This window comes from Miniopterus natalensis, chromosome 4, assembly GCF_054644295.1.
Source record: "Miniopterus natalensis isolate mMinNat1 chromosome 4, mMinNat1.hap1, whole genome shotgun sequence".
Lineage (NCBI taxonomy): Eukaryota > Metazoa > Chordata > Mammalia > Chiroptera > Miniopteridae > Miniopterus > Miniopterus natalensis.
Window position 1 is genome coordinate 52068097 of NC_142084.1, and position 72089 is coordinate 52140185.

General features: G+C 38.2%; 2 protein-coding genes across 2 annotated transcripts in view; both read right to left on the reverse strand.

Annotated features, from left to right (window-relative positions):
- Positions 1-1262: 1262 nt before the first annotated feature.
- On the reverse strand, positions 1263-24778 carry GUCY1B1 (guanylate cyclase 1 soluble subunit beta 1). Its single transcript, XM_016200312.2, has 12 exons — positions 24685-24778; positions 23109-23227; positions 15104-15301; positions 13601-13831; positions 12324-12440; positions 11276-11409; positions 8616-8813; positions 6059-6296; positions 4959-5099; positions 4278-4432; positions 3809-3935; positions 1263-2453 (listed from the first exon to the last, which is right to left on the reverse strand). The coding sequence occupies exons 2-12, from the start codon at positions 23199-23201 to the stop codon at positions 2430-2432; spliced, it is 1656 nt and encodes a 551-aa protein (XP_016055798.1). The 5' UTR covers positions 23202-23227; positions 24685-24778; the 3' UTR covers positions 1263-2429.
- A 29484-nt stretch (positions 24779-54262) lies between these two features.
- Positions 54263-72089, reverse strand: part of GUCY1A1 (guanylate cyclase 1 soluble subunit alpha 1) — a 23834-nt gene continuing 6007 nt past the window's right edge. The window contains exons 3-8 of the mRNA XM_016200311.2: positions 70415-70473; positions 68293-68999; positions 66423-66908; positions 63358-63501; positions 57921-58075; positions 54263-55145 (exon numbers count right to left, since the gene is read on the reverse strand). Coding sequence (XP_016055797.2) covers positions 54944-55145; positions 57921-58075; positions 63358-63501; positions 66423-66908; positions 68293-68999; positions 70415-70473 — 1753 coding nt within the window. The 3' untranslated portion in view covers positions 54263-54943. The remainder of the gene's footprint in view (positions 55146-57920; positions 58076-63357; positions 63502-66422; positions 66909-68292; positions 69000-70414; positions 70474-72089) is intronic.

A 72089-nucleotide genomic window follows, 5' to 3' on the forward strand; every position in this document is an offset into this window, starting at 1 on the left:
GACTGATTGGTGTTCCCTAAATTTAGAAATTAGGAAGATAACCTCATGAAAAGCAAACTGGATGCAGAGAATACATGCTGCATATGAGGGTTAAACAGGAAACTAGAGACACTGAGTATAGGCTTTGCTGACAAAAGAACATCCAGCCTAAGGAAACACAAGTTTATTCGAGTCAAAATGACAACACTTGCCAGGAAGGAAAACCTCAAGGAATTGAGAAAACACTCCAGAGAATGGAAGTTTTGCAGCTTGTTTTATACATTAGAATCAAAGAAGGAGACTCAGGAGGGTTACATGAAATCCACTGATGGTAGAGTAAGGGGAAGCAAAGCAGAGAAATCTCTGGGGTTGGATAAAAAAGTAAAAAGGAGAGACAAATACTTCTTTTACATTTGTGGGTACAGGATACTTAACAATTAACATTTACGGCGCATACGGATGGTACTCAGGGAACAAGTAACAATGAGGGTTCTCTGGCCTCTTGCTCTTGTGAGGCAGGTGTGCCCTGAGGATCTGGAAAAGGAGATTGCTGACATTTCAAAGGCATGTTATCTTAGATGCAAAAGGGCAGGTTCACTTAAATAAAGATAGAAGCTACAGGCCTAAACCGTGACTGCACTCCATGATCTACTTTAGTTAGGAATTTTTATGTTCAGACCATCCTATGTAGTTACTTTCAGTCTCTGAGTTTTTAAGGCCTGCCATGCCTCCCCTGAGCTTGTCAGGTTTAGTATGTGGCCCCTTTTTCATCCACGGCTACTAGCAGAGATGCAGATCCTTGCTTCCATGGCATTAATTCATCTTTAAATCAAGCCTTAAAATCCACCTGGCCTCCCTGTCTCCTATTCTCAGCCCACCCTGCTCTCCCTCTTGTGTCTCATTCTCTATATAGTCTTTCCGTTATCTTGAGTATGTTTTATCACTGTGACTATCACATACTTTTACCATTTGCATATGTGTCTTTCATTCCTAAAAGCCTGTGAGCACTTCAAGAGCTGATGTCATTGCATATTTCTTGGAGTATTCCCTCCTCCATCCCCCTCGCCAAGTCTAGTCTTGTTTCTGTTATTTGTTGGTTCTAAGGGAAAATAGCATTTGAGAATATTCCTATCTACAAAGACCCATTAAACTTTATAACAGCAATGAGTCTAAATTAATTTTGTTTATAATAGGTAAAATCATAAAATGTTTTTACAAAAGTAGCTTTAATAAAATGACAAAGAACATTAGTATCATTTTTGTTGAAGTAAAAACTGTCAAGATACAAGTGGAAAAAATAATTTATTGCAGATTCTTTTACACATTAACATGAAACATTTATACATATATCGATGTGTTGATATGAAATGCTAAATTTAAAGACAAACATTTTTACACAAAAGTAGTTTCACTATATTTTATAAAGATACATATTAATAAATTATCGAGACATTTAAGAACAACAGGCTAATTATTCCAATAGGAATGCATTGTAGTGATAATTAAATTAAGTTTTCTGAACATGGTGCCCTGGATATATTCACATTCTTCTAAGCTAAGAAAAAGAAGCTAATTTCTGGGACTAAAAGGCCAGGGATGGCTCTGATTAACAGAGTGTCCCAGCTTTATTCTCGGAAGTGGTTAGAGTCCTTAACATGTATCCCAAGCTAATGTGATAGCTCAACAGGAAGCAGTGCAGCTTTCTACACCCACTGCGAGTAGTTAATGAGACTTAATACAAGGGACACAATACAAACGATAGCATTTTAGAGGAATTATAATAGCCACGTGATTTGAATGAGCAATCAAATATTTTAATAACAGAAACGTGTGTTCTATATTTCTGAAGGGAAATTGACATACTTCAAAATAGTCACAATTTTCTCAGCATGATATGTTAATTCTTACTTTGAGAGTCTGAAAATAAATCACTTTTTCCCCTAAAACTTACAATTCACTCCTTTAGAAAATGATTTCTATAATGCTATACACCATCATGATATAAAGTTTGTTATATGTTATAGTCATTAAAATATACATATACATATATATGGAGCACAAAACACGTTTGGTAAACCATGGTCTGTATACACAAGACCAGATACTGTTTAGTTTCACTTAATTAAATGCAACAAATATTTATTGGGTGCCTACTACTTACAAATTACCATGTTTAGTAATACTTGTAGTAGATTATGGAGACACATGAAGCGCATATCATCCACATCTAAAGCCAAACTTTAGATAATGTATTAAACCTTGGAAAGAGTCAAAAGCAGAGCTAAAGATGAGAAGAGTAGAGAAAGAGACACGTAAGAGAAAGGCGTGGGATAACCGAAAAAGACAAAACAAGAATTTGTATCCACAGGTAAGAATTGCTCCTAGTCTTGCCGTCTGCCAGGGGATAACTGCAACCTAATCTCAGTCCTCCTCTTCCCACAGTCCAAGATTCAGTTACCATCCTGGTTTGTTTCCTTAGAAAAGTGGAAGAGTTGAGGGATTAGTTTTCAGTGATGATAAAGCTTACAGTACCCCTCGAGAGAATTGTTTTCTGCAAGAAGGTGAACTGCATTCATATCTACGGTTTTTCTAAGGCATTCCCACCACAATGCGGGGTGAAAGAGGGTCACCCAACTGCAAAGACCAACGCTTGAGGTATAATCTCACTTTTCAGAAAACATCAGTAAGCATGCCAACCCTAGAAGTAAATTATTTAAAGTAAAAACAGCTAAAAGAAGATAAAGATAAATATTTTAAAACTTGACATTCCTTTCAGGACTTGGTATACTCTAAAAGAATTTTTTGGGAATGTATACATACAGGAAAAGAAATGTAATCAAGTAGTCTCACCCCCTCTAAAGATCCAATACATCAGTAGAGGATCGAAGTCTCAAACCTGTTTCTGATGCCACACATGGTGAATGGAAAAAGGCCAGGCACGACCCCAGTGTGTGCAAGCCCGCTGGCAGTCACGGGAGCGGAGTTTGGAAGCCAGTGTTGTGAGGTCCACTCTAGCACATGGGTTCTGGCTGGAGGACAACCACAGTGCCAGCACGAACCCAAAGCCTCCTTACTAAATCATTTAGATTCTGGAAAATTATAAATCACTCCTCTCTAGGAAAAACGCACAGGGGACCAGGATTGTCAAAGATCCCAAAACACTCCACAGGGAGACAGCTTGGCCCTTAGAAGAATCTAAAGCTTCATGGTTAAGAAACTCTGATGGCCCTAGCCACCCTGGCTCAGTGGTTAGAGCGTCGGCCCATGGACTGAAGGGTCCTAGGTTCGATTCCGGCCAAGGGCACATACCTGGGTTGCAGGCTTGACCCCTGCCTAGGTTGGCATGCGAGAGGGAGGCAACCAATCAATGTGTCTCTTTCACATCGATGTTTCTCTCTCTCTCCCTTCCACCCTCTCTGAAAAGCAATGGAAAAAATATCCTCAGGTGAGGATTTAAAAAAAAAAAAGAAACTCTGATGGTGATCTCAGAACAGTTGAGGGAACAAGGCCGGGGGAGTCTCCTCTCAGCCCAGCCACCTCAGTAGTGTTTGAGCCAGATTACAGAGGAAGAACAAAAAATCAGGTCCTCTCCATCCAGTGCTTTTGGTTTTAATTTCAAAAGCCAGTAAAACCATCAAGTATTGGTTAAGAAGTATTTATTATTCTAACTGGCTTATTAATGGTACAGTATTTCTGCTGCTTTACTTAAAAGTTCATTTCTGGAAGTGAGAACTCTTCAAATAAAACATATTTTCAGTGATTATGATAAGCTCTCCATATTTATAAACTGTCTTGAAAAAAAAAAAAATTAGGCTCTGATTAGTCATACCTCTGTCCCTGTGTTTTTTCTGGATAGAAACCAAACTTGCATTGGTTCTTTTTTGCCCTTCATGGACACTGGGCCTCTGTGCTCCAAATGGAACTGCGGATCTGAATTTTCTGGTGTCATAAGACATCTGCAAGATGCGACAGAGAGTAGGGAGAGAATTATGGAAAATGGTTGCATGGAGAAAGTGACATGTACCAAAGTTATAAATAGAGACAGCAAGGACACCCAGTAAAGTTGTATTTAAAGGTAACTCAAGCTTTTAGAACAATGATCATATTAGGAATTTCTGACATGGCGTGAAATCATTTAAAGTGGAAATAATGACACAATCCTCTCAAATACAAAATAAATAATCCTAAGAGTGAAGGTGATAACTGCTTAAAGGTAACAAAGTCACTCGGAGAGTGAAACCACATGCAAACAGACATGTTCCTTTCGAAACAGTAAATGCTAAGATGTGTTCTCTTACCTGTATGTATATTCAGACACATTTATTTTTCCTTTTTCTCCAGTGGTTTCTGTTCTGCTTGTGAGGTTGACAGTATTCCCGAAAAGACAGTAACGAGGCATCCGCTGTCCTATGACCCCCGTGACTACCTCGCCAGTGTGTATCCCTATTGTTATCTGCGGAAATGACAGCTTCGCTTCAGTAACTTTAATCACTAACACACTAATATTTGCTTATTTTACATTACAGAATAGTGCACTCAGTGTACAAAAATCATAAAATTCCCTAGAAAAACTCCAAGTGTATAACAGACAAAATCAAAACCCTCACAAAATATATCTTCCAAGATAAACATTCCTTTTCCAAAGTCTTAAGATTTCAGAGATGTGAATCTGGCAACTTACATGAGACGCAGGAAAGAGATTTACAAAACAAAACAAAAAAAAAACAAGAAGAGACAGGAGGTATTATCTCATTCTCATGACTTTTTGCTCATGGGTCAGACTAAGTAATTTCAGGTAGGTGGAGAGATTTGCCATCTCTATAAAAAAATGTAATACAATGGATTTTTAAAAATATTTCAGTCTTTGTTGTGAAGATGCCCTTCCTTGTACATAATTAATGATTGCCTGGTCAAGAATATGAACCGGTTATCTACAGAGGTCTACTACCACTATTGTAATATCTATTTTATTTACTAACCTGAACAGATTCACCATCTACTTGAACCTGGCCAGCAATTTCCATCATGTCCAAGGCCAGGTGGCAAATGGATCGTGCGTGGTGGATGCAGGGCTCTGGTAAGCCGCTCACGGTCATGTACTTATCACCAACAGTCTCCACCTAACGAAGCACATATATTTAGGTATTTATTGGTAAGCATAAACAGGACTGTTCCATTTGCTGGCCCTATACAAAAAGTATTTGTCCAAGGCTATCAATAACTTTAATCTCTCCTCCCACTTAGTTCTCTAAAAATTCTAGCTCCAGCAACATGAAACTTTGTAATAATTTGAAATTTACACACATAACATTTGAGGTCTTTGATTACAGGCAGGTGTAGACACAGCATTATCTTTCTTCATGTAATTCCTAGTTTCTCACTATTATAAAATATCCTTATAATTCAGTAGAACAATGTATTGCCTTATTTTCCCTCAAAACAGTGATGGCTTAATGGCACAAGAGCCACTGCCTGAAGTTCAATGATTTATCATGGTCATTAACCACTTATTTTTATGATTTGCACTGTACCTCAGAAAACGACTATAACATAAATAGTTCTCATGTCACTTATATTACTCCAGATGCCTGAGGATGGTTCAGTTAATCTTTCCTTTATGAAGCAATATTTCAATGACTTCGTTTTCCCAATATTACAATTGCTTCTCATTGAAACCCAGGGCAGAAATGCCTTAGGAATGTTTATCTTCAAGTTGATGTTATCTAAAATTCCAGCACCCTTCTCACGCTCCATGACTTCTTTACCTTATGAATTTATATATTTTAGTAAGAATGTCTCTAAAACCAATGCTATGTTTATATTATGTGTGCTCAGATTTGTTAATGTAGTGCAAAAAAGCTGCTGAACATTTCATTTTAACTAGGGAATCACCTGCTCCATTCATTTTGTTCACAAGAAAGAGAATGTTTTACAGCAAGAGGTGATTATTTAAGATAATGATAAATATTGAATACATGGAGGTTTACTATATACCAAGGCTACAGTCAGAGGAATGACTGCAGTACCCCTGGGGTGCAGGGTCTGAACAGCACTGTATGGTGATATTGTTGGGACTTGCCTTATACACAAATGGATTTTTCCGGGAATCAGTCAGTGTGTCAAATCTGGTGTAGAGGTCGTTGAGAAGGTTGACAATCTTCATGGCCCCTTCCCCAGATGCATGCTTGCTACAGAAAGCATTGAAGCCCACAATGCCACTGAAGAGGATGGTCACATTGTCATATCTTTTAGCAGGAACGGGACGCTTGTGTCTCAGCTCATTGGCGACGGATGGAGGAAGGACAGAGTATAGCAGCCTGTTTAGTGGGATTAGGAAAAAGCCATGGTAAGAAGCGCTGGGAAGAGGTTTAGTGCTTCTACTGACCATTTCCTAAAAACATCAGTGTCATTTGCACTGTAAAGGCCTGGATTCTTACAGGACCACCTCTAGAACTAGTATCAAATATTAGCCATATTTAGAAGTAAAAACAAGACATATAGGGAGTATAAATCATTTGTTTTAATTGCATAAAATTCCCCAAGGCCAAGCCAATTCAAACCAAATCAAAATAAGGCAAGTAAACCCTAGAGCAAACAAAGAAAAGTCAGTTTTCCTTTTCAGTACTGTATTCTGACCCTGCTGTCATGATATTCATAGTATGGAGTTGTCATTACCAGTCCTGAAAACACCATACGACTAGCACAACACCAGGAACAGGTTTGCTCTCCGGAATGAGGAACTGATTTCAATTGTTGTAAAGCAGCCCTGAAAGAAGCAGGTTTCTCTGCAGCCTCATTCATGCCCTCTCTTCTGTGGAAGAAACTGGTAAGACAGGTGGCCCTTGGTCTATACAAGAAAATATTCTGTTCCTCTAGTCAATATTGAGACTACTGCAACAGCCTGAGGGACAGTGCTGAGGGGGCAGGTGTGGTAAACACAGCAGGAGAAGGGTGACCACGGATGGATTTCCAAGGAGAGAAGCAGAAGCCAGGGAGACACAGGGGCTCTGGGCTTGAGGGCTCAGAGGGGAAAGTGAAGCCTCCTCCCTTTCTCTTCTCTGTAGTCAGAGAGCATAATGTGCTACATTTAATGTACAACATGGAGCTGAGCTCTCATTATTTTTCTTAGCGTTAGAATTTCCTATCTTTCATTTTTTACTTTCAAACAGAGAAAATTTCATAAAATATCTTAAAGCTATATTTGAATATTAAATGTGAACAGTAGAACTACTTGGCTTTAAAGAAAAGAAACAGTAAAGGGTTTATAATTAAACCACCTTGAGAAACAAATGTCTACTAAAAAAAGAAACAAACAACAAAGCCTAGGTAGTTTTCTAATATAACAGCCAAAGCATACAAACACGTATGACTTTGAACTTTCATCTTAAGGACTGTCTTATGAGCTCCACAAGAGGTGGTATTTTTCATGGAAAAAGTTGTACCACATACCAGCAAAACATACAGTGTGAGTGGTTTTTCAAGTAGTGGAAGGAATTTGAACTGCCTGCCCCATATACTGTCTGAAATTTTCAAAAGACATGAATAGATTAAGGGGTTCAGTTTAAGACTGTGAGGAAAGCCACGTGGTCTCAAAAAATTAAACATAGCTTTCACCTTCATTACACAAGGGCCAAGACAATGGGTTAAGCAGCTATGGATAAAGACAGGCATTAAATGGCATTCTCTATTTCATCCATGGCATCAATAAGTAGTTACCTGACGTGTTCATGTATGGACACAGAAGCCATCCCCAGGCAACTACATATATATCAATGCAAGAAAAGTATAGAAAGTGGTGATGTTACCAAGATTCTGGGTACTCAGATAAACAGAAATAGCTCTTATGAAAGTAAGACAGAGGAGTTCAATTCTCCAACAGGATACCTTCCTGTTATATAAACATTAAAAATGAACACAAAAGGCCCTGGGTAAAATATCTTATGAACATCAGTGACTTAGTGCCATTAATGAATATATGCAAACAAGGCTTAGTAGTATTCATGACGTGTATTCAATGAATTACTTGAAAATGAACCATTACTTTAATGTTACTTGCCCAAGATTTCATAATTTAATCTACCATTCACAGAAAAATGATAATAGCTTTATACTTTGATTTTTTGGCTAATGTTTTTCTTTACAGATGCATTTGTTTTCGTTACAGATGACACTACAATCTGTCAGATTTATATCAGCCAAGTCCTGAAATAAGATCAGCCCAAGAAAAGAAATCTTTTAAAATGCAATGGCCAAGTGTAAGTTCAGTGCTCAATGTAACCCTCAGAACTTGGCCAGACCCTGGCACACAGAGGATGCTCAGAACATATGTCTTGTATAAAGGAGAGAATGAATAGATTGCTGGATTTTAAGCATTTGAATTACTCTAATGATTTTCAGAAAGATGTATTGGCATTTATTCATTCAGCTTGGTTTGTAAAAACAGAAGACATATTCCCACCAGCATTAAGGCTGATTTATTTCTGTATGCATAATTTCATTTTAAGTGATGTGGAAGAGTTTATCTACTACTCCAGAGCTAACATGGCTCCCATGCCTCTTTGGTCTGATGATTAATCTTCATTATAGTAGAGTCACAGTGTTCAATGCCTAAACTCCATGCACAGTGACAGGCTTACGTGTCTGTCTTTTTCTTTTCATCTTCCAGTGCCCGTAAGGTGAGCTGCAGTCTGTCCGTCAGGATTTCCAGTTCCTGGGTCAGTTTGTATTCCTCTCTGAATTGTTCTCCCAAAAGAACAAGGTCACGTGTGGCATCGTGCAGAGGGATGTCACTGAGATACAGGCCTCTCCTTGTCAAATCGTCCAGATTCATCACACTGTTATACAGAGAAATGAGGCAAAATCACTCCAACTCATCCACATGATACTCCCAGCCTTGATTACTGACAGGGAGTATAATCCTGCCATCTCCTACCATTCTAAAGCTTCTCAGGCTGAAGTGGGGAAAAATGGAGAATCATACAAAGAATGTGCTTCATTCTTCTAGCAATTTCAAAATCTACCAAAGAGAAGTGAGCTTAAAATGCATTTTTGCCAAATTGCACTTTTTGATGCTACCAGCCTAAATAGATAATGTAGAAAGCTGCCCTATGAAACGCGATCAGGTATTTAACACAGGGCTGTGATTTATTATCAGTTTTTTCCTCGTTATCAAGAGATTTAAAAAAAAAAAAGTAATCTTTACTCTCTTTAACGGGGATATCTGTTTCTCGTTTCTTCCAAGAAACTAGTTCATTTCTTCCTGATGGATTCTGTGACTCTTGTAACTGGTTGCTTTTCCCTTTTAGACACGAGGATTAAAAGTTTACAACAAGATTTATGACGCATCTTCCACAAGCACTTTATGTATTTATGAGTTTCTGACATGTATTTCATATTCTACTTTTACTTCTGACTCTAATTTTTAAGTTAAAGCTCACTTGCAGAAATAGACCTCTCTGGAAAGAGGCCCGATCATCTCCTCTTCTTTTCTTTGACTAATTTTCTCATTTATTTGAAACAGTATATAAGCTTGCTGAATTTTATGCATCCATGCAACTTAAGTCATTTTTAGAAAAACATAGTATTTATTGATTCAGTGAAGACCTGGTAAATGAAAGGTAGCTTTTTAAAAGTTTATTTAAAAAAAATTATTCTTTGGTTAAAATGTCTTAAGGTTATATTATTGGTTTGAATTCTTTAAATGCAAAGTAGTTGCATTCACAATAATTTCTCAAAAATTACATAACTGAGTTGAGATTTCACCAAAGAATTATAGATTACTAAAATGTCTCCCTATCATACATTCTCACCAGAAATGTCCATGAATCAAAGCAAAAATTAGCATGCTGATATAGAAGCATAAAATGATCAAATAGTTTAGTAATGAAGCACACGGTCTCTTTAGATTTTGTTAAAATGGATATGTAAGTTAAACTTCACTTGCAGAAACAGACCTCTCTGGAAAGAGGCACTATCATCTGCTAAATAGTATAAAAGGCCTGACCATGAGCATCGAAAAAAGGATTATAAGCTTAAAATAAAACTGATTGGTTATGAATACTCAGATTGAGTTAGAAAACTTAATCAAATTATGTTTCCTTAAAACTTTTTTATTATTTTAATAAACCATCTACATTTTTTCTAAATTTCAATTATCTTGAAATTATTTTAAAAGTAAAACTGCTCTCAGTTGATCTCTTTTTTTATTCAATGTGAGTATACATAAATCTTTCTACACACACGGACTGGTACCACATAACAGTCTGTAAAGGTGTCACTACGTGACCGATTTCTGCATATGGTAGCTAACAGACTCCAAATTTTCCGCTTCTGTCTCCATAGAAACCTTTGTCACCATGAATAGAAACTGTCCTTATTGAGAAGCACTCAGTCTACTGAAGCTTTACTTGGAAAGAGGCAGAAGGAAAAAAACACTATTGACAGCAGATGAATATGTAATTAGACCAATGCAAGTTATTAATAAGAAAATATAAAGAGTTTATATTCCCTAATTATGTCGTTTTATTTTCATGGTATATATTCTCAGGGGGAAAAATCATCATTACTCTTACATAGTCTTTAATACTATATTAATATATTAAAAGAAATTGTTACAAAGTTCATTAGAATTTTCAGAAATTTTGACAATATCTTTAAATGAAAAATGATCATGGTAGACTTTAAATAAAAATTTCAGCCAACAACCCACCAGCACGCCAATTTTAATTTGTTTTTGTATTCTGAATTCCCATGCAGCTTTTAGTAAAATACTTTATCAAAATGAGAAAACACCAACCCACAGTTTTATTTCTCTCTGAATCTTATTACAAATGACATAAATTTCAACTTAACAATATAGTTTCAGTAGTGTATCTGTATTAAAGTAGCTAAATATCTTAAATATAAAATAATTCAAATCCAGAAACAATTTTAAAGGCATTTTTTGGTACCAAAAATACCCATTATTTGTGCTTTTAGAATTATTTTTCCACATGATACCCCTTTGGAAGGTACAATCTATAGAATTAGCTAACTGCAGATTAGCTATAGGATTATCTAATGGCATAAACACTCAGAAAATTGTTTGAGACGTGGCAAATAAAACAGAATACATGATTCTTCCAAGCTTATTACGAATGTTAAATGACATCTTTGTTATAGAGAAGTATCCTACAAGAGTTGTAAAATTGAATTACACTTCAGAATATGTACACATGATTGAATAAATGCCATTGGATTCCTTTGTTAGCTAAAAATGGGTACTTATATCCATTATAATTAATCTAAAAATTATTACCTTGGTGAACACAGAAAAAGTATGCTATCTGCTTCAGGTAAGTAGATCATTTGACCTTTGAGACGTAAGCAGCTGATCTCAGTCCCAGTCAGTTCATCTTCACATTCTAATTTCTCTACATCCAACAATCCTTCCTTGAAAATGCAAGACATAACCATTAACTAGTGCCTTTCTCACTACCTGACAATTCAGCAAAAAGGACACACAAACCTCATTTCCCTCCAAACCATAAAGGAGACTAAGTGCACCAATTAGGACAAGGGAGGGCATTTCACCAGAGCTCTGCCAGGGCGTAAGCACAGTGGCTCCCTTACAAACACTGCAAACAACTGAACTGTCTCTGCGTGCAGAAAGGCAGTAACTGTGCTACTGTTTAGAAATTTATTTACAGCTTCTATGATTATTTCTGATTTTCCAGTATGGCTACAGCATACAATACCAGGTCTTATCAAAGAATAAGGCAAGCCTCTCCTGCATTGACAGAGCAACTGGAAATAGCTCCAAATACATAAAGTACGTGTACACAGGACCTTTGGAAGGGCTGCAGGAAGGATGACGTGTGTGCTCCAGGGCATCTTTGCTCTCTCAATCCCAAAGACAGGAACTGTGAGATCTGGGTACTACCTAAATTATCAACCAAATGAGTATTTTATCACTCTTCTCTACTCACCAGAATGGAACCAAGATTAATAGACACTTTAAGGAAGTGGGTGAAGTTTTTTTAAAAAGAATCTTTATCAGTTCTTGTGATTTCTAAAATAGGACATTGTAGCTATACAGGGAATAAATGATGTTGGTTTAATATGTGAAACTGGGTTGTCCCAGAGAGGCATTCTCAACACTTAATTTTGTTACTTCTGATCAGATGACAGAGTCCCATTGCCCCTCAGGCAAACAAAAAATCAATAATATTGCCTTTGAAATAAGACTGCCTTTGAGGTTTGCTTTTGATTTCACTATACCTCCTCCATCTTAGAAAGTCACAGAACACTTCTAGAATGTAACACACCTTACTTACTCACATTTAATAAGACAATATCTTAATTACCTTGCTTCTCAATACGAAAACTGTATTAATGTGTGAAAGGATCCCATGGAAACTAATGTCAATATGAGGACGAACCAGAGAGAAGACAGACAAAAGGCTGCAATTGCCAGGCTGGAGCTAAAAAGAAAAGAACACTTAATTATTTAAAACAATTTTTATTTGATATTATTAGACTAAACCAGCTCAATTATACATTATTTTGTAGGAAAGTTACCTCAACTATGGACTCATATCTTGACCTATGCAACTCATTGATTAAATGGAAATCAAATAGTGTCATGAACATAAAACCTAATATGGATTCAGATGACTAATATTCAAATATAAGGTAATAGAAATATGAGAAGTATTTTCAAAGAAAAAAAGAATAGAAACTTATCTTTTAAAATGTAGCATGAGGTGTTAAATGCCAATAGCTTAAAATGAAATTTAAATATCAAGGCAAAGTTTATCAAGAGATGGTTAATAATAATAATACGAAACAGTTATTGATTGCTTATAATGTGTAAGGGACTAGTGTAAATGTTCTTCCTTTGCTCTCTATCCTCATATTACAACGAAGGGGAAACAGGCAGAGAGAGGCCAAGTAACACACTTCAGGTCATACAATGAGGGAGAGGCAGAGCCAGCGTAAGAGCCCAGGCTTCCAGACTTGTAAGTTTATGCCTGATCCTATTTGGGCTAATCCTGAATTATCAAGTCTCTAATTACAAGTAAAGAGTGTCCCTGGATACATGTCATGTACAATTCTGAAAGTTGGTAGAGTAGAAAGGAAGAATTTTACAAATGGGTTTCAATAATGCCAATCAAAGGTGGACTCTCATCATCTCCCTGCCCCAACTGTTGTCCTTTGGTGCTTTTTCTACTAAGCCCCATATATTCTGTCATTGTCAGCGTTTTTTAAATTCCATTACTTTCCCTCAAAGTGTCAAATGTTGATTTTGAAAGCTATTTTAAGATAGTAGATAGCCAATGAATATTTATTCAATGAATAAACAAGTGAAAGTTCATTGTTACTAGAAAATTACCCATTTTCTCATTTTAAAAAAGTAGACCATTCCCACTTACCGTTTCTGTGTTTTAAAAATACCTGTTGTAGGAAGAGTAGCCTTATGCTTAAATACACTATGCTCACATTTAAACAACTTACGTGATATACGATGTGCTGCACAGCACCTAATACACAGTGAAACGGTTAAATGGATAAGTGATCGCATGTAACCAAAGCTCTTTTTGGCCTTTTGTCTCAGCCCCTAAGGAAGTGTGACGTCATTTACCTGGGGAAGCACTCTGTATATGGCATTGCCACACTGGGTGACCACTAGGTCCCGGTCAAATATGATGTGAAAAGGAAAAGCTTTGCAGAAGGTGTAGGGGCTGATGCGTGATTCCTGGGTACCATTTTCTTCAAATCTGTCCAGATCTTCATAGAAATCCTCTTCCTTCGATTCTTTTTCTTCAATTAAAAACTGAGTATGATCACATTCTTCGTTTCTTTGCTGAATAACCTGGATGCCAACGGGGGAAAATGCCTTAATGATCTGCATTTCAATTAGCTTTAAAAAAAAAAAACCCTAAGTACAGCGCCTGAGAACTGTATTTAGAGGGCTGATTGTTAAACTTTAACATACGCAAATACTACACATGCTTAAAATAGAAAACGGTGTCTGGACATTTATTTGTGAAACTGGAAGACGGAATAATTATTCACAATAAAATTGCAAATCTGGCATCCGTTAGCCTGCGCAGGCTTTGGTGGAACTGGAAGAAAAGCAGTCTTATCCGGTGGGCTTACCCCCCTCAGCCAGGCACACTTCTAGAGCGAATGACCTACAAACCATACGAGTAGTACTATTTCACGTTTAAAATAATATTTACCGAAACGAATAAAAGAATAGAGTTACACATTCAAAAATACTTGCAATGTCATTTTTTATCCATCATTTGGCAAGTATATAAAATTAAAATACCAAGTTGGGTAAGATACATGAAAAAGAAAATAAGGCGGAAATAGGCTATCCCCCTCCCCAATAACATTTCTCAAATTTGGGCCACTGAAAAATGGCTCTTTGCCTTGAATATGCTGAGCACACAAAAAGCAGCTGGCTGGGAGAGACTATCTAGATTAAAATATAGAAAAGTGATGGTTCTCTTTATTCCACAATTATTGTATTAATACCTTGAAATTATCACTTAAAACCAACAGTCTATTATCAATAGCAACACGTTTTTAAAGTATGAGGGCTGGCTTCTTTCACCAAGTAATGTAATTTAAAAAAAAACAAAAACAACTTTTAGTTCGCAAAATGAGATATTCCAATGATATTTCAGGGACAAAAAAATCCACAAAGAAACAATGGTAAAATAATATCTAATTTTATATTATTATTATTATTATATAATATATATATAATTATTTTACGTTATAGAATTTGACTGTCCATGTTATCTGGGTTTTTTTTAATATTCTGAAGGACACAGCTTAGCCAGTCACATATTTTCCTGCTTTCCAGCTAGCGTGTGCTCACTAAATTTTATGGAGCCTTAAGCAATGTATTAAAAAAAAAATCTGCTGCCACAAGGAAAAAAATAGCTTGTATTCCTGTATATCCTTGCATTCCAAGGCCAAATATAGATTTCTGGTATTGCCAGTGCTATGGCTTATATATGTCTCTGGTGGGGTCCACCAGCTGCAGTAATTACAGGCAAATTCACTGAGAATCATTTTTAATATTCTACTGTCATCTCTGTTTAGAGGTGTCTCCATTACTGATCATTACCTTCATGTCGATTTCTGTGCCATGGATTTGTTGAGCGACCGTTTTAATGATTCCAATGACAATATCCTGAAGCCCTTCCCTCTCTGAGTAGTAGTGCAGAATGAGTCCTTTGCCCTTCTCTGCATCTGTGCACCTAAAGGAAGGCGCACGCATCCCTGGGTAGATAGTAGCAAGGTGGTCATGCAGAGCATCCAGGTTCTGCAATAAAGAGGAAATGGTGATGCGTAAATAATGCTGCCACAATGGCAGTGGCCTCCGGAAAGCGAGACAGAGACACAAGGTTCAATCTGAGCTTAGTCGGCAGATCAGTCCAACAAACATTCACACAGCACATCCTTCCCTTGCTGCGCTCAGATAGCTGTAAGGCAAGAACCACAGACAACTTGAAACTCAAGTAGAGTAATTAAGACAAACATCTGTGGCTATTAATAGTTAATACATTTTAAGAAAGAATAAATAAACAAGTGGACTGACTATAAAAAGTATTCCTGAAGCAGAAAAAAGAAACACAGTTATGGGCTAAAGCAAAGATGCACATATTTATAGGTTTGGGGCAGCTATATATGCATGACTGTCATTTCATGGTAGCATAGCCAGTTTACCCAATTTTTCCAAGACTTGATTTCTTCTGATAAAATGAAGGTAACTAAAATGATGTATATAAAATACTTAGCACACCCCAGGTACAGTAATCAAAATAATGGTGCCCCCATCACCTCTCATAGCAAAATAGATTTTGCAGATGGGATTAAGGTTATGGGTCTTGAGTTGGGAAGATTGTCCTGGATGACCCTGGTGGACCCAGCTAATTATATGAGTGACTGAGTCCTTAAAAGCCAAGGCCCTTTCCTGGTTATAGGGAGAGAAAACTGCAATGATATAGAGTCAAAGAGATAGTGGCATGAGAAGGAAATGATACTTGGTTCCAGGTTCTGAGATGTAGGAGACATATGTGCAAGAATGGAGAGAGGCCTCCAGGACCTTAGGGCTGCCCCAGCTGATGACCAGCAAGGAAACTGGGTCCTCAGCCTTATTACACATGGAATTGAATTCTGTCAACACCTGAGCGAGCAAGGAAACGATTATGCCCTAGAGCCTACGTAATGAAACAGCCCTACTGGCACCTTGATTACAGTCCAGTGAGACCCTGTTATAAATGTCCAACCTACAAAACTATAGGATAGCAAATGTGTGTCATTTTAAGCACTTAACGCTTGCGATAGCAATAAAAAGGAATACACTAAGCAATTAGTAATCTACCAATAACCGGTGATTATTGTTAAAGAGAATGTGAAAAACAAAACTATTTCAGAACGCCATGAGCCTAAAAGAATGCGCCTGAAAAGAAAGTGCTAGAGATGAGCCAAAATCGAACTGTGGTTCTTGTTCCAAATGTCACAAAGAGGCCAGTTTAGGGAAACCGGAGTATCTGGTAAGATACCAGGAAAAAAACTGGAGTGAAGATGAGGCAGGTCCATGGGGGCCCGAATTTGAGAAACTCTCCGCCAGGGCACCGATGGAACCATGGCTTGATTTTCTGTCCCCTCCACTCAAGCGTTCACTCTCGCTGCAGTGTATCCCATGTGCGTTACATGTGCACTCGCGTGGTGGAGGCTGGGGGCAGGGTACAGGATGGCATGCGAATCTGCATGACAGGGACCCCGACTTAAAGCAGTGCACGGTCTATTCCACAGAAAAAATGTGCAGAGTGGCTTTCGAGGCATCAATAAAGGACCCAAGAACTCAGACTGGGAAAATGGGATCCAAAGATTTCAGAGGAAAGATGAGACCTGAGTTAGGTAGTACAGGTTGACATTCTGATTCGAATAAACCTTTTGATAGTCTCCTCAACTGAGTGAATCTGGTTTCTTTCTGAAATGCCTTTATGCATAGTGCGTTTTATTTTCTTCCCCAAAACGACACCTGTTAAAATCAGGTCAGTCCTTTTCTTAGCAAAAACATCAATTCATCCCCATGGCCTGTAGAGGCTGCTATTGTCACGTAAAAGAAATCCAGTATGTCAGACACGAAGTACTGGAAGCTTATAAACTATAAGCCGCTTGAGTTCCCAAACTATTTTACTTGGTTGAGTAGTATGAAGGGTTCTTCCCGTGACAAGTTCTTCTCAGGGGAATTCTTTTCTGAGAAGGGAAGACGTGAACGCTGATCTTCACAACCCTCCCAGACCCCTGACACTCCTGCTGATGTTGCAAAAATGTAATGAGAGAAAATCCGGTGAGAAAAGAAAAATGACCAAAAGAGTTTTATACTGATCTCCATTCCCCACAAAGTCAAAATTGAGCTTCTTGCTGCATTTAAGTAATTACCTAATGTTGCTGCATTTAAGTAATTACCTAATGTCGTCAGGCCCAGCTACTGTGTTGTCCATTTTAAAGGAAATAAATGAGTCAACCAATAATTTGAAATATGTATTTTAATAATATTTTTTCAATTTTTCCTCTACAAGGCATTTCTATCATGAGTCAACATGCCTATATCACTTCCATACTCATCTATTTTCACCTTGCGTCATATTATACTAGCACATTTCTACATGCAGCTATGTCATGAGTCACAAGGAGACAGGCACTTCAGTCCTGGCGGGGTAGCCAGGAGATTAGAGCGTCGTCGAGATACACCAAGGTTGTGGATTCAACCTCCAGTCTGAGCACATACAAGAAGTATCCAATGAATGCATAAATAAGTGGAACAGTCAGTCAGTGTTTCTCTCCCTCTCTAAAAAAATCAATTTAAAAAAGTTTAAATGAAAAAAGATAAACACTTCACCCTAAATGCTGAGCCATTTTAATTTAAATAAAGCTATTAATGTTGCTAATAACATGTTGCTTAAATTTATCACCTCAAAGCACATGGGAAAGCAAAACATCTGAAGTCAGAATATACATCTTTAGTCTTTGTGGTAACAGACTCTCCAGAGACTCACTGTTTTATGGAATTTAACTATTAATTAAATGGACAAGTAAAGTGCTTTCCTGCAGCATGAAAGCTTTAACACCACTTACTGTAATATTGATTTTCTTTAGATAGCATCTAACATAAAAACACTCTCGGGATTTCTTAAGTTACAGCTTTCCTTACTTGGTTTTACTCTTTCAACAGTAACGTGATTACTATAGCCTGTCTAATAGGAGAAATGGAATTCGTGATTAAAAATTAAATTTTTCTTATTCAAGTGCATTTCGATTGCTAGAAATGTGCCTTCTTCGTAGACTATCATCATTAGCAGCCACCTCAAAGGCCACAAAAAGGATTCTCAAAACAGCAAGAGAAATCCTTGATGACATTTTATAATATCTTCTGTACAAAGCTAGCTACTCATCCATATGGTTGCAGAAAAGTATTCTGGACAACACAAGAGTTCCATATTAAAACCAGTACTCTTTTATTTCTAAATATGCCCATCAACACAGGCATACAAAGGAAAAAGTACACACACTGCAAAGAAGTATACACATTGAATATAAGGGAAAAAGTAAACACATATATTCCAGCACCAGCAGATTCCAGAGTCAATCAAGGAAACCTCAAATATGCTTTCCCTTCATGCTTCTCAGCTTTATGAAATTAAGAAACAGGGAAGGCATAGGGAGCAGGTCCACTATCTATTTTGCCACAAGATGCCGAAACGTTACTCTGAGGTTTTCATTCTATTTCTTAATGTTCTGATATAATTTTCCTAGTTTTTCCAAAGGAAAACGAATGTACTTTTTCTCAGGAGTCCTGCTTGTCACCTAGCACTACATTTGCAGAAGAAAACCTAGGGCTGGCATCCTGGGGAACTGCACTGCAGTTCTCCATTTAGCACACCCTACAGATTTAGGAAACAAAAGAGAATCTGCCATTCCTTTGCGGAAACACCCTGAAGTTCTATATTTTTTAAGATCTTGGAATGTTTCGACATAAATGCAAATTTTCTTTGTGATATGCATGGCAAAAACGAGCTCATGCATAATTACAGAGGCAAAATTTCTAGACGTGAACTACTACTTTTTTCCTGCTTCCAGGGATTTTTTTAAATTAAAAATCCCCCAAATCCACGTAAATAGGAGGAGTAAGGCCTCTCCTTGAAAGTTCTGAGACAGAGAGATGTTTCAATCTCTAAGGATCCTTTCCCGAGAGGATGGGAAAGAGGGAGATGTCTGTGCTTTTTGAGAACATTACTGAAGTTTCGATCTGGAAGAAATCTTAAAAATCAGTCCATGTAAACCTCCCTTTTTTTTAAAAGAAAGAATAGGGCACAACAATTTCCTTGCTTTTCGCTCCTCGCACTTCTGAAAAACGAGACCAACGCCAGCATTTATTTATGAGAGTCACGTAATTTGAGAAACATTTTAAGTTTTTTAGGGAATAAGTTATTTTAGAATTTGCATATGAAGAATTTAAACAAGCAAGACCTAAATAAAGCGGAAAACCCAGCCCCACAGAATGGTAAGTAGCAAGGCCAGGGTGTGAGTGGCAAGAGATCAGAGCGAGGAAGTTCACACTTTAATGCTACTCTTCCTGCCTTTTCTCCTGGGAGCTGCTCCTTGAGAAACAGCCCCTCCAACTGAAAAGACACAGAAAATCTTTTTCTAAAAGAAACAATGCAAGGCCCAATTTACAAAGAAATTATACCAGTCACTAAAATTACTTAGATGGTAGCACGTTTAAATTGCACAACGTTATCATTACCATCCTCTCAAGAGAAATACTTTAAAGAAAAGAGGCCAATAGTTATAGAATTACCTGTGTAAAATATTTCACTTATGCTATAGCTCTTAAACTCATGTTTTTAAAAAATTCCACTTATATAATACTATATTTGACAGTCGATATTTTGTAAAACTGAAAATGTATACCAGTTATTCAAAGAGAAAACAGTGTTGCAACTCTAAATCTTCCTTTAAAAGTCCTCACTTGTCAATTTTAAAATTGCAGGTTACAGAAATTGGCATTTTGAAAACAGGTCCTTTGGAAATTCAGAAGTTAAAAATAAAATGAATGGTGCTTTTTTTTTTTCCTAAGAGATATTATAAATAATTTAGGGAAGTATTAGAATTTCACAGCTGTTCAGGAAAATCCTCATATTTCCCAAAATAACACTTTACACAAACATTTAAGGATTTTAGATGGGTCATCAACCCCAGATTGCTCCTGGTGGGCTGGCCAAAGCACAATGTTGTGTTCTGGAGGCCAAAACCTGGAGTTGTCATGATTGGAAATCCCACTGCAGGCTGAACTGAGGCACTGGCCGACGATCTCCCACGTATATGAATTGAGGGAATGGGGGAAACTGCCCGCTGAACGAGCCAGTGTTTCCAGCAAACTATGATAGAGTATTCGTAACATTATTCAAACTGAGATTTCTATGCATACATAAGCAGGCCCATAATTTAAATCCTGACTCTAAGATTGCATATTGCTCATTTATTTTTCAATAGTCAACCTGGCAGCTTTCGATGCTCATTTTAATTTCATTTTACCTCTGGAAAATCACTGGGGAGGTAAAGAATATATAATGTTATAATAACGAACCCTACTAAAAATGAGTTGGTAGCCCTGCTGTGGACTGACTTGGGTTCCATTCCCAAAGGCCATGTATTATCTTATCAAATACAGCCAATACTCAAAGCTTCTGACTCAAGGAAATCAGTCTAGTATGTGGCTATTTCTCTGCATTCAAACTTTTAGTCATCTCTAAATAAAGTTATATAGTTTCACCCAAAAGGGGTTTTTGTTATTCTTAATAAAACATTAATTTTGAGATATGGACGTATGTGCTTCCTATTTTTACACAAACAGCAAATCCTCATTTAAAAATAAAAATAAAAAAAAGATATTCATTCATTCCCAGATAAACAGATTGCATTTGTGGAGATACCATCATTAAGAGACTTTACATGATCTCATGAAGTTTATATTCCAACCCAACAAACAGGAAATGATAATACAATGTGAGAACTATGGCTGGGAAAACAAATGTGCAATGAAAACATGAGACATGCCAGTGACCCAAGCTGGGGGAGTGTAGAGACTGAAGAGAGAAGAAAAGTCTTTCCAGAAGAAGCAATTAGACCAGCAGGATAAACAGAATTTATCTAGGTGAAAAGGAGCATGAACAGTGTTCCAGAAAAAGGAGAGAGCAGATGCAAAAGCTCAGAGGATGAAGAGAGCAAGATTAAAATAAAAAAAAATTATCTTTGGCTCAGCTTTGGGAGAGGAAAAGGCAGACAGAATGAATAGGGACTATAAGTAGTTTCAATCATTCTAACTATTTTTGACATTTCCCAATGAGCAATGGGAAATCATTGAAGGGTTTAGGCAAAAAAAAAAAAATGTATATATATATATATATATATATATATGATGAGATATATTTGTATTTTGCATCTCAGAAAAATCACTGGAGTCATAGAAAGGAGAAGAGATTGGAGGAGTCATGAGAGAGGGAGGGAAGTCATCCAATCTCCAGATAATGGTATACTCTCCCACACAAGTGTAGGAGAAATGAAGAAAAGTGGTAGAACTCTCAAAGGTCAGCCCCAGGTGGCTAGTGGCTATCCTATCGGAATAGTGCAGCTTCTAGAACCCAGAAAAACACACCCAGAGGCTGCTTGCTCTCTCACTGAACCACTATAACCCTAGCAGGTGGTCACCAGGAGTCAAGTAAAACAAAAACAATTTATAAACCTATCTGAACACTTAGTTTGCTATGTAGATGTGGCCCTTGAGAGAAAGATGCAATTAAGACAGAGAAAATGCAAGTTCAGACTTTGTTGATAAGGTGACAGTATTAAAAAAAATGGAACATGTATTCGAAAATCCAAAGTCTCAAAATACTTTAAAATATCACACTTTAATCCATCTAACATCATTCATTTAAAGCAGCCTGTTCAAGTTTAATTTACGCATCTCCTGGCAGCCACTCCATTTGGATGTGGCAGCTTTTTTGGACACCAGTAGTTAGGTAAATCCGTGGCGGGGGACTGCAAACCAGTTTCCATCTTGATTTAATGCTGTTTTAAGTTTATAAGAAAAATGTCACTGTGTAAACAACAGACATTTTGATTAAACACCAAAGTTCTTATTTTGGCTGTTGAATCAATAATGCAGCTGGATTGGAAGTCGTTTACATTCCCTCAAAACTGGGCTCCGGTTCAGCTACTATTGCGCTGACATCATTTTCCAGCAGGACCTGGCTCTCAGCAGTCAGTTTGGAAATATCCCTTACAAACAACTACATAATTTTCAACATTAACACATCAAGAAGAAGGTCTCAGAAATGGCCTGTGCTTAAAATAGGACAGACAATCCAAAAATAGTCTTTCATCGAATGTATACTTCACTAGTGAAAAAACTTGTAAGGTAATTTTAACAAGAATATAAGACAAAGGCATTTGGTGCCATTATTTATCTGTTCCTGATACTGACTTTGCAAGGTCTGTTATTTTCCTCTGTGTAGTAGAGTCATTAATATGTAACTCAGAGTGATGGTTCTACAATTTGCCTTGGTGGCAGAGCACCTGAAAGCCAGGGTGTTTTTTCTTGAGCAATAAGCTCCAGGTAGAATGTCGTAGATACCAACTATTTAATTATGCTGTACAAATTAGGAATATTTTACACACAGACACACACACACACACACACACACACACACACACAAACCACGTTATAAATCATAAAACCACAACTACTAGCACATAAAACTATTTTTAAAAGGCAGTTGAACAGACAATAGGCCATGATGAGTTTTTCAAAGAACATTAATTTACAACTTGCATATTTATAGCAACCAAAAGTTAAAGGAAAAATATGAAGCAAAAATGCTAAAATGTATTCAAGATCTTCTAAATAACTATTATTTTATGTGAATTGGAAAAAATGTCACTATGATTCCATTTCAGCAGCAAGATACTCTCATCCAGCTGGCTGAACCAAAGGGTGCCTAGAATCTATGTCTAAGAATCAAGAAATCAGACTTTTAACAAGACCTCAAACTGCTTACCTGTAGGAATTCTCTGACATTAGATCCCAGGACGCGCAAGATTGTATCATAACCGGATTCTTGACAAAAGACAAAAAACATCTTCCCAAACATTTGGAGGATTTCTCCAGCATTGAGATCTGTTTTATAGGTTTGAGATAATAACAAAAACAAAACATGTTATAGGTAGACTATTGTTATGGGAAGAATAAAAATAAGTACACAATAAAAAAGAGTTAAATATCCTCAATTTTCATGCTTAGTGAATATATATCACATGAAAAATTTCTGGCAAGGACAATAAAATGAAATCTGAGAAGACAACATATTACCATGTTAATAGTATAAATTTGTAGCCTAGTATCAAAGCAATCAGTTTCTCAGCTTCCATGACAAACCAGTTAATTAATTTTTAGATTTTTAAAATGTATATTTAAAATAGAATTGTTTTTCTGAAAAATACAGGAAGATCTTGAAAATCATCCAGAATGCACATGATATTATTTTGGGGCAAAATGATTTTTCTTTATCTAAATATACATATTAATAAGTTGGTTACATATAGTATGTACTCTAATATCCTGCTTTTCTATTTATATCTAATTACTATTATTTCTTAAAACTTTAAGATTTTTTCCTGTAATATCAATTTTAATCACTATCTCTCTTAACAACACAGAGATGCAACAATTTATTTAATCAATCCCCTTATTCAAAATGTAGGCTTTTCCAAGTTTTGATACTATAAGTAACTGTGAAGTGAAAGCACACATAAATCTTAACGCAAATAAATTGAATAATTTCCCTAGGAAAAATTCCTAAAGGTTTGAACATTTTTTTTTAAGTGTATGATTTCTTTTTAAACTCTATCCTTGACTACACTAGATATTTTTTAAAAATTGACAAATTTGTATGAAAAAAATGTCATATTCATTTCAATTTCGATTGCAAGATTGGATATATTTCTTCTTATTATTAACAATTTACCCTTTTTCTTTGTAATTCTTGTATTCTGCAGTAGATAGTATTTGCTCTTCTAGTTACATTTGACAAAGCGAAAATGCTTCTTTCTATTCTATCCAAACTGTAGCCTAGTTATAAATTAAGCACTCTAAGAATAAGAGACACTACTTTGAGAAAGACTTTTTTCATCAAGCTTTTTTTTTTAACTTCGCCTTCTTTGCATGAGTTTTGCCCGATAGAGATGTTTCCCGTTTGTTTGACCAACGGCTAACAAAACTTACTACAACGGAGACCTGGGAATAATATTTTCTGCAGGCTACACCTGTGTAATTGCAGTGCTGTGGACATCATGTTGTTACATTATTAACTTATTACATTAAGAATAAATGTTTTTCTTCCCCAACACGTGGTTTTCTGTGGGGAGGTGCAGAGAGTTCCTCTATTCTCTAAAGAGTTTGTAAAAGGAAACACAGGGACTCAGACAACCTAAGCCTAACATTTATACGTAAATGTCCTCGTCGCCGGGGTTGTGCAATGCACAACCTACAGCACTCTACAATGCGATCTTGGACAATCATTCCTTTGGATTTCTATGTGTAACTTGGCCAAAGAAGGAAAGTCATATTCAACTTACTGAGTACTTTGCTTGCAGCAGCAACCAAATCATAAGTTTTCGAATCATCATATATTATTCTGACAAGAAACTGTCCTTCTTCATCTAATTGCGCCTCTTTTCTGGAAAACAAAAATAGAGAAAGAGATGGGAAAAAGCTGGAATAAAAGGATAGATACTATAGTTACAATGATCGTATAAACCAGGGATGGGGAACATGGGGCCCGAGGGCCCTATATGACCCTAGAAATCATTTGGTCTGGCCCTGCTTAGGCCTCGCCAGAGAGAAGCAGTTCCAGCCACCACATTAGGGGTGAGTTAATTAAATGTTTGACCAAATACAGCAGGCTAATTTTTAAGCTGATAATTTTGTATGGTCAGTGAATGATGTTATAAATACCCAAACGGCTCTTGGCAGAAAAAAACATTCCCCACCCCTGAAACAAAGGTTTTATATCTGAAACAGAATTTGTTTTTGGCAAATGTGTTTAAATCAATGTGCTATACTTAAAAGTCTAGGGATTAAGAGGAAATGATTTCACATTCCCCACCTCCAAATTAAAAGGATCTAGGTAAGTATATACTAGCAGGGCTAACATTTATATTAGTACTTTAACACCCAATACAACACCTGATATTAAGTACAATCAAGAAATAACTTTTGGTTTAATAAATAGTAAGCAAATATTTGTTTACTCTCTATACATGCCCGGCATTGTTCTAGGACTGGGAATATGTGTTTAGTAAAATAAAATAAAAAATACCTGACCTCTCGGAACACACGTATTCCAGGAGAGGAGACAGAAGGGGCATAAAACTCCTAAGTAACATATGTAATGGTAAGTTGTTTGGAGAAAAATAAAGAGGGGCACTGGGATAAGGAGCTCGTGTCCAACAGCTGGAAGCCTCGCTGAGTAGCCTCACTGAGTGGAAGTCTGGAAGGAGCCCTGTGAGTGAGTCAAGAGCCACCTGGGATGGGTGTTGTGGGCCCAGAGCCGAGGCAAGAGCATGTGCAAAGGGCTGGATGGGAGCAGCCTGGGGAGCTGGAGGAACAGAGGAGGCCACTGAGGCTGGAACAGAGGCGGGCAGAGCAGCCGTAAGGGAACGGATCAGAGAGGTAACATGAGGTTGGACACCGGGATGACTCGCATTGACTTGAAAAAGGTGGAGGGTCCTAGCACTTGTCATCTAAGCACTGAGACTAGCTGACCTGGCTAAAGGGATCCATCCTTCTGCTGCATTGAGAATGGACCAAGGGGTCTAGGACAGAGCAAGCGGACGGGTTAGAGGACTATTGCCAGCACTCTGGAGAGAAATGCTGGCGACAGAAGCAGTAGAGGGAGTGGGAAGTGGTCCGTATTTGGGTGTATTCTGAAGGCAAACTCAACATGGTCTGTAGATGGACTGGATACAGGGTGTGAGAGGACAGGACATGAAGATGACACTGAGGTTTGGGCCTGAGCATCTGGATAGATGTTGTCACCAGGAGCTGAATTGGGAAAGGCTGTTGGAGGTGGACAGGGGAATAAGGGCTGTGTTTTAAAGACATTAAAGTGCGAGTGCCAAGTGGACTGACATCTTCTAACATATCCTTAGCTTATTAAATACAGTAGCTCAAAATATACACAGTATCAATGAAAGGACATTGTAGTAATTTTAAACAGTTGTCATGATTGTATACATATATTCATTTTGATAGGATTTGAGTAATTTTTCTCAAACTCATATCCAAAGGGGAAGGGAAATCCATTGTTCAAAATATTGTCAGCTGTCGGAGAGAAATGACAAATTCTCAGACGTCTTTTCCGATGTTAAATTCACAAAAATACCTGGAGCTTGGATATCAATCTCTGACTCCCAATCCAATTCTTCTAAGTCCTTGTACACTGCCAGGAGAATACAAGAGAAACTAGCCGCTATTACTAGGTAAACTTTCAAAACAGTAGCTTGAAATAGCTCCTTTAAATACTGCCAAGGCTGGCCACTTAGAGTGACAACCGCTTTCTCTCCCTCGGAAGCCATGCCATCACAGCAGCTGCTCGTGGCTGTGAAACCAGTGTGTGCTCAAGGGGACAGGTCCAGATCGTGGCATGTCTTAGGTCCAGGTGGGATGGAGAGAGTCCTTAAAAGCCCTGTGTCCTTCAGAGCATACTATATATGTGCCCACAGTTATGCATGAAAGTGAATGTGAAAAAAAGAGAGCATGATTTGGTAGGCATGGAAATTTCAATTTCAGACCCCACTATCCAAATGAAGTTGGACAAATCACATAAAGCACCTGAGCACTAAAACCTCTGTTTTCTAAAATGGGAGCAATAATATAGCCCACCTTCCACAAGTGTAAAGGGATAAAGTGTGCAAAAGTATGTTCTAAGTGGTTGAAAAATTATATGTATTTCTAACGACCATAGTACTTCCCATGTCTACATATTGAAACACTTAAAGAGCTATTTATAAGATGTGAAATTCTTCCCTGTTTGCTGAACATACACAGCTGTTAAATGAAAGAAACATCTTCGAAACCTCATCTTTTTAATACTCAAAGTCAGTGAAATATCTCCAAATTATGAGCTATAGTCTACAAACACTGACTCACTGACTTATCGTTTGATAAATGTTGTTATACACCTTAAGCATTCTAATTTCTATTTGTATAAAAAATATATAGAATGCAGATGCTCCTTGACTTACGATGGGGTTTTGTCCCAATAAATGTCTCAATAAACTTGGCATAAGTTGAAAATATAAGTCAAAATATTGTAAGTTGAAAATGCATTTAATACACCTTAACTAGCCTACGTTAAATGTGTTCAGGACACTTCCATTAGCCTACAGTTGGACAAAATCATCTACCTGAAAGTCCATTTTATAATAAAGCGTTGAGTATCATTTAATTTACGGGCTCAGTATCTGAAAAATGCTGACAGCTCGTACAGTGTAGAGCGTCAGCTGTTCACCGTCCGCTCCCGGCTGGCTGGGCCCGGTGCCACTGCCCAGGCCCATAAGAGAGCCTCGCCCTGCACGTCACTAGCCTGGGAAAGCATCAAAATTCCAAATTTGAAAAATGGTTGCTACTGAATGTATATCGCTTTCCTACCATTGCAAAGTCAAAAAAATCTTAAGTCAGACCACGGTAAGTCAGGGTCTGTTTGTATAAAAAAAAAGGGGGGGGGACTTTTAAAAAATCCTCCAACCCTGGACCGTGGGGCTCAGTTGTTGAGCACCCTCCCATGAACTCAGAAGTCGCTGGTTCGATTCCCAGTCAGGGCACAAGTGCAGGTTGTGGGCTAGAACCCCGGTCGGTGGCCTGCAGAACGCAGACGATGGGTGGTTCTCTCTCCTTGATATTTCTCTCTCTCCCTTCTTCTTTCTCTCTAAAATCAATAAAAGACATATTTAAAAATTAAAAAATAAAAAGTCCTCTACTATCCTGAGATTATCACCGTTCATATTATATTCAAGTTGCTCATGTTTGAATATACTTCTATAAATAATACCCACCACATGATACTGCTTTCAAACCCCGTTTTTTGACTTACTATTTGATGGGCATCTTTTCATATTATTAAAAACACTTCTATACCTTGACTGCATATAATTGCATTCTATAGACATATTAAAGTTTTAGTATTTAGATTGCTTTTATCTTTCACAAGTACAATGTTGTGAGGAATATTTTGCAGCTAGTAATCTGTATTTCTCTGTAAAAACAGAATAAATGCCTGGAAACCGAGTTGCTGATTTGAAGTATATGGATAGCCTAATATCTCTCTTGTTGTCAGTAATATTTTATTATGAAAAAGCACTAATCTACAGATTGGAATTTTGAAGCTTCTGATTTAAGGCATTCTAATAAAATATAAATTGATTTTAATTAAATCTATAATAAAGTACAAATCAGTTTGTGCTCTCACTGTACCTGATTCTGTTCCTTCCTGTTGGGATAAATCAAATGACATAAATTCCTGTAACAACCTCAGTTTCTCTGAAGTGCCAATCCGTAACAACCATTAAGTGAATGAAGCACAAACAGAATACATTCCTCTAAATAAAACAGAGGAATGGCCACTTCCCTAGAATTCCCCTCACCATGAGTCAATGCACCCTTTTTTCCTACCTTTCGTTTTAATAAAATAAGCTCCCTTATCTTTGAAGCTTTACTTCCTGAGCAGATCAGCCCAGCATGCTCCCTGGAAGGAGGCTGAAATATAAATTAAACAGTAGGACATGAAAGACAGTAATCATTTCCATTAAAAATTTCACACTGAATTCCAATGAATTATTCAAAATATTTAGGGTTCCTTGTTTAAATTTATCGTAAAAATCTTTGGGAGCTTTGGTTGACTCTTTATTCTTTCCTCCCCTTCCCCCCTCAGACACACACACCTCAGGGAAAGGAGTGTTGCCACAAATATTTGAGCACCTATTATGTCCCAGGCAATTTTCTAAGCACTTTTAACATACCAATAAACAAAAATAAATTTTCCTGTCCTCACAGAGCTTACATTTTAGCTGGGAGAAATAAGCAATAAACATAATATATGCTCAAATTTTATAACCTATTATGAGGTGATAAATGCTACAAAAGAAAGTAGATCAGGATAGAGGGATGAGAGCAGGCATCTAGGAGCAAGGGGCAGGATGCAATGCTACATGTAGTCAACACGGAGGCTTCCTGGAGAAGTTAACATCAGAGCAAAGACTTCAGGAGGCAAAATTTGTCGCTATGACCTAATCTTTCTGAACCCATTTCCCTTCTTTCTGTAGCCCATTCTTCATCTTTTTCCCTTTTCAGGGGAAAAGCTAATTGGAGACACAATAAATAGTTTAGTGAGAATGTTTTTAATACATTAACCTGAGCAGGATAATTTACAGTGCAAATGAAGTTATGAACAAAAGAATTCCAGGCCTCATGGTCATTGAAGACAACTCTCACCTGGGGAAAAATGACAAGTAATCACATTCTATGTATTTGTAGCTACAATAAGTGTTTAAAAATTGAGTATGTGTAAATGAAATGTTTTTCAAGTAACAATTCATTTCCTACTTACTTTTAGAGAGGGTTATTTGTTAAGAATTTAAATTGATCATTTATTTACACTAATTACCCTTCCCCCAAAGGGTAGTAGGTATATATATCATGGTGGTGTTTTGTGGTTTTGATTTTTGGTTTTGGGTTTTTGAATTACTGGTGCCTAACCCAAGTGCCTGGAGTAGAGCATGAATTCAATAAATGTGTGCATGTTTTAAAATAAGTGAAAGAATTCATCAAAAATATTTCCCCATGTGTTTCCAAAGTCCCTCCTAAAAATCAAACATTACTGTCAAAAGTCCATACTTTGTTTTCAAACTTAGAAATTGTTCCGTTATTTGTTTTTTAAAAAAAACAAGGTGTACAATGTCAGAAGTATCCAGGCAACATTTCTAACAACTCTATACTTAAGGGGACAGTCCTTAAGTAAAAATGTAAATGTACAAAAACTGAATTAGTATTCTGAACCTGAGCTCCTTTGTTATACACTTTTCAAATAAGTTTAGTATCTTATAAAGATTGCTGGCTTTTAGGTAAAGAAGTTTCCCTTGGAGGTATGGAAAAAAATGAGTATTCTGAAGTGGGAGAGCCTGAATTCAGGCATCTTGAAAAGGAGTCCAAAAACAAGGTGTGGTCTGGGGCAGAAAAGGTCAACATACATCAATTAACTTGCCCAATGACAGTTCAAAGGGGTCTTGATCCTTTAATAGCCATCATCACAGCACACGCTGTACAACAGATACTACGTAAGTGTCGTTTTGTCAATAAATCCTGGCATGGTCCATTGTGGTGAGCTGTAAGGACATCGGGAATGCTGGCTTGTGTCCAACCATTATTAAAATTAAAATCTCCCACTCTAAAACACAGACGATAATTATATATAACATCTTAAAAATTAAAAATGTATATTGACTTTTTGCTTGAGTGGGTATGAAGCATTAATGCCCTCTCAACTTTCAATAACCCAATCCAGTGATTCCCAGTGAGTCTGAATCCCTGGAGGACCGACTGGTTGGAGACAGCTGCCACCGAGAAGGCCCTGTACGTGCAGCGATGGCTTCCTGCCTGGACTCTCTTTCTGTTGGTAAAGGTCAGGCCTTTCAATTCAATATGTTCACTCATCCAAGGACTGTCAACAGTAACAGTAAATACTCTCAGGAGTGACATAGATTTTGGCAAAGTAACATCACTCTTGATATACAGTTGCATTGTTTTCTGTATTCAGCTTACCATGTGAGAGTTTCATAAAAACAATTCTATTATTCTCATTTTATAAATAAGGGGACTGAGGCTTCAGTACTTTAAAACTATGCCTCAAACTACTCAGCTATTAATCATCAGAACAGGGATCTGGACACAGATAGGCTTGTAATGGTCATATCATGTGCTTTCTTCCCAAACAGAAGGACCTATGACCTTCTCCTTTCCAAAAGCAACCAATTTAGCATGGAGATGGACAACAACTATGTACGTTAGTACCACTCATTTTTGCTTTTGTTTTCCCTGAACTTTTCAAGAACTTGTGCGGGTTATTTTGGTTGTCATGTTTTTAACGGTACTTTTATTCACCAACCAGCACATCTGCTAGAGGGAATGAGAGCCTCAGAAATTCTGAGTAATTTCTTTCTTTTTAGAAGAGCTGTGACCTGATGTACTCACAAGGTGAGTTAACGAAATGCACACACAAGAGTCTAAGCAAATTCATTTGTCTGATGAAGCTACTGAAAAGGACCCACTGGAAATGTTTATGCACATGCTTTCAAAATTTATCTACAGTCTATAACACCGGCTTTAAACAGCACCACATATACCTGCCTTTAGACACTTGCTAAAGGATTCAGTCTTGTCCTGAATTCAATCCAATAACTGGCTTTTGGTACACGATATTGGTCATACAACAGCAGTGTTCTTAATCCTTTCATTATAGCCAGGTATGAACTCCAACCTTCCAAAAGGAAATGCTATAATTTATTGCAACAGCATCTACCTTTGCTGATATAAAAAAGTGTGCACATTTCAAAAAAGACCTTATGTAATTAAATAGTAGTTGAAGATGTCATTATTCTGACATAATAAACCCTGGTTATAAATATACACACACACACACACACACACACACACACACACATCTGTGATAAATATACATGTGCTCTATTCTCTAGAAATTAAAATGTGAAAGATAATTCATATACACCTTTTGTAATTCATACATACATGAATTCAAACCTGTGTGCCATAAGAATTTTTAAAACAAGCAATTCCTGACTATTTAGTCAGGGGCACTGACCTCTTTTCCCCTAGACCGTCAATAAAAAAATGACAACAGCCAACACAATAGCCATCCAGTGTGAATGAATCAAAATTATACCTATTTTTTATCAGATAGACAAAAAATATATTATATTTCAGTAATTAGTTTATGTGTGCCCTGAGATGAAAAGGGTTGAAAATTGCTTCCCTAGGCAATAGTTACAGTAGTTACATAGAGGTTAGAGTGTAGTGAGACAAAAGAGACATTAATCAAATAGTAGAAATACAAAATTATAAACTGTGGCCTGTACAGTAAAACAAACATACAGTTTTGGAGGTGAGAGAAGGCTTCCCTTAAGAAATAACATTTGTTTTGCCATCTCAATACAGACCCTTCTAAGCACAGGCTATTGCTACCCTAACACATGCAAAAGCTCGGTGTGCTGCAGAACAGAGACCTGGACCAGGAGGCTGGAGGGCTGAGAGCGACTGGGACATGAAGACTGAAAGGCCTCCATGTCTGAGTGATGTGAAGATTGACCACAAAGAATTTCAATAAAGCAACAATTTAATATTTCATGATTCAATAATGAAAGGCATCAGGATATGCAATGAAAGCAAAGCCACAGTACCAAGGAGGTACAAAAAATACTTCAGAGTGTTCACCTTCACCTGGGGTAGAAACTTCTTTAACCTCAGTATCATTTGATACAGAAAAAAACACTCCATTTTGCTAGACATAAACAAAGACACTGTTTCCCCACCACCACCACTGTTTCCTTTTTAATGAACGAAGTTGCAAAGCAGCAAATGGGAAAGCTGCAAGTACTCACGACTTCTGAGTTGTCAGCCTCTGAACTGGGCCAGCTATACAGATTTCTTTAAGTGTGTTTTCCTGTTGATGTCTGCAGAGTATCCATCCAGAACTATCACTTTCCAACACAATGAAGAGAAACATTTGCTATCTAAAGAGCTGAAAGGACAGGACGCAGTTCCTTGAGAACAGCACCGACATCTAGTTAATGTTGGCCATAGCCAGGTCTGGGTATGTTAAGAAGGAGAACACAAATTTTCTGATTTATCCTCTGATGCAATACTTCTTCTTGACCCACCCAATAAAATGCTTCTATGATATTTTTAATTCTCAAAAACTGCAGAATGTTAGGAAAACACAGACCCAGGTTGATTTTGTAAAACCCTGAGATGAGACAAATGGCCTGGCTTGTCTGGGCTCCCTGCTGCTCACCAGACACGGTTCAGGCTCTGAGAGAGCCCTTGGCAAGAGCTCGCTGGCAGTATGGGAAGGGCTTACAGTCAGCTTATCTACTTCTACCTACAAGGATAACTTCAAGTGTTAGTGAGCTTATCAACTAATGTGCCTTCCTCAACTTTTCAGGCTAACTGGCCGATCTTTCTACAGAAAAAGGTCTTGATCCTAACAATTATCCAGCTTACTTGTTTTTAAAACTCTGAATATTAATTTGTTTGTTTATATTGAGGAAGTTTCTGGGTATGGAAATTAATATGGTTTCATTTTTGTATGTATTCTACATTAGCTCCTATTTCTGTCTTAAAAGGAGTAGAAACTGGAACCAAAAGAGCTGGGTTGAAATATTGATTTTAATGATAAATCTGACTTTATCATTTAAAAAATAAAATAGAATAAAGTAAACTAAAAAAGCACTGAGCTCACTTGTATGTGGAATCTAATAAGAACAAACTCAGAGAAACAGAGTAGAGGGGAGGTGACCAGGGAGTGAGAGAAACCAGCAGCTATTGCTCAAAGGGTACAGACAACCAGTTACAAGATTAACAAGTTGATTATACCCAACAATATGTATCATATGCTTGAATACTGCTAAGAGAGTAGATCTTAAATGTTCTCACCACACAAAGGAAATGGTACCTATGTGATGTGATGGAAGTGGTAGGTAATGCTATGGTGGTAGTCACTTCACAATTTATAAATGTATCAAATCAACCCACTGTACATCTTAAAGGTACACAATGTTATATGTCAGTTCTATCTCAATAAAGCTGAGAGGTGGGGAACTGAACTAGAAAAGCCCTTCCTCTTTCAAATGGGTATTGTAGCACTCAACTGAAATGACAGAGAAAATAACTTTAGCAGCATTAAACAGCATTTATTATATAAAGTACCATAAATATAGTAAAACCTACTTGTGCAATGGTACAGAAAGGTACAGAAATTTAATTATATAGCCTATGAATATGAAAATCTGATTAAAACATGATACACTATTTTGTTTGCTTTAATTTGTTTTGATAAAATGAATACTAAGAACATATGCTGCGCTTTCAAACAACAAATAGGGGTTGAGGGAGGGGGATCTCAAAGAATATAATGTAAGATTGATTTCAAAGTAGGACTTGAGCAGAAAACCAGCATCATGAAAGCAGCCTTCCTCCCATAACCTGAAGAATGGAGAGGAGTGGGGCGAGTCAGACATGAAGAACCTCGCTACGGGGTTGTAAGAGCAGTGGAGGGGAGAGTGCTAAGGGCCAGAATGAAAGAAGAGCATCTATGAGGCACTTCGGGTTAAAAAAACAGAAAACTGGTACCAGCGTCATGGAATGAATAAATGAAAAAAAAGAGTGAAAATGACAATGAAGTTGCTACTTATCCTAGAGTGATGAAGGGACATTTAGATTGGTGTAGTACATAGTAGACTTCAACAGGGTGGGTGCTGTTATTTAAAGGAGGGCTTCATCTCTTTCAGGTGAGCTGGGGAAGGGAAAAGTTGAAACACTTTGGTTCTAGAGTAAAACAAAAAATAATAGCTACCACTTATGAATGTTATTTTTCAAGAACTGTGTTAAGTACTATTAGACCTATTACATTATAAAGTAGGTATTAATTACTCCTTATACAGTTGAGGCTTGGAAAGCTTAGACAACTTGGAAAGTCCCATAATTAGCTTATTAGCGGAGTATTTGCTTCTATGAACCATAACAATTCATTTGTAAGTAGCAAATTCAAGTAGAGGCATTGATGTCAAAACCAGAAGATCAGTATATGCTATCCAACAGTCAAATGTTTCCATGTTTGAGTTACAGGGAGAAAAGTCAAGAAATAATATTATAAATATCCTAATGTTCCTAGACTTCATTTGAAGGCAAGGAGTATGTCATTCACTTTTCTAGGCTCAGTGTCTAAAACACAGACTATGCTCATTAAAAATAAGATTAACTAGAGAATGAAAGAATCAATGAAAGAATGAACCAATGGATAAATCAATGAATACCTGCCTTACTCTAGGTAAATCAGATAAAACCACAGTAAACACGTATGTATTCTTTATACAAGGGAGATGATTAACAGCCTTCTAGAGAAAAGATCACTCCAGTATCTATCAACTAACAGTGTTATTATATCATTTTCATACCAAAATTTTGATCCCAATGTTTCGCTCAGATCTTCTAGTAAAAGAGAGAAGGGCTAATCAATACACTGTATGGCCCTTAGGTGTTTCAAGTCAGTATTTGTTCCTTGGTCTGCTCAACCCTGGGCAAAATGGTTTTTTCAAAAGTGTTTTGTTTGTTTTCAATGGGCTTTTAACCATCTTAGATTTTTTTTTTTCTTATTTGAACCCATCTTTATGTTCCAGTGAAGTTAAAAAATCTAAAATCAAATCCAGTGATTTGATCCAATGATTAGTTTTGCCAGGGTTGATGAAAGGCTAACAGAAATGATTAAACCAAGTATTTAGGTAATTTTCTAATATGTCTCTCTTGACTTCATGGGTTGTTGTTTTTTCTGAAATAATGATTGGTTTTTCTCATTTCTTAGCAACCATGGCTTCTACAAAGGACAAACTGAAAACTGAAAGGAAACCAACAAAAGGTTTGAAGTAGAGTCAGAGGTCTCTTTTGCTTTTTAACATGCATTTATGGTCTAGATCAGAGGTGGGCAAACTACAGCCAGTTGGTCAAATTCAGCCCACTACCGGTTTTTGTCTGGTCCAGAAGCAAAGAATGGTTTTTACACTTTTACACTTTTAAATGGGTATATTTTAATAGTTATATAGACACCTACATAATACCCTCAATATTGACTCTTGGTCTGCAGCACCTCAAATATTTACTATCTGACCTTTTACTACCTACCCTCCATCGAGACCATTCTTCTTAAAAAGAGGAATTTAAAGCTCTTGGGAAATGGTTACATTGTTGGGAGTGTAAGGAGATTCTGAGTTTACAATGAAGCATTTCTGGCTCTTATCCACTTAGAACTTTCTGTCTGGAATCTGTTACTTAGGATTTTATTTGTCATTAAATGTGTGGCATCCTTTCTCATGAAGGATGGATGGCCATTTCTTACTAAATCAAAAAAGTATTATGGAAATTTTATAAACATCCATTTAGATAGTTCCTCACAGACCAAAAATGAAGATAGAGGAATTTGGTACTTACTGTGACAAAATAATTTTTTTCATCTATTCAGTTTTTCATAAAAAGTTAAAACTAAAAATATCTTGGGGCCACTGACTACAGTGATTCTCCCGAGAGCGAAGGGTGCGGTTGGGAGGAAGGATCAAAATGTCCCAAGGAGCATTTTAAAATTAAACTCCTCCAGCTTCTCCTCACCTGCCCCCAGGCATTGAGAATCTGTTTGGATAAACTTCCTTCCAGGGAGCTCTTAGTAATAATCCCTCAGGGGTACTAACTGGGTCGAAAACCAATGACCTGCTTTAATCCCCTCAATACGGGAAGCTGAACTGTGTTCTCTAGTCCAGATACTAAACTGTACCCAAGACAAGATGGGCTCCACCAGCAAGGATGTTCGGGGGGGGGGGGGGGGGAGGGAAATCAAAATAAATATCTGGATTGCAAACGCTAGTTTAACTAATAGTATTTCCCTTTCAGGGGCACATAATCCTTGAGATAATTTTCTTTAAGAAACAAAACAAACAAAACACCCATATGATTTGTTTCATTTTACCAGAAAAAAATATTTGAATGATTTAAATTGTTAGCATTTGAACAGATTAAGAACACTGTTCAAAGCTATGTAAAGATACATTAGTGCATTAAAAATATTGATGTTTAATTTAAAATTAATAATTTGTTTTTCAAAGTAGAATGTAACAATATTCTTAGTGTGATTTGGCAGAGTTAAGTTCTCACATCAGTGTAATTTGTATATTTTTATATATTTTGCCCTTCTCTGGGGAAAACATGCCCAATACAAGCAAATCACTTGATTATTTAATTTTTTAAAAAATTTCTGATACACTTCTCTATGATATATAATTTTTCATCTTTGTATTTAATGATGATCTAAATTAATAATGGATAGGATATACATTCTAAATCCGGTTAAAATGCATAATGACTAATTTAACCATATAGCTATATTTTATTGTGCTCTCAAAATTCTAAATATATTCATTGTCATACCATATCCCCCAGAAAACTTGGGAATTTCTTGGTTACAGATGAGTAAACATCATGTGAAGGATATGTGTGATGTTTTCATAAATTCACAAAGAAAATGGCCTAAAAATAATCCTATACTTGTTACACTGTTTAAAATCTTGCTCTTGATGTCTGCCTTCTATATAACTGTCCTCCAAGCAAAATAAAAATTATGAAGGCATTAATAAGGTTCACAGAATCCAAATCTCAAAAGTAAGCTTTAGTGCCAAGATTCTCATTTGATTTAACTGCCTAACTGCCAAATCTCCACTTCCCTTTATAATATGTAGATGTGCCCTGTGGGTAACATAAATAAGGCTTATGGATCGTGAAAGATGCTGATTGATACAGACCCAAGGGAAGGAAAAGTGGCATTTTAGTGTTTAATATTTAACCCTGGTCATTTCCATGGAAACATATAAAAAAATACCTATCAGGTAACTGTACAATAAGCCTGATTGCTAATAATTGTTATGTATTTAGGGGAAAAAAAATAACATCACCTACTTGATATAATAAAATGTAATCAGGGAGGACAGGAAATAAAAGTATATCATTACAATGTGTTCCCCTCTGCCCACTAGGTGACCACGCCCTCCGCCTCCAGTTACTGTGACAGCTAGACCGCTGTTCCAGTTCGAAAATCCATAAATATGGTTTTGGTGCAGCCAGTTGCTTGTGGTCGCCTATGCAGGAAGTTAAACGCATATTTCACCAGAATGAGAAAAGGGAAAGGGAAAGGCCTCTGTTACATGGAAATGCTCACTGTGGCCACAGAGATGACCCATCATTTCAACAGATTTAAACTCCCAGGTGCCCGTGGTATTTCCATCACATCCAGGGCCCTGGGCTCACGGTTCCAGGCTGACACTAGGAAGCCCGCCTCCGGCTGACAGCCTTCACCGTGGGGTAGGATTTGGGGGAAATGAAAGAGCAAGCATTCCAATCTCACTTTATTTCAGAATCGATAGCATGTGCCAGGCCCTTCCGTTTGTTCCCAAGGCCTCTGGGAACTTGGCTGTGGCGGAGGCCTCTGCGGTCCCCGGGGCCCTTCTTCGCGTGGGAGCCGCGGCGCGGGCAGCGCGTTCCCACGCTCGCCGGGTCGCGAGGCCGCGGTGGCCGGGCTCCTTCCCCGGCTCTCGCCCTCGCGGCCTCGCCCCGCCCGGGCCGCCCCTCCTCCGCGCGCCCGGCCCGGGAGCGTGGGAGCGCAGCCGCCGCCCCGAGCGCCGGGCGGAGGCGCCCCTGAGATGCGCGCCCCGCGACCCGAGCGGGGAGCCGAGGACGCACCGAGGGGCCGGGTCCAGCGCAGCGGGCCGCCTGGGGACCCCGGACGCGCGGCGCCAGCGCCCGGCCCGAGCTCGAGGCGCCCGTCACTTACTTGATGTCCTCCCACACCTCCGGGCCGTAATTGCGGATGACCAGCAGCTCCAGCGCGTGGTTCACAAACCCGTACTGCGGGACAGAGGGAAACCGGAGCGTCAGGGACCGGCTGCACGCGGGAAGGGGCCCGAGGGCCAGGCCGCCCCCGCGCTGCTTTGCCCCTGAACCCCGCCCTCCGCGCCCAGGCTATTCGGGGTCCTCGCTGCTAAAGTGGGGTATCGCAGGAGCGCAGCGCACCCCACCGCGAGAGCGCAGACCCTCTCCATCGCGGTCCACCCCACCCCCACGCCTCCTTCCTACCCCCGCGCACCTGTCCCAGCTCGGAGGCCGGCCGGGCGGCAGGAGAGCGCGGCACGGGGGACCCGAAGCCTGCACCTCCCACACCGGGGCGCTCAGCCTCCCGCACCCGCGGGGCCCGCCTGGAGCCGGGAAGCCCCGCGCCTCGGCCGCACGCCCCCTCCCCGAGCTCCGGACGCCGCGGCGCGCCGCAGCACCGCGGCCCCCTTGGAGGCAAAGGCCCCCGCCGCCCCCGCCGCGGCCCCGGCGTTCCCACGGGCGCCGGCGAACGGCGAGGCTGCTCCCGCGGCCGGCGCCGCGCTACCCGGGCCCTGGGGCAGCCACGCCCGCGGGGCCGCGCGGTGAGGAGTCCGCCCGACGCGGCCGAGCGCACTCACCATGCTGTGCGCGCCCCGCGCTGGGGAGGCCGCCCGCGCGGCGAGGAGCGGCCGAGGGGACCCGGGCGGCGGCCGCGGCGGCGACGGCGCAACAGGACCGCGGCGGCAGCCCGGAGCTGCGGGAGCGCGGCCGGCCGGCCCGCCTTGATGGTCACCGCGCCCCAGCCAATGGCGAGCCCAGCCGCGGGGGGCTGGCCGCCGCCTCCTAGTTTTGCACCAATCAGCGGCGAGGAGGGAATTCGGACGCTGTCACCGCGCTGCGCTCCCAGGCTCGCGCCCCGCCCCGGTGACGGGGCTTCCATTCGAGGCCGGGACGGTGGCGGCGGCGGAGCCCCAGTTCCGTTCCTTGCGTGAATTGGGGAGCAAGGAGAAGGCAGCTGTTGTAGTCCCGCCAAGCATACTCTTACCGAAGATCTACCCTCAGAGGTAGCGAAAACTGAGTGGAGCTGTGCGTGTTTATTTTGCAACATACGAGCCTTAAAAGGAAACTCCCCCCAAGGTCAGAATCCGTCTTGCTCAGTGTCATCTTGCAGATGAATATTTCCCTTGTGGCTTGGAACCGCAGAGGAAACTGGTACAGAAATAAGTACATGGGAGACAAACAGAACAACAGTTAGTGGTAAACTGAAAGCCAGTCATACTGGGCTTCACACGTTTTCCTTTCGGTCAGCGAGACTAGGCTGAGCGCACCAGCTGAAATGTTCAGCATACAGCCTGTGAGCGTGGTGTCGGGCCCCTCTGCCCGTCACTAAACCTGCTTGCAAGACAGTGATGATCTGTGCTGGATCCCGCAGGGGGGCCTGATCCACGTCACCGCCAGGAACCAGGAACCCAAGTTTTTGACTGCCCAGAGTTTGGTCTCTGTTGTTTTTCAGAAGTAACTGATGAACTGGAAAAGGCCCCGTACAAAATAAGCAGATTTTTGCTTAATCGAACCCCAACCTGTGCTCTGCCAGTCACTTGGGTTAGTTAAAACTCTGAGCCCCACCCCAGGGAGGAGAAGGAACTGTCTGTGGATTAAACTCTGTGGTTGGGGGACATGGACTTGACTAAGATTAGGTGAACCGTGAGGAAGGGAAGGCAACCATTGCTTCCTGATAACCATATTGCTGTGAGAACAACTTCAATTTGATTAGAGAAAATGTCAAAACTATAAAACTACTGGCATCCATGCCCAGAGACCTATCATGAGGCATAATTGGTACAGAAATAATTACACAGGAGAAAAACAAAACAACAACAACTTACAAAAATATTAATTTCTATCAATGGAGGAATGATGAAATAAATTACAGCCTTTCATACCATGGAACACTTTATACAATTTTTAAAATATTAAACCATTATTAATATTAACTCTTAATTTTAGCTATTAAAATAGCCAGTGACTCTATACAGCCATGAAAAAACTAGATACAAAATGATGCAGAAAGATATATTGTTAAATGAACAAATAACATGTTAATGTAATCACCCTCAATTTTTTTTTTAATATATCTTTATTGATTTCAGAGAGAGGAAGAGAGAGGGAGAGAGAGATAGAAACATCAACGATGAGAGAGTCATTGATTGGCTGCCTCCTGCACGCCCCCTGCCAGGATTGAGCCCACAACCCTGGCGTGTGCCCCCACCGACGGGGAATTGAACCTCGCTGGATCTCCTGGATCCTAGGTCGATGCTCCACCGCTGAACCATCCCCGGCCGGGCACTCACTCTCAATTTTCAAATGTTTGTACAGAGTAGTGTTATTTGGGTAATAAGAACACATACACACACGTGGCTATAAGCATAACCTGGGAAGATGCATAGGAAATTTTTGATATGTCTAGTGCCTGTAATTAAAACCAGTGACTAGAGGGACCAAGACTTTTACTTTTTGTATTATGACCTTCTGTTATCTTTTGATTTTTTTTCTATTCACACATAATAATTTTTTAATGTGTTAAAAGACTTTTTCTCGTATCTCAACCTGTCTTCCTTTGAATAACAGCATAGTGAGGTGTGGTTTCCTGGACCTTTGCTTCTTTATAGGTAAAACGTAGGGAGGAAGGTTGCTCTCTCGATGAAAATGAAGGAAGCTCACCTGGAGGAAGATGAGAGACAATGCAGAAAGAGCATCCCTGCCAACTTTTTTTTTCTATCTCTGAAGTGCTAACTTCCATCCTCACTGTTCTTTCTGTCCAGTAACTTTTTGAACTTACCTCCCTTCTGTCCAACACCTATTTGCATTTGTAAATACATTATATTGTTGGTGTTTCTTTCTAATTGTCCTATATTCACTTCGAATCTCAAGGAAGGGCTGTTCACCAAAACTTTGCCAATTTTTGTTTGGCCCACAAGATACTACAAAGGATGTGACAATCAGGGAGAGAGGGGAGTCCACCAGCCATGGAGGAACCAGAAAAAGGTCACTATGCTTCTGTAAATGCCCTGCCCATGGACCCCTACTGCTGACCACGGAGCAGATAAATCAGGTCACAAATAGATTAGGCTGTATTCTCAGAAACAATAAATTGCCCTTTTGTCTCTATGGCCCAAGCTGAAGAGAATCACTTAAGGAGGAAAGGGGGAAGCTTAGGAAAGGGCTTAGCCAGCCAAAGTGTCAACCCCAACTATTTGAAGATCAGCCCAATGCATACGAATTAAATAAATAAAAAGGCAATATGTGACCTTCAGAAATGTCAGCTGCAATGACTCACCTTTTCAGTTAATAAAAATAAATTAGTTGGGTGAGTTAAATATTAAATATATTACATGTTTCCAAGGCTTTTCCAGTGATGTGAATATAACAAACTGCAGGTTGGGGGTAAAGAGGGGCACATTTTGTGGAATGTTCTCAGGTCCCTGCGTGTGTTTTCCAAGCTTTGGTGTTTGGCCAGTTTTTCCTACCATGGAATCAGGACTTCTATTTTTTTGGATCACTTCGTGGAGACTGGTGTTTTCTAATTTTAGCATTTCCTTGGACAGTGATTTGCTTTATATTCTTATGGTTCTTTAATATGCGTGGCTCAGAGTCCGATTTTTACTTCTTGAAGCTTCTGGTGCTGGTGTTGGACAGGGACACAATCATCACACTCCTTGTGATTATCCTTAACACAGTCACTCAGTGCCTAAAGCGAGGAACTCAGAATGCCAATAAGCAAAGCACAAAGTGCATTCTTTCTAAATGACATGTTATGTGATGTGCTTCTGGATCAAAGGAAAAAAAGAGATTTGATAAAACAGGTGGCATTCAGGTATCCTTTTAATTTGCAAATTAACTGTTAGTCACATGAAAAAGGTATAGGTATTGAATATTAAAGAAGCATTTTTAAAGTTGCTCTTTCTATAGCAAACTCTTATGTTTATCTTGCCATAAGAATTTATAAACACAATGCAGTCATACACACAATTCAAATATACATATAGTTTTCTACATATATAAGAAACATACATAGTTTATTTCTATATACATATATAGAAAACATACATAATAGTTTATTTCTATACATATAGAAAACATACATATATATACACAAATATATATATAAAATGTTTGAGCTTTGTAAGTAAATGGAAAGAAATTAAAGAGAATTAAGGATGATGATTAGTATGGATGTTATAATAATTAGAAGCACTAAAGTAAACCAAGCCATCACCTATATTATTCTGGAATATTTGTAATTAAATAAAACATTTTCTTTCTGAGAAAAGCTTATGAAAACTAGATTTAGCTCTAATGCTATGTTTTTATAGTCAAATTGATTAAATTAAAAACTGTGTTACTTTGGGCCACAACTCACACTTACACGTGGCTGGGAGGGAGCATCAGGTTTTTCGTTTGTTTGGTTGGTTGGTTGAAGGACAGATGTACCATGAATATGTTACCAAATTCATCTACTTTGAGCACTGAAAGGTATTTTAAAGGTCACATAGTAAAACTGTCTTTATCTGTATCACTAAACCTCTTATGCACTTTGCCTTGTAGGGAAACAATGAGAAATTAAAATCTTAGCCAAGAAAAAATAATTAATAAAGTAATGAATTACCATTCTCAGAATCCATGGAATATTTTAAGATTCCCATGAAACCAGAGCTAACTACACTGTCCTATAATCTCACCCAGTGGCAGCTGGAATCTAGCACTTGAGTTACACACGTCTGGTTCAAAACAGCCCACAGCTCTTAAAATCCTCTAGATACTACATTAAGGTGCTGCTCTTTTCCAGTCTCTGTACAACTGCATACTGAATATTACTGATTCAAAAAAAAATAGGGGAGACTGAGAGTCATTAATTCAAACTGTTGGTTACTTTTCTTTTTATCTCTTCTTCATTGAAAACGCAAAGAACAAAGTTAGCAGGTGGTCAGCTTGCCTGGTTTTCATCACCTAGTAGAGGACAGACATTGAGCAAGTTCCTTAACCTCTTTGAACTACAGTTTCTCACTTATAAAATAAGGGAAAAAACAGGTCAATACACTCTGGTATAGAGTGAGGGTCTCCTCACGCATTGCCAAGGGCCACCCTTTGACTCATTGACCTTATGGCAGATCTTTGATCCCAAACCGGTAGCTCTTTCTTTAAATATAATTATTTCCCTTTATATGTCTGGACAGTTGGTGCTTGTTTAATGCCTAATAGAGCAGACAGAAATCAAAAGAAAAGTTATCTACAACTTGATAGTTATGTAAATTGGGGGAATTCACGTGATTTCCCTGAACTTCACTTTTGTTTGTAAAACACAGACATTATAAATAGTAACTTTTATACCCTCTGTAGTATTTTAGTAAGGATCAAGTAAGTTAACATATACAAATGTACTTTATATAGAGTACAATTTAATGCACATTGGATTAGCTGTCTTTAGTATATGATTCTCTGTCTGAATTATATGAATTTTTAATATTCTTCATGTGAGAAAATACCATGAAACAGATAAGACAATGGGGTTCGTAAGACTTCTAGGCTTTGGCCCAACAGCAGACAAGTTACTAAGCCTCTAAACCTCTGAAAATAAGGCAATCATGAAGATAAAATATGACAATATATGTAAAGGATGCACTACAGTGTTTGACACATGGTAAATGCTCACCAAATGTGAACTTGATAATCCATTTAACAAATGTGTTTATAATAATGTAAGCAGTCCATTTTCATAGGTGCTGAGTTTGAGTTAAGATAATGCTAATTCCCATAGTGACATTGCAGAAACTATAAGCTATGGTTTCCTTTATTATCACTACAGCCCCACAGATTGAGCCAAAGTCAGCAGACTAAAGCAGCTCTAGATTTGTTCCACTGTATTATCCTAAGTGAATGAAAATCAGACCACCCCAGGGTATGTTTTTCTGTTCTATCTACCAGAATAATGCACATTCACTTGACCGAACTGCTCTTATTTCTTTCTTCTTTGTACTTTGTTGCTTTCATTTTAATCTCTGGCAAGAAACCAATAAAAAAGACTACAAATAATTGACCATAATTCCCAAGGCTACTCAGACCTACTTCTGGGGTCTGGTATGGAAATCTGTGGTTTTTCCTGTCTAACCAAGGTAAAAGTGATTTTAGTCAAACCAAGAATTTTCTCACATAAAAAAATGGTACAGTAGAGTGAACTGAGTTGAAAAATCTGGGCTGTGATGTGAATCTTCCCACATATGTAGCATCAAGTATGCTGTGGTTGACAGAATAAGCTCTCTCTTCACCTTTCACCACCACCCCAAAATGTCCATGTCCTAATCCCCAAAACCTGTGACTATTTTACCTTACTTGGGAAAAGAGACTTTGAACATGTGAATAAGCCAAGGATATTGATATGGGGAGAGTATCCTGGATTTTCTAATAATCACAAATATCATTATAAGAGAGAGGCAGGAGTGTCAAAGTCAGAGAAAGTATGATATTAGATGCAAAGTTGGGAGTGATATAAAGAAGGTGCCATGGGCCAAGGAATGCAGGAAGCCTGTAGATGCTAGAATAGGCAAGAAAGGGATTCTTCCCTAGAGCCTCCAGAAGAAATGCAGCTCTGCTGACCTTGATTTTACTACTTCTGACCTCTAGAATTATAAGGTAATAAGTTTGTGTTGTTTTAAGTCATTGTTTCTGGTAATTTCTTATAGCAATAATAGGATATTAATGTTGTGGGCTGAGTATCTTTTCTGAACCAAATTCTGAGATCTCTCAGAGATCTTGATAGGGATAAATGTTTGTGGCCCCTAAAATTCATGTTTAAGCTCCATTGAATCTTCAATGTGATAGTATTAGAAGAAATCAGAGTCACTGGGAAGTAATTAGGTTTAGATGAGATTTGGAGAGCAGGATCCCTATGATGGGATTAGTGTCCTTATAAGAAGAGGAAAAGTCTGCTATGTGAGGACACAGCCAGAAGGTTCCTATCTACCAGCCAAGAGGGCTGGTCAAATTCTCAATTTGTCCCCATAAGAAGTCGAAGGTCTTAAGCACCTATCTGAATATGGGGGTGGTGGAGGGGTTGTAAGAAGAAAGAAGGAAATAAAAATTGTATGCCTTTGTTGTATGATGAAACAAAGTATTTTGGTCGCTCAGAGTTCAGAAATTTATTGTCTCCCATTAACAGGAGACTAGAAGTACAAGATCGAGGTGTCAGCCGGGTTGACTTCTGAGGCTATGAGAGGAATCTGCTCCATGCCTCTCACCTAGCTTCTGGTTGTTTCTTGGCAATAATTCATATTTCCTGACTTGTAGAAGCATCACCTTGGTATCTTGTAGAAGCATCACATGGCATTCTTCCTGTGTGTTTCTGTGTCTAAAATTCCTTTTTTAAAAACAAGAATGCCAGTCATATTATATCAGGAATCTACCTACTTTAGTATGACTTTATCTTAAATAATTACATTTGCTACAATCTTATTTCCAAATAAGCTTGCATTCTGAGGAACTGAGCACTAGGATTTCAACATATGAGTTTTGAGGTGACACTATTACCCATAGCAATATCTTGTCTATGGTTTCCATGGAAATTTGCCTGCATCAGGGAAATCTCCAGAAAAGAAACAAACTCCCTTATGGCAGCAAAGACTGCTGAAAAAATTCTAAGACTGTCATCTCTAAAAAGATCTAAGGCTGGCATGAAAGGCTATAGGAAGAGCTAAGAATTTCCCAGTTGTTGAAATTCTTCCTTAACAGGCATTATGCATCTGGCACGCTCATCTCCCAGGTGGAAGAGCCAACATTCTAATAACTCACCGGGTTTCTGCTCAAAGGGAGTGCAGATTTCCTTTCTCTGCATTGAGGGTAAACGTATATCTCTGAAACTCTTGTCTGAAGAGGGTCAGAACCTTTCTCTAACCCAGGACTGAGGTAGACGTGAGGCTGGCAACTTGAGAGGGAAGAAAGTCTTCTTACCCAAAGAAATGTTAGCAACAACCAACCCACCATTCAGGCAGCAACTTTGAATATCATTTCTGACAGTTGGCAGGCTGCTCCCTCCCTAATTTTCCTCACTGACACGTAATAAGTGGTAGAGCATTATCACCCTACTGAACACACACTTTAGTCACCATGTTTGCTATTGATTCCCTCCAATCTCCCAGGTGGACTAGCCAACATTCTTTTCTGAACCATTCTTTTCTTTTAAAAATGGAATTTTGGACACAGAAACACACAGAAAGAATGCCATGTAAAGATGAAAGTAGAGATCGAGGTGATGCTTCTACAAGCAAGAAAATATGAATTATTGTCAAGAAACAACCAGAAGCTAGGTGAAAGGCATGGGGCAGATTCTGCTCAGCCCACGAGTCCCTCATCCCTTCTCTTCCAGGAAGCCACGTTTCCTTCAGCATGCCAGTCCCATTGCCCAAACTGTCAGGAACTGTGAATAACTATGAAGGGTCTGAGATCTTACTCTACTTGCAAGTTAACAGGTAAAACTGTCACAGTTTCATGGATGCTGGCAGAAGACACAAGGTTCCTGGGTCAGGGACAGAAGACGTTATTAGTCACACTGCAGCAGCAGACAGAGACCATCAGTCTTATCTTACACTGGTTCCATGGGCCCCAATTTTCACAGGACAATGTGAAGAGAACCGAGTGACCCCTGCACACGCAGTGGGTTGCATTAGAGGAGAGAAGCCTTAAATTTAGGAACACAGTGGGTAGTAAGCATGCCTGCCCTTTGCTCTGCAAGGGGGCACTATTTTCTAAGGCTATTTCCTCTACAAACATCCTTTAAAATATAGTGTAGAACAAAGGCAGTCCGTACTCCTACTTCTGTACAAAAATGCAAGTGAGAAAATTTTCTCCCAACAGACAGCAATTAAAACAAATTTATCCCAAAGCTTTTGCCACCACAAATTACACTTAGAAAAGCTGAGTAGAGTTTTATTCTTAAATTTAGAGTAGCCCTGGCCAGGTGGCTCAGTTGGTTGGAGTGTTGTCCCATGCACCAAAATGTTGTGGGTTCGATTCCTGGTCAGGGCACATACCTAGGCTGAGGATTCAATCCCTGGTTGGGCACATACGGGAGGCAACCAATCAATCTTTCTCACATTGATGCTTCTCTCTCTCTCTCTCTCCCCCTTCCTCTCTCTAAGAATCAATAAACATATTCTCAGGTGAAGAGTAAAAAAGAAAAATTGGGGGTGTTTTTTTCCAATTTTGATTTTGTGTGTGATTTGAAAAACCTGAATATGAGTTTTGTTGGAAATTGAAGCTTTACATACCTAAAGAAATGTATTTTGGTTATATTAGTACCTTATTTAACAATAGTTTTTCAAAAATAGATTTTGGATATACATTGAGCTGCACACAGCAAAATCCTGAAGCAATGGTTGCCGGTCCTGAGTTTCTACACCGTTATGTTGGAGGTTTCCTATCTCCGTAGCAGCAAGACCTATATCAGGATGAGTGTATTTGTATGTCTTGGAACAACACTGTTTTCATTTTATTCAATGGCTCATTTTTCTTCCAAATAGAACTCATTTTAAGTTTTAAGAAGCCTTTTATTTAAACACTTTCATTACAATATCTATTTGGCAGCAATATCTAACAAGCTTCTCTGAGACACGGGACAACTTTTTGATAGACTTTGCAACTCTGTCAGAAGCAGAACTCAAACTAAATATGTTGTTTAAAGTAACTATGAAAGTTATAATAAAAGGAGTGTTGTTAGTATCAAGAAGGTTTTCAAGGCAAGGTCCAATAGCTATCCTCTTTCACATAGAGAAGAAATAAAGTACTTAAATTAGAAAAAACGAAAAAAGGATACCAATAGCAATAATACTCATTTGCCCAAAGCTAGAGAAAAATACGTTAAGAGATATGTTAAATATTTGCTGAAAAAACAAACTTTACCTGCTTATATGTGAAGACCCATGAACCATTTCACAGAATAAGACCAACCTCCCGCCCCCACATATTTCCCTTATTCCTCAAAGATCTAAAGAGATCACATCTAAACCAAGAGTCCCAGACTTTTCCAGTTATTCATTCTCTTCTCATTTTGAACATTATTTACTACTTTCCCCCTCTAAATAATATATTTTTATTCTGAGAGTCTATGCTGCCTCAGTGGGGTGGCCTAGGAATAGACTCCAGGAAGTCCCCAAACCTCTAAAATGCATATAAGTCTTGTGTTAGAAGGTCATCTGCACAGTTTGGGAGGGTATGGTCTATATCTTTTATCTTTTATCCAGGTCTCAATAAAAGTGAAGACCCACTGGCCAACTGTAGCAGTTTCCAAAATAAAATATAAAGATGATACAGTGGGGTAAGAGAAGAAAATACTAAAATTTCTATTCACGCTCACAAATAAAAAGTTTTACTACTATATCGTAGACTATAGGTTTAAAGCAGCATATTAAATTTATTAATCACAAGTATTAATATGTACATTATCTTTACTTTTTATACCTATAATATATTGTCAGTGTACTTGAATATTCTACTCACAGCATTCAGGAACCCAAAAAGCTGGGGCACTCCGCTTTAGATTAGTGAATATCATTTATGTTATAAGATTTTTCAGGGCATCTTTAATTCGCATAGGGCAAGAGGTGAAGGAGCCGTAAATTCTTAAATACTGATATATTTTTATTCACTTCAATTTTGCACGATACAAGTTATTTGGGGAAAAAGGCAGCTCACGGTGAGGGATCAGTGGCTGTACGCTGCACAGCCCCGAGTCACTGAGCATCGCTATTTCTAAAGGCACAGAATTCCATGACCGTGGCCACTGTAATGTCCCCAAAGGCATCAGGTTGTTCCTCCTTTTCCAGGTGTGAAATATTTTGGATTGTCCAACCTCCGTAACAGCATTTTTGTTTCTCTTCGTCCTGTTTTAGTTTTCTCTGAAGTCAACTCATAGTTCTTTGATCAACACAGTTGGGTTTGGCAACATTTGGGACTAAACAAGCATCTTGGCAGATACTTTAAGATTGGGGCATTATGCAAAGTCCTTTTCTGCCAGGCAGTTTTCTCCACAATGGTAAACTTTATTGGCAATCTAATATTGTGAACTTAAACACTAAATGCATTGAAAGGCAGCACAAACTTATCCAAAATCTTGTACCAGAAGTGTCTGAGATTAAGTGCAGATCTGCCATTTATATTTTGTCCTAAGATACAATGTTTAAATCTAAAATATTAACATTTTACTGAAACTAAGTATATTCTGATAGAAAAGAATCTACACCAATGATAAAAGAAGCCTGGCTTTTAGACTATCACTTTCCTTTCCTTTTGCCTTTTTTTTTAAAAAAAAGAAAATCTATGCATTTATGAAGCTTTTGCTATTTTTTGGGGCATGCACTGAATATGGAAAGAAGGGGGCATAAAGAATAAAGTAAGGGGATGATTTTGGATGAAAAAGTGTGTGGACTGTGTGAGCGTGCCAACACAGACGCAGGTGTGACAGGTTAAGAGGGAAGCTACTTAAAGAGAAGTAGAGACGGCAATAAAACCTAAAATGTTTACAGTGGCTTAAAGTAAGAATACCAAAGGAGAACACATCATCAACATAATAAAAGAAGTATTTAAAAGGGAGTCATACTGTACTGATTATCTGGAAGCAAACATGCAAAGAGAAGGAAACTCAAGGCAACAAAGACGACAAAGGACTTAATACTTCCCAAGCTCCTGGCTTTCACAACAGCGTGATTCTTCCACTTCTCACTACCCAAATTTTTCAGGAGGATTTGAGAAGAATCCCAAGAAAGAGCATGCATTACAACACTGTAATCCTTGGTTTAAAATGACATCTGGGCGCTCTCTGCTTAATAAAGCAAGCTGTCCCTGCTTTTACCCTGTGATTAGATAAGGGAATTGCACTTTGCTATCATCTCTGTAGCACTGAGTTTTTGTTTTGCAGATTAGTCCTTCTTACAGGAATTGCAACACCTCTGGCCTAGCCTCTTCTGGTGGCTGGCCTCCCACCTGTCCCATCATATCCCCCCATTTTTCCCCCCCTTCAAACCTGCCTTCATTGAACTTTGCAAGTACAGCCATTTAAGAGTGACACAGCAGCAAAGTGCACAATCAGGCAAAACAAACTCTTTCTGTTCTATTGTTCAGTGAAGGGCAGTGATCTAGCGAGCTACCCCAACAGTATGTATCAAAGAGATTCCTTTTCGCTTATTAATAATTATTTCTCCAGGTAAAATCCATACACTTCAACTACTACAGTAATTCTTTAACTCATTCTCTTTGAGACTATTAACCGTTGCTTTAACAGGGATTGAAGGTGGCTTTCAAGCATTATATAGCCCTGGACATCCTTCGGGCTTTGTATGTAAAACTCCATTTGGGCAGTTTCCCAGTTGGGGAGTCTCAGGGGCCCAACCCTACCCCCGGAGCTATGTGAAATGGGCAGTTTCCTTCACTTGCCCGGGCCCCCACAGGACACCGCGTGCTGCCCTAGGACAGCTTCTAACCCAACCGTAGGACAGGCCTGGCTGGGTCTGCCTTGGCCTGAATGGTAACGTCACAGAGAAGAATTTGAAGGAAAGGTTAGTAAAATGCAGAAGCAACTCGAGAGTAACATGAAATTCCGATGTCGAATATCACCACTTTCTACTCACACTTTGGGTAAAATTCCGAGGACACAGCGCGGATCACTCTCTGCGGTTCCCGGCCTTACCCACGCTGTTTCCGAGGCTGCCTTCCGAAAGCACGCCTATGAGCATACTGTTTCTCCCTCTAACTGTTGCTGTCTCCCTTACCTACTCGTTTTAAAACCACTGGGGAAGGAAGCAGAGGCCAATGGTCTGCTTTTTTTCCTGTTTTGCTTTTTTTTTTTTTCTTTTGTAAGATTTGTTTGGAACAAAGGGCTCCTTGGCAATGAATAACAATGATTACCCGTCATCACCGCACGCGCACCTTAACCTGAATAACAGCTCCCTTCATGACTTGTGTCTCAGCGGTCTTTCTGTCCTCTCCTCACCTCCAACTCATCCCAGGCACCTTGCCACCCAGGGCACCCTATGCAGCTCCAAGAGCCCAGGTGTGCTTGCTGACGGGCTTGGGCCAAGTCCTTCCCCTCCTGCTTGACGAGCTCCTCTAAGACCAGGACACTTCTGCAGGCACTGAGTGCTCCCACGGAGTGTTGAAGGGATTTATTTACCTTATGCTCATTTTTCATTTTCCTTTCTTGAGAGAACGGGTCCCACTTTATCTCTGAATTCCCAAAACAACATTCTTCCTGGCACATGGTAGTCACTCAAGAAACGATGATTAAATAAACGAAAATGACCCAGGGAATGTATGTGCATGGAGGTTCAAACTTCGCCTTTTCTTACAAAATCTAGATGGAAATAAAAAGATGAGGGAACATGGGAAGAGATTTTTTAACGTTATTTCTCTTTGCTTCTTGATGCAAACGCCTTTAGAAAACATCAGGGGAACTCTATGCTTGCTTGAGAAATCGGTATAAAGAGCAAGTTTATTCTGTGTCCTAGACACTAAATAATGGGGGGAAGAAGCCGTGAATGAAAAGAATAAAATCAGAAGAAACAGCTTGTGGAATTCTCTGGAAAAACAAGCTGATAGGGAAGCAGCCTTGGGACCCAGATTGTTTTTTAGGATAATCTGGCAACAAGATTCCGAACCCTTCGCCCCAGCCCTGTCACAGGCCCTCTCTCTTCATTCTTCTCTCCATCTTCAACTCGACTCCTAAAACTGAGCTCCTATTTTGGTCCCTGTTTCCTTGAGAACCTACCTCCAGGTTCTCTGCCCATGGCTACCATCAGTGGTCTGGATCTGAAAATGTACCCGTGACCCCTATCCTCCAAACTGAATAAGACAGAGGGAGGGAACTCCTTATAGATTTTAGCATCCAGTTGTGGATTTTGAGTGCATTCTATCATGGAAATGTTGTATGTTTATTTTGCTTAAGATCCACAAAGTTTTCCATAATTAGTGAGCCTTTATAGGCTGGCCTGGGGGAACTATCACAGATTATTTCATTTCTCTGGGAAAGGACACACTTCATGACTTTTTATTTAGATAAAGTATGAAACTTATAGAAAGTTTGCAGGACTAGTACAAGGAATTCTCAGATAGCTTTTACTCAGATTACATTTTCTTCTTTGGGTTTTGGGTGTAAACTCACGCACATACAAACACACAGAAAAAATTTATTTTTTTAATTCTAATTAACTTAAAAACTTAAGAAAACAAATTATTAACAAACTGGAGTCTGCTTAAATATTTTTATAAAGGAGACATTTTATTTTATGCTTTTAAATTTCCTTTAATTCCTATTACTTTCCCTATTATAACGGTTCAGTTACAGACAGAAAAATGTATTTGTCTTTATTTTCCTTTTAAGTACTTTTATTAACTTCATATAATTGTGAGACTATATATTTTCCCAACACCTATAGCAATATGACTGGTATTTAATGAGACACATTCAGTACTTCGAAATATTGGGGAATCACTTAGTAAATAATAATCACTGAAATATCTATAGTGGTACATATGAGATGTTAGAGGCCAATCAGTAATTACTTTTTATTCCTGAGGTCACCATGGGGTAGCCTGGGAACTACTGAAGATAATTAAAAAACTTTTTAATTGAATTACTTTTTAGAACCCCAAATAAGCATTCAGTTTATCTATGGCTCTGCTAATAGTGATTTAAAAATTATAATGTTCATCTTTTTCTTGCTTTGAAGTTGAGCTCTTTTAAAATCAAAGCCTTTTTTAAGTTTCGTTCATCAGAGATCTTAGACTAACATATTAAAAATTAAAGTTCAAGATCCAGAAAAATGTTTAAAATTTTCCCTAATAAAAATCACAGCATAATTTTCTTCATAAACACTAACATTCTATTTAAGCAATATCATTGAGATACTTCAACTAGAATAAAACATTCACAGATGTGTACTTAATGAGACAAAATAAAACAAAAAACCTGATGATTCTTAGGAAATATCCACACTCTAAAGTATTCAACACAAATACTTAAAAATACACTGTCAGAAAAGAACAAGCCTTATTTCCTACTTCTGAACTTAGATTTTCTTATTGAAACTCTTTATGGCTCAGCATGGTAATAGAGTATGTCTGCTGAAATAGACCCAAATTACTGCGTGTGTGTGTGTGTGTGTGTGTGTGTGTGTGTGTTTATGGGGGGGGTGTATGCACATGTAAATACTTTATTTCCGTACTTTATGTTGTGTTCCCTAAATGCTTACTTTCTTCCCATGTTGCTTCTGGTTGAATTAAATCAGAATGATATTATTGCATTTTAATATAGGCTATAAGCCTCTTTTATTCTGAATGCTATAACATAGAAATTAATTAATAGGAATTAAATTGCTAATATGAATTAAAATAGCCTTTACCATATGTGGAATAAAAAAAATGTCAAACAAAAGGATATATTTATTGTTAATGGCACATGATGTTATGAAGAATATTTTGGTAAAATAATCTTTGATATTTACAGAAGACCTATTTTATATCCATATTGCATCTAACCCAGAATTGCTTATTTTCTTAAAAACAGAAAAAAAAAGTGCAACAGAAAAAAAATCCCTCAATCCATTTTGTCATATATGCTAAAAATTAAATGAGAAAACGTAATAAAACTCAGCATTGAAAGGCTCAAAGAGCTTACGGTATCGAAGACTATGATTTCTATTCAAAAGCTTTTTTAAGGCAGCACTATCACAAACACACTAATAACCATGGCATTCCACCAGGACACAAGACTGCAAGTGGCTCCATCACATTGTACAGGCTGCTACAATGACCTGATATATGTACAATGTGCTAAATTTTGAGTACAGCTAGTGATTGTTATATAACAGAAATCTCCCCCAAAAGTCACTTTTCAAGGTTTCCTTTTTATTTTCACTGAAGAGCTGAAGTCTTGAAGTGAATACATTTTTGTCACGTTAAGTGGAAGAATAGGTCGAAATTCGGAATTAGCTCCTGAAATTTTAATGCTGCTTTTAACCACCTGCATCCTAAAGTGCTTTCAGAGATTCTACACAAGCTATAAGGAGTCAAACCCCAAAGACTAATCATCAGGTATATATTTCACTAATCTACTCCTGATGCTTTGCCTAGAAAATTGGCATTGCCATCTTCAACATCTTGCTTTTGGAACCATGGTTTTGAATTTGTTCCTTGTTGATACGCTTCCAGAAAATGACAGATTCCAGGAATTTCACTGGGGAAGTTTGGTGGAAGTTCTTCCCTTGATCGAGGGGTAAACACAAAACCGGGACAGTCTTTGAGTAATCTGAAATAATAAAATAATTACTATTAAAATTTAATACTGACATAACTGTCTACTCAAGAAAAGGCAACATAACTAAATGAATATTCCTCAAAATATTAATAAACTATTTTCACTGTGATTGGAAGAAAGCTCCTAATGATGTTATGAACATCTTCACGGAAGAAGTACAATGGAAAAGCAATTCACAATAACTAGAAAATTCTATCAAATAATACATTTCACTCATAATAGAAAAAAATTAACCATAAAATATCTTTGCAAAGGCATAATCTATAATCCATACAACAGTATAACACACAGTAATGGTGGAAAAACACACACACAAAATAATCCAAAGATCTAATAATAGCAAAAAACACACCCATAAACATAATGTTATAGAATAAGGCTTCTTAAATTGAAAGGGTTAAAACATTGCCCATTTACTGATTCACTCATTTTGTAAATATTACTGAGAAATAATCATGGGCAAGAAGTTCTAAAGGAAATGTTCTATATAAGCCATATGCATATATATAAAATAATGTAAGAATAACTTTTGATCTCTCAATAGAATTTTTACAAAGTTAAGGTTAATAGGACTAAAATGAGATTTAATTGTACATATTGATACTCTACTTTCTATCTGGTGTTTGCAATAATTTTCCTTCTTAAATTCATTTGTTCTACTCAATTTTTTTTATTTGCTACGAACTACTCCATTATGCTAAACTCATTTTAAATTTTGACCCTATTGATTGAGTTACTGGGTCCTCTTCCTGTTTGCTTCCTTAGTTTTCTGTCAAATGCAAACTTAATATGCATCTCTTTATTGTATTATTTAGGCCGTGGATGAAAAATGTTGAATAGTTCTGGGATCTAAACCAACTCCTACAGAAATTATTCGCCACATCTGCCCAACCAGAGAATGGCCTTCTACTGATGCTTTAGTCATGAATTCATAAATACCCCTTGGCCTATTATTTATAAGGCATAATATTTGGCAATATGTAATGAAAAGTTACAGAATCCCATAATAAAAATATAAACTTCAAATTCTGGTAGACTTAGTTTTGAAGAGCAACTAAAACGTGTACTACTCATACTGCAACTAAAAGGAGTCAGTTTTCTAACTTTTGAAAGTGGGATTAGCAGTACACATTTCTAGGACAGTTGTGACAATTAAATAAATCAATTAAAAAAGGCAGATTAAGCATCAATTAGATATCACATAACACCCATGATTTTGGTAACAATAAATAAGTCTGATAATATCAGACTTTGAAGAAGAGAAACAAACCTTCATATATCATTGGTGGAATATAAATCAGTAAAAGCAATTTGGACAGCTAATTGACTTCCTTAGTAAAGTTGAAACTGGGTACAACCTATGAAATGGGAATACCATTTATAGGTATATTATCTAAAGATATATGTATAAGAATATTTATCAAGTCACTTTTATAGTAATAAAAACTGATACACTCTAATTAACCATAGGGAGAAGGCAAGTTCTGGTTTACTCATACTCTAGAATACACAGTATGTCATATGCACATATAGTGATGTGCTTGATCTGGCTTGCACTGGCTTGTGAGAGTGAACTGTTAAACATTCAGGAATTTTACAAGCCATCAGTGGCCTGAAACCTGCCACTAAGGTGGGAGTATTTACACCATGGAAATTGGTAAATGCTAGAAATCAAGGATTCTCTACTTCACTCCCCAAAGCTGGTTCACCAGCACACCACTGCATTAGAAATAGTATGAGTAAATGAACTAGATTTATAAGAACTAGATTTACATTTCATCAAAAAAAATCTCAAAAACATAATGTTGAGTGGATTCAAGGCAAATTGTAAAAAGATATGAACAGGGCTGGTGGAAATCTACTTTTCTCTGACTTTATTTTTTTATATGGAGGAAACTAAATGAAGAAAGTTATACTCCTGACCTCTTTCTGCCCGTTTTCCTTGCTGGTAAACAGAAGCAACATATGTTATTCCTCTACTCAGTGCCTTCCTGCCTCTCTCTTTAGGAGCCTGCCTGTCTACAGGAAGTATATGTTCTCAGATGTTCCTACAAATCTTAAGGGATATAAAACCCAGTGTATCAGAGAGAAAATGGGGGCCAGGGGCCTATAATATTTTATTTCTTTCATAAAACAGGGATCTGAAACACAGATGACAAAATGTTGACATTTGTTAAATATTAGTATTAAATATCATATTTTTTTTATTTTTTTTCCCTGTATGTTTGAAATGTTTAAAAGTAACTGTAAAAATGTATATAATTATAACGGTTTAATAAATAAAAATGTATAAAACTAGAGGTGATTGGTAAATTTAAAAACTATGTTTCTGCCCACATTCTCCCAACATTTCCTATTAATATGGTAATTACAGTCATAACCTTTCTATCACTTGAATTTATTAAGTGCTTTGCTCAAGATCTCACATCTGGTAAGCCTGTATTTGCAACTTGTAAGACACGTCTTCTGAATACAAATCACAGGCTTTTGAAAGAAACTTACAGATAAATACAGAGTGTCACAGAGTGAGAAATGTTCATTAGATCATTTCAAATAAAGATCAAAATTTATAAGAAAAACAGGTTGGAAAAGTAAATCCATTTAGATGAAAGCTTGATGGCAGTCAGATCCAAGAACAGCTGCAACAGTCCCAGTGCAGATGTTCATGTAGGATAGAAGTTTTCCTTTACTCCCTCTTGACCAGATACCATTTCTCCCAATAAAATAGTAAAATAATAGATTTCAGGTGGTCAATGCAATCAGTACCTGTAAGTTGTTGGGCTGACATTGATTTTCCGTGGTACACTGCAGGACTCAAATTTGTTAGCCAAGGTGACATTGTTTCCAAAAAGACAGTAACGAGGCATCTTAACTCCAACAACTCCAGCAAAAACCGACCCAGAATGCAGTCCGATTCGCATCTGAAAGCAAAAAAGAACCACAGTGTTTCTGGTCATTGGTAAAACACTTCCCACTTGTCAGTGTTGCTTGACTGCCCTGTCTAAATTATTGTACCAATCGCTCTCACCACACCACTCCCTCCTTCCTCAAAAGCCCCAGCCAACCTCCCTCTACTCCTCATAGCTGATTAAAAATGATCAGTGGAAAATCAACCACACCTCTTACCCTTCTCCATTTGTGCACTTAGGTTTATTGCACAAAGCACTCTTGTTTCACCTTCCGCATCTGAGACAAATTTCCACGCATACCTATCACAGTCACCACAGTGACAAGCAAAGTGTCTATGGGCTGTTTATGTGAACCTGCTCTGTCTCTCAAGTGAGAAAGACATAACTTCTGGACTATAGGAGTCATTTCCCAAAACACTGTTAGAGAGGGGCCAAAGCAGCTAGCTCTCACTATATAAAGTGTGTGTTTTTAGGAATTTTGCTTTAAAAGAACTTTATGCTACACACTATCCCATTAATCAAATGACTAACAACCAGAGAAAGGGAATTGCAATATTTAAGTAAAAAATAACAGAGGAAGCAGGAAGTGGTTGCTGAGGCCCAGCTTATAGTGACTATATACATTTCAGTTTAAAACACCTGGACCCATGAAAAATCATGGTTGTGCCGTATCTAGATATAAGATGCAGTCTGGGATATGGCGGGGTGAAAGTTTAGGAATTCTGAAAGTTATCAATGATTTGGAGAGCTCTTGGGAAAGAATATTTGAAACTAATATCTTCTAGAAGATCTGAATGCTTGATGATCTTAAAAGAATGCACAAAGTCTTTTATTACTGCAAGTTAAAGTGGGATATTTTAAATGACAATCAAATACCATGCTTATTATTTACAAGTTCCATGTTTAGTTGAAAATTTAAAAATAAGTTTTATTAGATATAGGCATTTTAAACAAAGGCCAAGTGCTCAGTAACTTAGATGCAATTTAGACTCCAGAAGACTCAGCCTTATGTATAGCTATTTTCTAATACCTGCTAAAAACGCTTCCAAATTATTTGCTTTTAAGATGTCAAATGATGAATTCTGCAAAGTTTTCAAACAAAAGCACTCTATTATGAATCAGGAGATTTGCATTCTAAACCGAACTCTACTAAAATAGGTAGCCTGACTTTCTGTAAGCCTATTTTCCTGTAATTATATCTTCATCTATAAAATGTAGCATTAGCTTATTATTATATTTTATCTTCACCAGAGGATATGTTTATTGATTTCAGAGATCAAGGAAGGGAGAGAGGGAGAGAGAAAGAGAGAGAAACACCACCAATGTGAGAGAGACACATCAATTGGTTGTCTCCCGCAGGAGTCCCAGGCAGAGCTGGGGATCGAGCCTGCGACTGAGGTAGGTGCCCTTCGCCGGAATCAAACCTGGGATCCTTCAGTCTGAAGGCCGACACTCTAACCACTGAGCAAACCAGCCCAGTCAAACCCACAACCTTTTGGTGCACGGGATGACACTACAACCAACTGAGTCACCGAGCCAGGGTAGGATTGGATTATTTGTAAAGCCTGTTTGTCACTTTTTTTTTTCCAGCAGCAAAATTTAGATGATTATTACGTCGAGCTTTTTCTTCTTTTGAGAACATGGTTTTACATGTTCAATAAAATACAAAAATGATAAGAAAAATTGATCTTCTGCCTATAAATATCAATCACAAGTTTAGCACATTTAGATGAAGTTTTTGCCTTCTTTGGCATTCTTCTGATTAAACCAGTTTCTCTATCTGTACTTAGTTATTCTAGCTTTTTATATGATAAATTTATCATAGCATTTTAATTTTTCTCTTGCATAATTAATATGCAAATACATTCGCCCTGTAAAAATCCAAACAAGACAGACAAAGCACATGCCCCGTTGGCTACCTCCATGCTGCTCTCTCCCTCTTCTCCTTCTCCAGCTTCTGAATCTCACCCTCAACTCCAAAGTTTTCTTCCCAGGGAACTTTTCAAATTCAGGAACAAGAAAATGATCCAAACTTTAAGATGCACATAACTTCCTGAATGAATCTTTTTTCCCTGGGGATAGACTTTTATGTAAAATAATAAAAAACAAAGACAGAATTCTGTCTCCCAGTAAAAGTTTGGACGGAAACTTGTTAGTCTTCCATTTGGGGACCACTTTTGACAAAGCCCTTTTCTCATTACAGGCTTCTGGGAAAAGGGAAGGAGAGGTGCCAGAAGTATGTTTTCACGTCCACTTTCCACTCATTGATTTTCACTGCTGCTTCAGCCCTCTGGCCTTTGTCATCAGTCTCCGTTCAGTTTCCTAAGCCTGGGTGGGTGGAAGTTAGTGAAGATATCAGTAAGAATCAAGGAGTGGGTGACTTGTGCATATGACACATTGTGGGGGGGGGGAGAATTTTGGGGGGAAAAGGAAGAAAGGAAGTATTTCCCTTGATTCCATCCCATGGGTTAGAGGAGTAAGAAGCAGTAAAAGCCTGGCCTTTTTTTTCTTTTTAATTTTTAAAAAATTAATTTTAGAAAGAAGAAGGGAGAGAGGGCAACATGGAATTGTTGTTCCGCTTATTTCTGCAATCATTGGTTGATTCTAGTATGTACCCTGATTGGAGATTGAACCCACAACTGAGCTATCCAGCCAGGGGAAGCCTAGGCTTTGAAGCCACACAGACATGACTTCAAATTCAGATGCTTGGGAGACTTGACCCTTTTTGTCCGTCACTGAATTGTGGGTTCCTCTTCATAATGATGTTATAAGGATTAAATGAGACAATGCTGAAGTCACAATATGTCCCTCCCCTACCTCTATACACAACAATGTTTCTCTCTACTAAACACACTCTTCACTTCTGCCTCCATGAGATTTTGTGGGTAGTACCTAAGGCCATCAGATACTTCCTAAGAATGTAGGTTAGAACAAATAAAAAGGTATGTTTAACATCTCACTTTACAGGTCGTTAAAGCTAAACTATTATTACCCAGGCAATTATCTTTGAAACTAGCTATAAATAATTTCTCCAACTGCAAAACTCTAAAAATACATTTCTACAAATAACAAAAGTCAAGGCACTAATCCCCTGGCTCAAACATACTCATCTTAGTTACAAAATCCATTTATGTGGAAACCATTGGTTTTATTGTTAATCTGGATATTTTAAGCATTTACTTTGACGCTATAAGTTTCCTCACCAAAACCAGAGAGAGAGAATTCTCCTTTTAAAAAAGTGTAATTACAGCCCAGCCAGTGTGGCTCAGTGATCAAGCACTGACCCATGAATCAAGAGGTCCCTGGTTTGATTCCTTGTCAGGGGCATATGCCTGGCTTTGGGGCTTGATCCCCAGTAAGGGGCATGCAGGAGGCAGCTGGTTGATGTTTCTCTCTCATAGATGTTTCTGTCTCACTGTCCCTCTCCCTTCCACTCAAAAAACAATAAAATATATATATATATTTTAAAAGTGCAATTACAGTCCAGCTGGCATGGCTCAACAGTTGAGTGTTGACCTATTGATCCAGGATATTGTGGTTCGATTCCCGGTCAGGGCACGTGCCTGGGTTGCAGGCTCAATCCCCAATGGGGGTAATGCAGGAGGCAGTCGACCAATGAGTCTCTCTCATCATTGATGTTTCTATCTCTCTCTCACTCTCCCTTCCTCTCTTTATTTTTATTAAAAAATAAAATAACGTGCAATTACAAAAATTATGTCTGAAAAACTCAGATGCTGTGATGCTTTTAAAACAGAATCACAAATTATTCAACACTCTCCCCACTGAGACATGGGGTCTGTCTCTTTCCCTCTGGGCAGGCTTATGATTGCTTTGACCAAAGGAATAGAATGGAACAGTCACCGTGTGTATCCTAAGGCTAGGTCATAAAAGGCCATGCAGCTTCCACCAATCTTGTTACAGTCCAGCTGGTGTGGCTCAGTGGTTGAGCAATGAAGTATGATCCAGGTCAATGTATGACCTATGAGCCCAACCTTTCAGCCACACCCAGTGAGGAACCAGGCATGTAAGTGAAGCAGCCACCTTGGAATGGGTCCTCCAGCTCCAAATGCTACATCCAGCTATTCCAAATGACCTCAACCATTTGAGTTTTCCCAGCAGAGACATCAGCTATTGTGAGCAGAGGTGAGGTATCCCTGCTATACCTCATCTAATTTCTGATGTACAGAATCCATGCATAATAAATATATGAAAGTGTGTAACACAATAACATATACCTGGGAGGACAGTTAGCTTAGAAAACCAATATGATGTGTGCTGTCTACTAGCCATACATGTATGGTGTACATGTATGGTGTCTACTGATATTGACAGGAGCCAAAATGAAACTTCTAAATGTTATAGTTCTGTTTTAAATTTTTTTCTTTTGTCACTTTATATCTCATAGCTAATCAGATAGGATTCTATGTCACTTCAAAGGCCCATTTCTGGGTCATCAATTGAGATGTGTTCTATAAAAATTAAGTGGCAGACTGACTACTGTGCCACAAGTAAAGATAATCTGCTTATGTTCTACCTACTAAACTAATGCCCAGCACGTTAATTTTATCTCATCATCTGCAATAAAATACTATTCTGGAATCTGATGCATCTAGACATTGCAGAATTTTATGTGTCCTGGAAAATATTGGTGGATTTACAGTCAACATTCTTTCTACTGTAATGTCCTCCCCTGCAGGTACTGGAAAGCTAAAAATTACATTTTCCAACCCCCCTGGCAGTTTCTAGATGCATTTCGATGGGGTGACTCAGACACACTTGCATAATAAGACTTGGAAGCCAGGATTCCTGCTGCAGCCGCACTTCTGTGGAAGCCTTTTGTTTTCTGCGGTATGCTTCGCGGAGAGCCCCGTCCCCAGGCACTCGCTCATTCGGTGGGGGTCATGCGCAGGACTTCCCCGTTGTTGATGCAGATTAGAGCAGGAGCAGTTTCGTCTTGCAGCTAGCAGCAGACGCAGCAGCTTTCCGAACACAAGAGTTTCCTGACTATGGCTCTGGGGGTATCGTTCTGGAGCCAACTTCCCGGCTGAGGGAAAAGCAGTGGCTCTGAAATGAGGCTTTGGGAGCCATTTTTTTAAAAACTCAAATTACAGATGGCTTCTTTGTTCCTCTCAATGATTCTGTAAACCATTTAATACCATGCAGTAAATGTCTTCCTGCTTAACAAGTGAGAGCTTGCTTTCTGCAACGAGACCCCAACTGATACACCATTCTTTTGATAACTAATAAGCGTTTACTCTCATTTCCTCGAAAATACAGTCCATGATCCACTTTACCTTGATAGGCTCTCCATGAGGAGACATGACTTCATCAGAGAGCTCCATCATCTTCAGGGCCATCAGCGCTATCTGAACAGCATGGGTATCACTTTCTTTGTGTAATCCCCCAGCCACACAATATGCATCACCAATGGTCTCCACCTACACATAACAGATTTTCCATATTACACACAGAAAAAAGCTCAGGAAAAATCACAGCATACAACATAGAGCAGAAGGAAAGAATCATATAGTAACCATCTCGGTGTTCTTTGTCTAAGATACTGGCTACAAAAAGCTAACAATTAATTTAAAGCCACCAAATTGTAATAATGGCATTTTTCTTCTCTTCTAAATATTTATTGTAACTTATCAGATCACCTCATTCTTTTCATCCAACGCTTCCAGTGTGGAGAAATGGAGGTGAGAAAAGAAAAAGGAAAAACATAAACCGTTAGTAATTTTCCATTTCACTCAGAATAAATGCTGAAACCCCTTTAAGGTGCCCAAGCTTCATCTTGACCTGCCCTTCTGCTAATTCCTGACTTTACCTGTCAACTCTCCCTCTTGCTCACTTTGTTTCAATGCCACTGGCCTCTCCTGTTTTCCTGAAAACATACCAAAACATAGCAAGCTCCCACTTGCTATTCCTTTGCCTGGAATAATCTTTCTGCAGATAACTGCTTGGTTTGTCCCTCATTTCCTTCAGCCCCTTACAATATCACCTTATGAGAAAGGCCACCCTCGATGAAACAGCAATCACCTCTTACCCTCTCCCCCTCTCTCCTGCTTTATTTTTCTTTCATCATATTACACCACATGAAATACTATAAATGTATTCACTTGTTTATTGTCTTCCTTTCCCACAGTAGAATGTAAGCTATCTGAGTTTGTCTATTTTATTAACTCCTATAGCACCAGTGCCCAGTATATTCACCAGTGAATGGACCAGGCAGCAATGCCTCCCGTAAGCTTTTCTCGGCAGTGAATAGATGAGAAGGGCTTAAAAGAAAGGCTAACATATCACAGGTGCTCCATAAATGTTATTAATTAGGAGGAGTGGTACACTCACCCCTCCTTGGACTTAGGTGCCTATTCTCTGTGCTATTTTAGCACATTTTCCGGACTTGAGTGACATATGGGGCCTTTATCATGTTCTATGGAAATCTAGCATTTGTCAGTGCAGCCCTCCCCGCCATATGTCAACTCTTCCCACAGGGATTATGCCTACTCACACTGAAAAATGCTGGATAACAGTAGATATTTGCTAAAACAATAGATAGATAAATACTAACACAAAACAATGCCTAAAAGATTGAAACACGGACAATGAAATTCAATAAAGTCCTGCTGTGATCAGATCCCTGAATAAATAAACTTGACTATTCCTTGGAAGCCATGACACTCATAGTTCAGCCTATGATTATACATTCTGTGTATCTGAAAGTTACTTAATGGTTAAAACCCTCCCTTATTTATTTACAGCTCTCTCTAGGTATTTTCATGAAAAATCAGAAGTGGAGAGAAGTGGACAGAAGGACAGGTAAAGAAGGTGACTAACTAGCTTTGGCTGCAGTTGGGCGAGTCAGGGAAATCTGTGGCTACCATCCTTGTAGTAAGGAGGTTAGATTCTAAATACTTGATAAAAATAACCATTTTTTTCCCAAGTTTCAACAAGATGAAACTTGAAGAGGAGGACTACTTCTTCTGTTACCAATCACAGCCGTTTGCAAAGAACAGCAGGACTTCCTTCTCACAATTCTGAGAGGAGACATTCTCAAGATAGAAACTGTCTACAAATAAATATAGCAGATTCCATAAGAAGCCATCAAGCTTAACCTAACCAAAGCCAATTATTTTATCTGTAATTATCCAAGGGCCTATTTTTGTCCCATGGGATCATAGCTGTGTCTGGAATTTCCTGTTAGAAATTTTTAAAAGAAAGGTTTTTTTGTGTTTTGCTTTATTGTTTTTTGTTTGTTTGTTTGTTTGTTTATTTTTACTTCTAGCATCTAGATTGAAAAAAAGCAAGGGCTTGTATATTCCCATAAATAATTTTTGTTTTCTCCTCAATCTTTTATCTATTCCACATTGGGTTAAGCTCTGAAATGCTAGGTTGTTATGTGGCAAATTAAAAAATAATTCCAAGTCACACAAATGAGAGGCATGCTCTGTTCTTAATTATGTCTCAAACAATGCAAAATACTCTATATCAGTAAAAAAACACCTTTTACTTCTAAAGGAACGGGCAGAACAGGAAATCTCTTCATTAGTTCTCTTTTGATAATAGTTGCATTTAAAAGATAGCTGATTTCATGTTGGAGACAATCACTGTGCATCCCTAGTGCCTAGAATGATGCCTGGTACATCCTGGGTACCCCAAAGTCCTGCTGCCTGATGAATAACAGATGGCACTGACCATGATGTATGTTGTTCATGCATATAAACTCTTTGGGTGGATGTTATTTTATCTGTTTCAAAAATGAAACATGTCAAGTAAAGACAAGATTTGAAGACAGGCTTCTCTTATTCAGGCATCTCTGCCCTCAGCCTCTCTACAATAAAGCCTTAAGTAGGTCATTTGGATTTCTGCTAACTGGCCAGACAAAGTATCCTGCTAAGTGCATATTGAATTAATCTATTTAAATACTATTTGTATAATCCTCATGTTTCTTTACTTTCATAGATACAAAGGATGTTTTCACTGTACAAGCCATACTCTGAACTATATCACGCTTAATAACTCAACTCGGTTTCCAGTCAAGTGTCATGTTCATGGACTTCTAAACTTCACTATACCCCACCCTCCACTCAGTCTCTCATCCCCCATTCTATGCTCATTCCTGGAGAAGACAATGTGGCAGTCCTTTCTGGGAATCATTATCTCTTGTTTCTGAGTAGATTCAGAGCTATTTCTGGCTGGCAAACACCCACGTAATTAATGCACAATGCCTGCTCCCAGATGTGGCTTCCTGGATGGCCCTGCTGGGACAGCCTTTACTTAGTAACTCAGATCCTAGTTTCAGTGCTTTTCCTCAGTGACTTTTGCCTGGAAAATGGGCATCGTCCTGCTCCACCCCTACCTTGTAGACATCCAGCTCTCCACACTGCTGGTCAAAGCGTGTGTAGAGCGCATTGAGCATGGTGATGACCTGCAGCGGCGAGCACTGGGAGCAGATGGCAGTGAACCCAACAATGTCTGAGAAAAGCATGGTGACGTTACTGAACTTCTTGGCTTGCACGACTTGCCCTTGCCACAGCTGCTGTGCCACCTCGGAGGGAAATATAGAGCACAGAAGATCAACTGTCTTCTTCTTCTCTTCCTCCAGAGCCTGGTGGGCTTGCTCAAGAGTGGCTTTCAGTTTTCCCAGCCTCTTCTTAAGGCCATCTTGAGCTCTGGCCTGTTCTCCTATCAAGACCACATCCCTTAGCGCATTGTGAATTGGGATGTCAGAGAGGTAGAGCCCTCGTCCTGTAAAATCTTCTAATCTGTCCACACAGGGTGAGCCCAAGAACAAGATTGCATTGGATTCAATGATGTAGATCATTTGGCCTTTGAGGTCCATAACCTGTGAAGCAAAGGAGAATTGCTATGATTTATTCAAGTTCTCGACATCTTTTGGAGACAAAAGGAGAGAAAGTAGATACAGTAATAACCCCTTTGTATTGAACTTGATTTTTTTTTTTCTACCTGCTGACCAAGAACAATATTCTTTTTATAGTTCCAGTTTACTATGGGTTCTAAAATGTATGAAGAGTGTACTCTACACACAGATCACAATTTTCTACAAGCAGTGCAAAAAAATTCCTTCTTCAAAGCTTTCTCAGTAAGTGGCATGTTGCTGGTCCTGTGACTACATTCTTTTGATAGCAGAAGCCAGCAGAAATAATTGCACCAAGGGAGCCTTGAGAGAGGTGAGGCTTCAAGTGATCATCCTGGATCACAAGACTTACTTGGATGAATGTGGACAAATATGTATATGTGTGTTGTTCACTGCAGCCAAGAGTCAAAAGCAACCCAAATGTCCTTCCACAGCAGATGGTTAAATAAAATAGAGGACAACCTTACAATAAGATACTACACAGACTTTAAAAAGTGAAACAGACATATATTTAAGGACATGGAAGCATGCCCAAAATATACTGTTTAGTGAGAAAAAGGAAATTATAAATAGTATTTTTTTTGTGTTTTAAACAAAAATGTATATAACTAATGTCATTGATTTGTTGTTGTTGCTACAATGGACATCTTTAAGTACTGCCATTTTAAAAAATATTTAGCTATACAATTTTTATGATAAAAAGCAATAAAGCTGTTTTCATTTTTGGGAACAGTGTGTCTGCTGGGATTATGCATGCCTAAAATTTATATGTATCATAAGACTATTAGCTTTGCTGTACTATCAAGCAGGATTTAGCAAACTTTGTAACTTAAGAGTAAATAATTACAAAGTTCTCTACCATGAGATGACAGAACATTTTCTCCCACATCTTCTAACAATTAATCAAACAAGTTATTGATTTTTTCCATGTTTATTAAATATTGAGTTAAAAATCCATTTAGTTGGGTCCTGTAAGAAAAAAGTAGTTTTGTTTGTTTGCCATAAAAAAATACCTCTTATTCCAAATTAAGTCAGCTATTTGATGATGATTGAAAACATATTTTATATAAATATTTTTATAATTCAGTTATAAAATACTTCATAAATATTTTACATGGTAAACTACATTCAATGAATATTTGTGAAGAGTCAGGTAAAAAAGAAATGCATACAGAAAGGATCTTGTTTTAAATTTATTCCAGCCTTATTAAGTATTTTAGAATTGTTTAAAATATAAGTGTTTTATGAAAACATTTGCAGTGATGCATATGCATTTGTACCTTTTTTGTTTCTGGTTCTTAAATATGAAATAACTGAATTCATATTCAAAATACTATTATGTATCTCTTACCCTTGAAGATTTCTTCACAGAGTTGTCCCATCTCCTCACTCGGAGCACAAATTGCAAATTCAACATAGTCATGATTCCGCTAAATGTCTGGTTGATTTTCGGAGTCAGAATTTCAAAGTACTCTTCAAAATTAGGCTTTCCTTGCAAGTCCCTCCTGTTCATCAGCCTCCTGATGCCGTTGCCAAATTGCAGAATCGTCATGTCTTTGTCAAACATGAAATGGAACGGAAATGTCTTGCAGAAGAGAGAAGCAGGGATGACCAGCGAGGACTGGGGTTTGCCTGGGGACAGGGACGGTTTGGTGCTTTTGACATGAATGGAGTATAAGGCATAGGGCTGGTTAACGAACTCGCTGCCATCGCTGCGGAAGCAGGAGGGCATCAGTGACACTTCCACCTCGGTTTCGTACAAGATGTGAGCAGCCGCCTTAATGACGCCGGGAAGAATCAGAGATGTGATCTTCTTGGGGAAGAAATAATAAACGTTTAAGAAATCGTGATCCTTATCGAGGCAGAGAATGGAGGCCGCCTCCAGCCGGCCCTTCTCTGCTTCTTGGCAGTGGCTGCTCTGCTTCAGAAGGGTGCTGAAGCTATTTAAAAAATCTTTGAGGGTTCCTCCCACCACACCCAGGATGTGTTCATCTTCCTCATAACATATTTTAAAAATCTCTTCACCGAGAGATGCTTTGATGACCTCTGCTGGAACTCCTGAAAACAGATAACACATTTTTTGCCAAGTCAAATAGGTCATCTTGGTAGAACTGAGCTGTTATGACTCTTCTATACATTGTTTTATTTGATTATTTAATCTCCTTTATATCTGGTAATAGAATTCCAACCCAAATTAACCACCTATATTCAAATTATCTACACAGATTCATTACTAAAACTCTGGTAATTCTGATTTAAAAATCCCAAATCATTACTTAAAAAAAAAAAAAGATCAATTGAATATAACATACAACTTTTTTATTATCTCCCTAAACTTAGCTATAAAAAGGCAATTGGAATTGCAGGATCAAGTCCATTTCAGAAAAAGCTCTCCCACCTTGGTAACAACAAAACCAGTCCCTCTTGACGAAAGGCTACTGTCCCCCTTGTGGGGTCTCCAGGAGTATAAGCTTCACAGGGATTAACTGGAAATCACTGGTTGTGAAACTCAATTTTGTCGTTTTTTTTCTTTAGAGATAACATAAAGTAATTTTTTCTGCGTATAACAGCATTCTTGTTGGTTAATGTTACTCTAATGAATATGTGTTTGGAATACATTATTTACTTTCTACACCTCCGTGCCGAGCCTCCCTGACCCTCTAAGCCCTGTGTACCACACTCCTTTTCATCTGTAACTTGGGGAGGACAATAGTGCCCTCTTCACAGCACTGTTGTGATCCGGGGGGGAAGATGGTTAGAATAGTACTTGGCTCCTAAGAAGACTTCAATATGAGTTAGCCATAATCACCATCATCATCATTATCATTAAAATCTGAATAGCTTGCACTTTTAGAAAAATTTAACTTGTTGGTCATATACTCAAACTTTGAAAAGGAGAGTACAACCAAGTTACTCAGCTACCTGTTCCCCTAAACTACGTATTAATATGAGAACACTGTTAGCCCCTTTCTCTATGACTATTTTGAACCTTTTAAAAAATTCTTTATTTTACTTTGTTCAGTAGGATGCTTTATGCATAAACAAGGAACACTTAGTTAACTTCAAGACCAAAGCATGTAAATGTCTACGAGTCAGCTTCTCATGCAGCTTTATCTAATTCTCAGCAAATAAACGTTATAAGAAGAGGAAATGATACTGGGGGAGGGGGGTGGGGTCAGTGGAGAAAAAGTGGGGATATCTTTAATACTTTAAAAAATAAAGATAAATTAAGAGAAAAAAATAAAAGAAAATGTTTTAATATGAAAAAGAGTTATTCTTTATGTTAACACAATACATAGATTGAACACTTCACACTGGAAGTCACCAGTGAATAAAAATAAATATTGTAGGAGAAAATATTAGTTCTTCAGGTAAATCTTTTTTACTAATAGAAAATATTAGTTTACAGACAAAATATTAGCTCTAGAAGTATAATTAATTCCTAATTATATATACTCAAACAATTCTATTACCTGCTGCAAGTGCTTGGTCTGCAATCATTTTTTCAAAGTCTTCTCTTTCCACAGATTTTCTGAAATTATTTCAATATCTTAAATTATAAACTGACAAATGAATGCTGAGACTTCAGATTATAACAGACAGAAATCATAACAAATAATTTTAAGCTACCTTCTCTGTAGAGACAAATCTTCACTATCGAGTTTACAGGAAAGGAGCAGTGACATGTACAACCCAAAGCAATGTTAAAAAACATTCTAATATACCAGAATACAGAGTGCTTCGTCATTTTTAATGAAATACTTGCCTTTTAATTGAACTTTATTTAAACTAATACTATAGAGATCTACATTGGCAGGGATCCAGGATTTTAAAATGGCTCACAAGGGAATGGTAATAAAGTTGCCCAGTTTTTCTGATAACCCCACCAAGAAGAAAAACCTACATACTGATTATTTCACTTTTAAGTATCACTATTTCTTTTCCCCAAAGCAAATATACAGTAAATCCTGTATATTTAACTCTCAGACATCTTTACATTAAATTTTATCCTTGATTTTGTATAAAAATGAGTAACTTAAGAAATCTATTCTTTATTCAATTACTGCACTGACTTCTGTAGCATAGACGTTGATAATATAATAGCATATATATTGATTGATTGATTGAAGACTCTAGTGATTTCAACTGGACAATTTGCTGATTCATGTCTGCCTAAGTTTTTGTTGATGATTTCTAATAGTAATGACTGATTATGATAGAATTTTCCAAAATACAGAAGCATGTTATAAGACACCCAATTTGTTTCTGGTTCATTTTGCCATTAGACAAGCCAAGTTTACAAAAAAGCATGAATCTAAAATTTTTAATAGGTTTCAGAGAACATGGCACATGTGGAGAAGTTTCAAAAGAAAATATTTTCAAAAAGGAAAGTTGCTCAGTCCACTACTTTATTACATAAAGGTATAGTGCTTATAATTATTTAAAATACTAGGTGGAAATATTTTCTTACTTTAATGGGCTGAGGAGTACTAACTAGTATTATCTAGTTTGACTTTAGAGACCCCCCCCAAACATTTTGATACATAGTGCTTCTTTATAATACAACATCTGTATACTTTATTGTGTGCTCACCACCCAAAGTCTAGTCTCCTTTCATCACCAAACCCCTTGATATATATTGTTTTGTATTAATCAATCTTCAGATTTGCTTCTTTTTGTCATTTAAGCAACTTCTAGTTTTTCCGAAAGAATGAGAGCAAATCTGCTCAGAGAACTGTAATTCTGCCAATTCCCACACCCATGATATGAGATATGAGCAAAGTGAGTCCAAACAGCACATAGTGCAATTCAAAATAAGTTCCCTATATTTATCTTCAAAAAAGGAGGTATAAGCTTGTATATGCACCAGCAAATGTGCGTGTGTTATAGACACACGCACACCAGCCGTGAGTTCATACTTATGATGATGTAAACAAAAGGTCAAAGAAAAATAAACGCTCTATGTGCAACCAACCCAGGGAGATATCAGAATGTGTTTTACTAAAATTCATTCACTTAAAAAAGAGATGGTGGTGAGCTCCAGCCCTCCATTTACAGATACTTTATTATTTAATATCTTGGTGTTTTGCTTTTGACGTCACCTAAGATGATAAGCAGTCTGCAAAAGGGTGTAAGGTGTGTTCAGCA

Coding starts and splice junctions, on each gene's coding strand:
- GUCY1B1 (XM_016200312.2), bottom strand. CDS start 23,201: ATGTTTGGGAAGATGTTTTTTGTCTTTTGTCAAGAATCCGGTTATGAT. Junction 8,814..11,275: donor CTTTTTCTGTGTTCACCAAG/GTAATAATTTTT, acceptor TCTGTATAACAG/TGTGATGAATCTGGACGATT. Junction 3,936..4,277: donor GTGTCTGAATATACATACAG/GTAAGAGAACAC, acceptor CGCATCTTGCAG/ATGTCTTATGACACCAGAAA.